General features: G+C 45.5%; 1 protein-coding gene across 2 annotated transcripts; it reads right to left on the reverse strand.

Moving 5' to 3' along the window:
• Positions 1–27,726: 27,726 nt before the first annotated feature.
• On the reverse strand, positions 27,727–40,489 carry MFSD2A (major facilitator superfamily domain containing 2A). Of its 2 annotated transcripts, none has more exons than XM_043878115.1 (14): positions 40,235–40,489; positions 38,623–38,754; positions 36,972–37,096; positions 32,935–33,058; positions 32,749–32,827; positions 32,237–32,379; positions 31,686–31,776; positions 31,446–31,567; positions 31,156–31,239; positions 30,364–30,447; positions 30,157–30,269; positions 29,548–29,691; positions 29,281–29,457; positions 27,727–28,187 (listed from the first exon to the last, which is right to left on the reverse strand). In XM_043878115.1, the coding sequence occupies exons 1-14, from the start codon at positions 40,319–40,321 to the stop codon at positions 28,124–28,126; spliced, it is 1,569 nt and encodes a 522-aa protein (XP_043734050.1). In that variant the 5' UTR covers positions 40,322–40,489; the 3' UTR covers positions 27,727–28,123. The 2 variants fall into 2 exon arrangements, with proteins under 2 accessions (XP_043734050.1, XP_043734049.1); XM_043878114.1 differs by having other exon boundaries at positions 40,229–40,489.
• Between the last annotated feature and the right edge of the window lie 31,447 nt (positions 40,490–71,936).

Raw genomic sequence — 71,936 nt, forward strand, 5'->3', positions numbered from 1 at the left:
TGTGATCACAAAGCAATATACATTTTGCAAGAACACAAAGACAAAGGTATGTATTAAACCCATTACAGAGCTGTCTATAGGGTGGGAAGGAAGTGGGTTATCAAATGAAGTGAAGTGAAAGTTGCTCAGTCATGTCCAACTCTTTGCGACCCCCAAGGACTATACAGTCAATGGAATTCTCCAGGTCAGAATACTGGAGTGGATAGCCTTTCCCTTCTCTAGGGGATCTTCCCAACCCACGGATCAAACCCAGGTCTCCTGCATTGCAAGTGGATTCTTTACCTGCTGAGCCACCAGGGAAGCCAGCTGAGCCACAGATGAATGAAAGGGAATATAAAACACACATGAGGAGCATTGCATGAACCAGTGATGATAATGTGCCATGAAATGAAGAAAATTATGAACTCCATCTGAAGCTAATATTAAAATATCAGACAATATAAGAGGACAGTGAGTGTCAAGAACAAGAGGAATGTCAGCAGGGCTGTGAAATTTCCATTCAATTCTTCTCACTTGGGATTAGCCATCCACACAGGCAAGCATGTCAGAGAGTATGCTGGATAGTGTCTGTGTCAGCATGAACACTGAATAACAGTGCTGGAGCTTACCAAGGTTTGAACCTGTGTGTTCTTAAATTCTGAATGTATATGGATGACAAATAAGTGTAGGTTATATCTGAATCAGCGACCATGCATAGTATCTGATGTGCATGGTGTGAAACCATTTTCATTACAAAATATTGTTATATATTAATGTATGCATACAAAGGAAGTTGGAGGACCTTGCTCTAAACTGTTGAGTTAACAGAGGGGTGGGTGTGGCAGAGACTGGTCAGCAATCTATTAAATATCTTTCCTCTTCCTCTGGGGCCCTCATTAGCTTACATTTCTTGGCTCGCTTACAGAGACAGATGGCCTTGTGCCTGGGATCTGGCCAATGGAATTGTGGACAGTTCTCCATGCTTTTTCTCCTTCTGTGAAACAGCAACTTTGGAAGCTCTGTGTTGAAGATGGAGACACCAGATGAAAGGAGTCAGGTCCCTGAGTCATTGCTTAAAGGGAGTACTGCTTATGGATTAGTGAGAAAATCCTGTTTTGGAATTCTATATTAAAAAATAAACTTTTATTTTATTAGGCACTTGACATGTGAGGATTTGTTTAACTACCACCATATTAGCTCATAAAACAGGGTTTCAGTTCAGTTCAGTAGCTCACTCATGTCCGACTCTTTGCGACCCCATGAATCATAGCACGCCAGACCTCCCTGTCCATCACCAACTGCCGGAGTTTACTCAAACTCATGTCCATCGAGTCGGTGATGCCATCCAGCCATCTCATCCTCTGTCGTCCCCTTCTCCTCCTGCCCCCAATCCCTCCCAGCATCCAAGGTCTTTTCCAATGAGTCAACTCTTCACATGAGGTAGCCAAAGTATTGGAGTTTCAGCTTCAGCATCAGGCCTTCCAATAAACACCTAGGACTGATCTCCTTCAGGATGGACTGGTTGGATCTCCTTGCAGTCCAAGGGACTCTCAAGAGTCTTCTCCAACACCACAGTTCAAAAGCATCAATTTTTCGGTGCTCAGCTTTCTTCAAAGTCCAACTCTCACATCCAAACATGACCAATGGAAAAACCACAGCCTTGACTAGACAGACCTTTGTTGGCAAAGTAATGACTCTGCTTTTTAATATGCTATCTAAGTTGGTCATAACTCTCCTTCCAAGGAGTAAGTGTCTTTTAATTTCATGGCTGCAATCACCATCTGCAGTGATTTTGGAGCCCAAAAAAACAAAGTCTGACACTGTTTCCACTGTTCCCATCTATTTGCCATGAAGTGATGGGACCAGATGCCATGATCTTAGTTTTCTGAATGTTGAGCTTTAAGCCAACTTTTTCACTCTCCTCTTTCACTTTCATCAAGAGGCTCTTTAGTTCTTCTTCACTTTCTGCCATAAGGGTGATGTCATCTGCATATCAGAGGTTAATTGATATTTCTCCTGGCAATCTTGATTCCAGCTTGTGCTTCATCCAGCCCAGCATTTCTCATGATGTACTCTGCATAGAAGTTAAATAAGCAGGGTGACAATATACAGCCTTGACGTTCTCCTTTTCCTATCTGGAACCAGTCTGTTCTTCCATGTCCAGTTCTAACTGTTACTTCCTGACCTACATATAGGTTTCTCAAAAGGCAGATCAAGTGGTCTGGTATTCCCATCTCTTTAAGAATTTTCCCCAGTTTATTGTGATCCACATAGTCAAAGGCTTTGGCACAGTCAATAAAGCAGAAATAGATGTTTTTCTGGAACTCTCTTGCTTTTTCGATGATCCAGCGGATGTTGGCAATTTGATCTCTGGTTCCTCTGCCTTTTCTAAAACCAGTTTGAACATCTGGAAGTTCACAGTTCACGTATTGCTGAAGCCTGGCTTGGAGAATTTTGAACATTACTTTACTAGCATGTGAGATGAGTGCAATTGTGCGGTAGTTTGAGCATTCTTTGGCATTGCCTTTCTGTGGGATTGGAATGAAAACTGACCTTTTCCAGTCCTGTGGCAGTTGCTGAGTTTTCCAAATTTGTGGGCATATTGAGTGCAGCACTTTCACAGCATCATCTTTCAGGATTTGAAATAGCTCAACTGGAATTCCATCACCTCCACTTGCTTTGTTCGTACTGATGCTTTCTAAGGCCCATTTGACTTCACGTTAGGGTTTTGGAGACTTTAACTGTCTATGCTCTGCACTTAGGATTGTTTATATTTAGCAGAATTTTATATGGCATTTATAATTAGTCTTGTATATAATATAGATGCTTTCAAAAATAATGCTCTGTAATTTATAATCAGTTCTTTCTCCTTATTCTCTAAGTCCATGCATTTGGGGAGAAAATGCAAAGTTGGACGGAGTTACCAAATGACTGATTGTCCAAGATCTATAAGTATAGAAGTCAGCTTGCTATCCTTCCTGGTTTTCTTCATTGAGGTATAATTCACATAGTAAAAAATTCATCCAAATGTAAAATTCAGTCATTTTCAGTATATGTATGACACCATCAGAACGATCTAATTCCTGAACATTTTCGTCACCCCAAAATGAAGCCCCATGCTGGAACTTCCCTGGTCAGGGAACTAGGATCCCATGTGCTGCTTGGTTTAAAAAAAAAAAAAAAAGGCCCCATACCCATTAGCAGTCATCCTCCTTCTCTCCCACGCAGCATCTGACAACCACTAAACTATTTTCTGTCTATGAATTTACTTATTTTAATTTTTTTTAATTAAAAGTGCCCAGTGTGGCATGCAGGATCTTGTAAGGTTCCCCAATGAGGGATGGAACCCAGGTCCCCTAGAAGCACAGAGTCTTAACTTCTTGACTACTGGGGAAAGTCCCTGAGCATTTCATACAAATGGAATCATACAACATGTGGCCTTTTGCATCTGGCTTCTTTCATTAAGCAGAATGCCTTTGAGGTTTATCTGTGTTCAGCATATGTTATTAGTAGTTCATTCTTTTTTATGGTTGAATATTATTTCATTTATACCACATTTTATTTATCCATTATCAGTTGAGGGACATTTGTGTTTTTTCCCACTTTTTGGCTATCATGAATAGTACTACTATGAACATTTGTGTACAAGTTCTGGTATGAACATGTTTTCAACTTTCTTGGGTATTAGAAGAAAAAAGTATTAGTTACTCAGTTGTGTCTGACTCTTTGTGACCCCATGGACTATAGTCCTCCAAGCTCCTCTGTCCATGGAATTCTCCAGGCAAGAATACTGGAGTGGGTTGCCATTCTGTTCTCCAGGGGATCTTCTTGACCCAAGGATCGAACCCAGGTCTCCTGCATTGCTAGCAGATTCTTTATTTTCTCAGCCACCAGGGAAGCCTTAGGAGTAAAGTTGCTGGGTCACATAGCAACTCTGTGTTTAACTTTTTGAAAAAATGCTGAACTATTTTCCACAGCAGCTGCACCATTTTACATTCCCACCAGCAATGGATCATGGTTCTAATTTCTCTGTGCTCTCTCTAAAACTTGTTGCTTGTCCCTTTTATTATAGCCATCCTAGTGGGTGTGAAGTGGTATTTCATTGTTGTTTCCATTTTCATTTCCCTGATGATTAATACAATTTAATTTAAGCACTGTTCTAGTGCTTATGTGTGTGTGATTACGGTGGTGGCGGTCATGGTGTGATTACTTTGACAGAGTATTTATGGATTATATGTTGAAGAAAACATGAAACAGAGTCGACTGCATTCTCTCTCATATTTTCCATTCACCTGTCCTCACCCACAACAAACAAAAAGACACCTAATCAACTCATTTTTTCTTCTTCATGTAGCAAGGTGGCTAGATGGGACACAGTTTGGGAGTCCGTGCTTCTAATAAATGAAATTCACTAATACCCTTCTCTCCACCTCCACATATCTATTTAAATCTGTCTTTGTTGGCTTGAGCTGCCATAACAGAATACCACAGACTGTGTGACTTAAAAATAAACCTTCTCACAATTCTAGAGACTGGAAAGTCTAAGATCAAGGTGCCAGCCAATTCAGTTTCTAGTGAGGGCCCTGGTCCTGGCTTGCAGACGACTATCATCTTGCTTTGTCTTCACATGACCTTTCTTCAGTGTATGTGTGTGGAGAGAAAGAGAATGAGAATTCTCTGGTATCTCCTCTTATAACGACACTAATATTATTGGACAGGAACCCACCCTCATGATCTCAATTAACTCTAATTACTTCTTTAGAGGCTCTGTCACCCAATACAGCAATACTGAGTTTAGGGATTCCACATATGAATTTGAGGGGGACACAAACATTCAGTTTATCCATTGACCTCCCAGGAACTTCTTGAGAAAGTTTTGAATTCTATCCACTGTTTGATTCATACACATACAAACTCATCTGATGGATTGGTTTAGCACTGACTGATTGGAGGGAAATTCAACTGTGCACTTGAGGGAAATTTCAAGAGAAGGAGAAGGCTGTATGAGGCTGACACAAAAAGCCAAATCCAGCAACAGCAGCTATAAGAGGGGAGTAACAAGTCACTGCACTACACATCACCAAGGGTACCATTCACATCATAATCTCTGTGAATGGCACTCCCTGGAGTATTGTGTAGTGCAAAATCTTTAAGGCCATATTCTAGGTGGTGATTCCGCATACAAGGTATCAACAAGTACTGGTACCCTTCCTGAAACCCTTTCCAGTCCAGACACCACAGCATAATGCCTGGGGAGAAACCTACTATATGCAGATGTTGAAAAAGCTGAATCACTCAATATCATCTTGTTTTGGGGACCTCTTTGATTCAAAAGCCTTCTAACTGATTTTAGTGTTCTTTTTGCTATGGAATTATTCTAATTGAACTTTAGTGCTGAGGAATTAACTGCCAAATACATTTCTTTGGCTACAAGCAACAGAAACAAACTCTGGCTGACTTAAGGAAGCAGAAAATGTAAAAATTCACAAAATCAAAAATTAATTTGGGGGCTTCCTTCGTGGTCCAGTGGTTAAGAATCTGCCTGCCAATGCAGGGGACGTGGGTTCAATCCACAAGTCCAGGAAGATGCCACGTGTTGCAGGGCCCATGCATTACATCCACTGAGCTCTAGCGCCTAGAGACTGTGCTCCACAAGAGAAAACACCACCGCAATGAGAGGCCCATGCACCACAACAAAGGGTAGCCTTGCCTCCACTCTGCAACTAAAGAAAGGCTGAGTACAGCAACCAAGACCCAGAGCAGCCAAAAATAAATTAGTGTTTTTAAAAAAAGATAATCTCAACAGTTAAGTATCAAGATAATCAGGAATCAGGGCAGTCCTGGATTTGTGACAGAAACAAATAGACAGTCTCTTCAGGACAGTGTGTCAGAATGAATCAACTTTAAGAGTTTTCTGTCCTCTTGTCTCTCAGTAAGATATTCTTCCAGAGAAGGCACTTCTAAGTGGCCTAGTCGGGATTGGACCCCATCCCCCCCTCTCCCCAACTAGGGAAGAGCAGAGAACAATGACTGACAGCCCCACCAAGCCAGCATACAGTGGGGGTGGAAGCATACTCCAAAAGAAGGAGATAGAATGCTGATAGAGGAAAACAACAGATGTCCTCTGCATTCCAACCATGGGTTGCCAAGCAACGCCCTCCCACTTTTTTTCATGCCGTATACAATTTTTAAAATGCCTCTGCCTAACATAATGCAATTGTCTCACATACAAACAAAAAATATATTCAACTCCTTCTGAAAGGAGAGAACCCATGTCCAGTTATGGCATCCATTTCTCCCCTGGTTCCATTATGATTTTGCAACTTGACAAAATGACAAATTTAACCATCACAATTCACATCATGCATGAGTCTAAGGGAAGGGAAAAAGAAAAAAAAGGATAATTACTTTTTAAATACATCTGACTGTCTTCATATTACTCTGTGTCAGCTTGAGAAGGAAAAACCCAGCCTTCTTGGTGTGTTTCTCCTTGAGTCTCACACCACTACCACACTCGAAACATTTCTGACACCAGATGTATGGGGTTTATCCCCACAACAAGCAATTCTCTGTGATGCTACCTGGATGTCCTACAATAGGTGACAATTCTGACACTATCTTCTTGAAGTTAATATTTAATCCCCCAGGTTAAGGGCTCCCCCTCCCCCCCATACTTCAGCCGCCAAATACAAGTCCAGGCTGTCACCTGTGTTTCTGACCAACTGGCTATCAATTGGAGGTATGCATGCCTTCCTCCAATCAAACTGTGGTGCTGGAGAAGACACTTGAGAGTCCTTTGGACAACAAGGAGATCAAGCCAGTCAATCCTAAGGAAATCAACCCCGAATATTCATTGGAAGAACTGATGCTGAAGCTGAAGCTCCAGTAGTTTGGCCAACTGATGTGAAGAGCCAACTCATTGGAAAAGTCCCTGATGCTGGGAAAAATTGAGGGCAGCAGGAAAAAGGGGTGACAGAGGATGAGATGGTTGGATGGCATCATTGACTCAATGAACATGAGTTTGAGCAAACTCTGGGAGAAAATGGACGGGGAAACTGGTGTGCTGCATTCCATGGTGTCAAAAAGAGTTGGACATGATTGAGCAACCAAACACCAACAACAAATGCCTTCCTCGTAAGATTCAACTAATTTGCTAGTATGGCTCACAGGACTCAGAAAAACCATTTGCTCACTGTTTACTGCTTTACTATAGTAGGTACAATGAAGGACACAGATGAACACCCGCAGAGCAGAGATGCACAGAGCAAGGCACCAGGGAATGTGCAGAGCTTCCATGATCCCTTTGGACATGCCAATCTCCCTATACCTCCACATGTTCACTGACCTGGAAGCACTCAGAACCTCATAATATTGGGGTTTTTAAGGAGGCTTCATCACACAGACATGATCAATTATTAACTCCAAGCCTCTCTTTCCTCTCTAGAGAATGGAAGGTAGGACTGAAAATTCCAAGCTTCTAATCATGACTTGGTCTTCCTTGTGACCAGCCCCCATCTAGGAGCCTACTCAGAGTCATCACATTAGAACAAAGGCCCTGCTATCACTCAGGAAATTCCAAGAAACTCTGTGCCAGGACCTGGAATCAAAGACCAAATGTTGGACAGAAGATGCTCCTAATGCTCTTATTAATTATAAATTAATGAAGTCCTTGAAAATAGGAAATTACAAAGGCTTTAGGAGCTCTGTGTCAGGAACCAGGGGGCAGAGAAAAGTATATATATTTTTCTGTTATCTCACAAAATTATACCTCAATAGAAGAGGAAAAAAAATCATGACACAGCAAGAAAGAAAATTCAAGTAGAGGCAATAATCCTCACTTAATGGAACTGGTTATAACATTTATATGATTCTCCTCTCCCACCAGTCCAGATTGTCTTGTCATTGGCTGGCATCTTTGTTGGACTAGTACTTTGCCAGATAGGTTGCAGTAGTCGACCTTCAAGGTAGCACCCAGTGACTCTCACCCCTGGGGATCATATCCTTGTCTAGTCCCCTCCAACACTGAATATACCCTAGAATATTTTATTTTGTTTTATTTATTTTATTTTTTGGCTTCACTGTGAGACATGCAGGATTCTAGTTCCTCAACCAGGGATTGGACCCATGCCCCTCCTCCCCACAATGAAAGTTTGAAGTCTTAACCACTGGAATGTCAGGGAAGTCCTAATCCTAGACTATTTTAGATTATTGGAATTAAGTCTTCCCCAGGGTAGCTACGTCATCTGCTTTCATGTTTACCACTCTGGTTTTCAGCTGTCTCTTTACTTTGGACCCTGGAGATTACTCTTTCTTCTTACCAGTTCATTTCCTTACATTTTTTTCCCCTTAAAATTTTACCAGCATTTCTAAGTGTTCATCATCTGAACATTTTCAGGTTATTTAGTGTCCCTGATTGCTGACATTGGAAGTTGTCATGTGTTTACATTTCTATCTCCCCAACTAGACTGCAAGCTCTACAAAGACAAGGAAAATGTTTTATCTGTAATTATGTTCTCATAATTTAGTACTGTGCCTGGTATAATGTCTATTCATTACATGTTTGTTACATGAGCAAATGTAACCAGAGAAGGAATGGATGCCGGAACTGGACATGAATTGGCACCTTTTGGAAGGAGTTGCACTTTTTGTTTACATGTGAAATTATTAATAATTAATCAATCAATTAATTAATGTGAAGGCACACAAAAGACTTTCCCCACTTAACAAAATTCTCTATCAGAATTGTTCGTTGTGATAATTAAACCTTGAGACTTGCTTTGTAGATATAATTGTTTGGTCTGCAAACTTGGTGGTCATTTGAGTTTTGCTTCTTGTTTAAAAAATGTTATTTTATTGAAGTATAGTTGATTTACAGTGTGTTCATTTAGCTGTAGTTTTACTTCTTTGTACTTTTTTAACCTTGAGAGTCTCCAGAGGAAGTGGAATTTGGTTATGTTGACCTAGTTATAACACAGACAAGACATGGACTTCTCTATGTCAGGTTAAAAGAAACAAAATTTATTTATCTAAATATAGTATTTGCATTGGTTTTTATAGAGCTTGTTCTTTAATGAATGGATATTTTAATGATTGACTTGAAAATTTGCACTGTTTAGAATAGCTTTTCCATAGTCTATGGAGTTTGACTTGGTCAATTTCATGGTCAAAAGAGAATTCTTGATTCTTTTTTTCTATACTTGCCCCCATCTTCCCCTTTTCTGAAATTTTATCTAGTGGTTCAGGCCAAAATCCTTGGAAGCAACTGTGAATCCTCTTTTCCATCCCATCCTACAGCCCTCATCCCACATTCAATTCATTAGCTATCCTGTTGACTCTTTTTTTTTTTGACTCTCCTTTTTAAAGACTCTAACCTCTTCTCTGAAGCATACCTACCAAGTCTAAAGCCCTACCATTTCTTGCCTAGCCTACTACAGAGCCTCCAGCTCACCTGCCTGCTTCCATTCACATCCCCACTAGCAGGGCTCCTCGCAAGAGTCAGAGGGAACCTTTCAAAATATAAATCAGATCAGATATCCAGTCATGGGCAAATTTGAAAGGCAACTAGAAAACATATCTTCCTATGTCATCCCTGGCTAAACTGCAGGAAGACAGGGACCATTGCAAAAAAAAAAAAAAAAGTGTGATGTTCTATCTCTAGCAAATAATGGAAAAAGAGGGAGGCGTTGCTGCATGAGAACTTTATGGGAAGTTATAAATTGCAGAGATTGGCCTGATCATCTTGGCTCTCCTCCATCCTTCATTGTGTATTCAGCTAGCGCAAACAACCTCTAAGCAATCATCATGAGAATGCTGGGAAAATGGTCATAATAACCTGATGTTTTCCAGATAGATCCCTGCTGTTCTATTCGCTTCTCTCATTACAAAGTTGACCTTTGATGAGCTAGTGAAAGGCTAGTTCCTATGATGGCCCAGGGTTGGTGCTCTGATGTTATGCCACCACTCCGCAGGAATGAATATGGTGGATTTTGATCTTTTTCTATGATGCCTTCCAGAAGGACCAATGGCCAGAAATACAGCGGGCAGAAAAAGGTTTTCTGACTCAGGCCAAAATAGAAACAAACTTACCATGAAGCTAGAAGCTTAGCTTCATCCTTCCCTTCCTGTGTGAGACCCTTCCAAAGCCCTGGACCTAATTTTTATTCATATTTAATGTATGCTTTTTCCTTAAAAGGATCATCCCCTCCCCCCTTTTTGCTACCAAATTCACAACCCCTCTTCCCAGGTTTTGTGAAGCTACCATGGAAAGGAGATTCAGGATGTCAGTGATATGGGTTCGGGGAAAAGAGCAGCCAATACTGTGTCCCTGGAACCTTCTATTTTGCTGACACCCTGAGAGACCTTCTGTCCCAACCATTCCAAGCTACTCAACATCCACACCCTTATGTCAGCAGTCCCTACTTTTTGTCCTTCCCAAGAATCCTGAAAGATTGCCAGCTATGTGGTTATCCTTGAGACCTGGTTGAAAAAGATGATCCTAAATATCTTTATTATGAAACTCTATGTCAGAACTTCCCTGGTGGTCCAGTATTAAGACTCTGTGCTCCCAATACAGGGGGCCTGGGTTCCAGCCCTGGTTAGGAAAGTAGATTCCGCACGCAACGACCAAGATCCCCAGGGCCACAACTAAGACCCGGCATAGTCACATTAAAAATAACAACAGCAACAAACTTCTATGTCAGCTTCATCATCACTTCTCCACAGAACAAAGAGAGTCCAGTTTGCAATAGTTCCTCTTGGCCTCACCTCTCTATAATCTAAGATACGAACTGTGATTCTCTGAAGTCCGGGAAGGATGTATTTGAACTTCTTGTGAACACAGCACACTTTCTGATTTATTAAACTTAACTCCAGGTAAGATCTTTTGCTTTGATCTCTATACCCAAATCATGGACAATCAAAACACTCCGGATATGCATTGACTCTGATAGTTCCATCTTTAGGCAAAATTGCACAAAACGGCTTAACTTGTGACAGCACTTCCCAGGTGCAGCACCCTTCCCCTTCATCATTTCCAAAGCAAGACATTGAAGTCTCACTGAGTTACATTATAATAATAATTTTTTATTGTTTAAGAACCAGCATTTTTATTTATTTTATTTTATTTTTTTAGGAACCAGCATTTTTAAAAGGCACCAGTAAAGGGGCTTTCCTGGTGGACCAGGGGTTAATACTCTGCTCTTCCACCTCAGGGGGCACAGGTTCAATCCCTGGTTGGGGAACTAAAATCCCACATGACTTGTGGTCATAAGATAAAATAAAAAGCACCCGGTAAAACTATATAATCCTCAGGCCCTACAAAACCCATCTTCGTCTCTTCCATACTTTAGAGAGTGACAAACTGAAGACTTCAAGAGACCTTATTCTGTTCGTGGGGTTTTCCAGAGAATACTGGAGTGGGTTGCCATTTCCTTCTCCAGGGGATCTTCCAGTCCCAGGGATCGAACCCATGTCTCCTGTATTGGCAGGCGAATTCTTTATCACTGAGCCCCAAGGAAAGCCCCTAATTTCTATTTAAAGGTCACGCTAATATATTTCTGACTAAAAGATCAATATATTGCTGACTAAAACTAACTTTACCTGATATTCTACACCTCCTGTTTATTAAGTACCACATTACCCAGGAGGTTTACCAGCATTTTGTGGTAAATGAAGCTATGTTTTTTCCTTTAGGTTCTGGCAACTAAATCATATGTATGGTGTTACAAGAAGGTTGGATTCCATTAAGACCCCTACTTGATGAGTTTAGATATCCATGTTGCACATTCAGAGCTGGGGAAAGCTGAATTGCTCTGCATAACAGAGAAGGACACATTGGAGTGCAGAAGGCAATTCTAGAAGGAGGAACACATAGGAAGGGAAGAGCGATAGGAGCTAGCAAAATGCTGGAGGATTGGATGTACACAGGGTTAAATGTGAGTGAGAAACCCATAAAATGGGAGAATAACTGAAAAGAACTTTAAAATTGGAGCTTTCCCTTCTTCATTGTAAATGCTTCCCTGACCGCCCCCCTCCCACCCCAGTTTTAAACCTACTACTCAAATGAATGCTTAGTTTGAGTAGTTTTTGTAAAAGTTGTAGAAAGAAGTAAGGTCATGCATGTGGAAGAGATCAGGAACCCAGTAGGATAACCGGGGAATGTAACCTGTAGGAATTCACAGGATTCTTACGGATGCTGTGGATTCCTCCACAGGGGTTAGAATTGGAGGTTAGAGGCAATTTTTTGTTTGTTTGCTTTTTTCTTTATTTATTTGGTAGAAGCGATTTTAAGTCATCTCAGAGGGTAGCAAGTTGGGCTGAATGCTTGGTCTCTCCTTTTCTCATCTCAACAGGTGTGTCTTGAGATGGGGCAGAGCTCTGGGCATCACCCTGGTTTTGGCTCCATTAGGGCCTGTCTTCTAAGCAGATCTTCCTGCAGCCCACTACTCTACACTGATGGCTGGCCCTCAGGGCTGCTGAGCATAGCCTTGGAGACCATAAAGTGTGTTGGCGCCTGTCCATGGAATTTTCCAGGCAAGAATACTGGAGTGGGTAACAACTCCCTTCTCCAGGGGATCTTCCTGACACAGGTCTCCTGCATTGCAGGCAGATTCTTTACCACCTGAGCCACCAGGGAAGCCTCCCAGCTCACACTCCACTTTCCAAACCCTGCACGCTGGCACAGAGCTGCACCCCCTCAGGGAAGGGGCGCCCTTTACTGAATTCTTCTAGGGAGCCCCGTTAGATTGGATTAAAGGTGGCCTGCTGCCACCAACTGGGTCAGAACAGGAAGGGGAAACCTACCCCTCCCATACTTGTCCCAATCGCCTACCTTCCCCTAGAGGTTTATATAATTCTCCCCTCTTGGGTTTCACTAATTGTTCCTGATTTAGCTCTCTCACCTCTTCTACCCTCGAAATTTGCAAGGCCGTCTCTCTCACAATGGAATAGGACTTCTATTTGCAATGCAGAACAGTTTTATTTCTTTCTTTGATCTTTGGCCTCCCCAACTGTGTTCACTTAGGCCCGCTGGGAATAATGAGTAGGCCTATTGAAGGGCCAGGTACTTCTTAATGGCTTTTCCTTTTCCTACAAAGACACAAAGACCCTGCCAAAGCTTTGAAACTAAACCCTTAGACTCCTTGCATTTGTGCCTGTGTGTGTTACATCAAAAGGATCCTAGTAAAAAGAAGGGGACAAAGAAAGTAGTTTTCTTTTTCTAGTTAGAATTGTTTGCATTTTCTGGTTTTTCTGAACTGAATACACAAAGGCTCAGGGAGGTTATATAACTTACCCGAGATCACACAGCCAGTAAGTGGTGACCTGGACATTGATCCCATCCCAGAACTTCAGACTGCAGTTTCTTTCCACTATAACCGGACTGTCCCTGGGAGATGAAGGCTGGTTGCCAAGCCTGGAGAAGAGATTTTTCCAATAAGGAGAGAGACATATTACTGTCCCTGAGCTGGTGATGAAGGAGGAAACAGACTTGAGCCGGACTGTGGACTTTGAGCTATATGCCCAGTATCTATGGAAACGACACACCAACTGGAAAACCAGACCCCTCCCCCAATGGAAGAGCCCCAGGGCTAGTAAGTACCTAGACTCTGCATCGGCTAAAAGAATACCCTAATTGTCTGTGTAACCGAATAGAATCATAAGTTCTATTATGCTTATTGGGGTACGACCACAGGCCTATTGATAATCATCTACTGCTAACTACCTTGGCGGAGAAGACAATGGCACCCCACTCCAGTACTCTTGCCTGGAAAATCCCATGGACAGAGGAGCCTAGTAGGCTGCAGTCCATGGGGTCGCTAAGAGTCAGACACGACAGAGCGACTTCACTTCTTCCACTTTTCACTTCCATGCATTGGAGAAGGAAATGGCAACCGACTCCAGTGTTCTTGCCTGGAGAATCCCAGGGACAAGGGAGCCTGGTGGGCTGCCGTCTATGGGGTCACACAGAGTCGGACACGACTGAAGCGATTTAGCAGCAGTAGCAACTACCTAGGCTTAAGGCACATGAATCCACGGGTTTAAGGCACAGGAATCACAGGTTAACTTTGATTGTCTCTTTCTTTGCCTTTGTTCAGACTAGTTTCAGAGGATTTGGGGAGGTGGGTTTGAGCACGTACACTTAAGGTATATAAGGTTTTCACAAAAACTGGTCAGGGTCCTTGGCTAAAAGGAGACTCTGCCTTGGGCCTGCCAGAGTAATAAACTGCATTCCACTATCTGCACTGTCCTTCTGAGCGAGTTTGTTTCCCAGAACGCATAGCTACAACAGTGAAAAAGGATCTAAATATCTTTATAGTTAAGAAAGCGAATGTGTCACCTCCAAGCGATTGGAGAGCAATCACTTCCAGGTTCTAGCTAGGCTGATAGGGTCTCTCTCAGGGAAATCAATAATCAAGAGAGGCCAACTCAAATGTGGGAGGTCACTTGAACAGAGAAGTATGTTTCGGAGCTATGAGTTGGCCGTCTTCTACCTGTTAGTGGGGAAACAAGCTGAGCAAAGATGTGCAGAGAGACATATAAGAAAAAGAAACAGAATAGTTCCTAATGTCTTTAGTTTCTGGATCCAGTGAATTCCTTCTTTGTCTGGGGAGGTCAAAGAACTTGGGACAAAGGTCACTACATCTCAAACCAGCCATTTCCAAACTGTAGATAGATTGCCATTTCAAAATTTTATTTATTTATTTATTTATTTATTTATTTTGGCTGTGCTGAGTCTTGTTGCTGTGTGGGCTTTTCTCTATTTGCGGGGAGCAGGGGCTACTCTCCAGTCACAGTGCGCAGGCTTCTCATTGTGGTGGCTTCTCCTGTTTCAGAGCACGGGGCTCTAGGCCCATGGACTTCAATAACTGCAGCATGTGGGCTCAATAGTTGCCGCTCCTCAGCTTTAGATCACAGCCTCGGGAGTTGTGGTGCAGGGTCTTAGTTACACCTCAGTGTGTGGGATCTTCCTGGATCAGGGATTGAACCCGTTTCTCCTGCATTGGCAGGCAGATTCTTTACCACCAAGCCACCCAAGAAGCCCTCAATTGCCTTCTTTCACACATTTTCATGTAACAAGAGGCCAAATAGCTTAATGGCTAAAACCCACCAGTGACACGGTGACTTCCTGGGTGACTTGGGTAAGTTTCTTTCTTTTCTCTCTTTTTTTAAAAAGAAGTGTATTTTAAAAAACAATTTAGATTTGTTTTGTTTTTCTTCAATATTTACTTATTTTATTGGTTTATTTGGCTGTGCTGGGTCTTAGCTGTGACACATAGGATCTTCAGTCTTAATTGTGGCATGTAGGATCTAGTTCCCTGACCAGGGATCGAAGACAGACCTCCTGCATTGGGAGCTTGGAATCTTAGCCACTGGACCAACAGGGAATTCCCTTGGGTAAGTTTCTTACTATCTGTCCCCAAATGTAAGATAGAAATGGTACCTTTCTCATATGATTTTTGTGATGATTCAATGAGTGGATGTACAAAAAGTCCTCAGAATAATGACTGGAACATAGAAAGTAGTAGGTAAATATTAGCTATCATTCAAACGTGTTTTCTTCTTCTTTCTCCCATTTTATATATGGGGAAAGTAAGATCCCAAAAGACAAGGATTTTGCTCAAAGCCATGTAGCAATCACCTACATGGGCCTAGAACTAAGTACTTCTGATCCTATGCACAATATTTAATTCATCACCCTAAATGTCCTGCAACCAACCACCAGGTGCAGAGTTCCCTTGGGAAAAATGTCAGACTCCAAGTCCTGAGGGTGTTATGAAAGCTCCCTGCCTCTGCTCCTGGTTGGAGAACCAGGCTACTGCACATTGGCCTGCCCAGTTTGGTCTCCGTGGCTGTACAACTGAGGAAGAAGAGGGCTTGGTAATGAATAATATGAGATTTTGAGAAGTACCTTGCAAAGAATCCTGCAGCCAAAAATATGTCTGCTAATGTTTAGGAAATCAGGAAGTGCAGAAATCATAAGGAACCAACACCCAGGATCTCAGCTGCCAGAGACATGAAAGTGGGTGATTCACAGGAGGGTATCTGAAGTTACACCCCAAATCACCTGCTGCCTGCAGAAGCTATAGCTTGGTCACCACTGATAGAGTAACAATAGCTTCTCCTTTCCTCTGCCTTGCAAATCTCACATGCACACCTCTCATTTACAAGACCCAGTCTAGAACCATGCTGTCAAAGGAATCTGGGAAATGTAATCCTAAATCTTCCAGCCTCCAAAATATAAGGAAAGTGAAGATGAATCTTAGAAGGAAGTTAAAATGGTACTGAGATGCCAACAACCTGGTACAGTCTATCCCTTTGGCTAGTCAGTGAAATTCATATACATTATCTGTCTATATTTAACTTTCAAACAATAGTAATGTTCTCCTTAATATAATGCAACTGTTATGGGCTGAACTGTGTTCCCGCAAAAGTCATATGATGGGGGCTTCTGCAAAGGCTCAGTAAGTAAAGAATCCACCTGCAATGCAGGAAACACAGAAGATGTAGGTTCAACCCCTGGGTTGGGAAGATTCCCCCAGAGAAGGAAATGGCAGCCCACTCCAGTATTCTTGCCTGGAAAACCCCACGGACAGAGAAACCTGGCGGGCTACAGTCCAAAGAGTCAGACACAACTGAGCAACTAACACTTGAAGGTAGAGCCAACAGAATTGACTGATGGATCCCAAGTGGAGCGTGAGAAAAGGGGAAGTGTCGGGAATGATTCAGATGGTTTTGGCCTGAACAACTAGGAGAATTAAATTGTCACTAAACTAAACTAAATCTGGGAGAGGAAAAGGGTCGGGGTGTCTGAGGTGAGGAGTAGATTCAAGGTCTTAGTTTTAAACAGAAATTTTGAGATGACGGTTAGTGATGTAAAGAGAAACATGAAGTAGAAATTGAATCTACAAGTGTGAACTCAGGAGAGATGAGGCTGAATGAATAAATTGGTTGCTGTCAGTGCACTTAAACCCATGAGACCGGAGGAGATCATGTAAGCCAGTGATTCTCCAACAGGATAAAACATCCACTAAAGAAAATTTTGTAAAGTTGCCAGAATTTTTTTGGGGGGGGATTGGGGGTTAGGTAATGTCATCGTGATGAGGGTGGGGAGCACTACGAGGCTTTAGTGGATGGGGCCAGAGCTCCTCAGCAGCCTGCAATGGACGGGACAGTCCTGCACAACAGAAACTGTCCCATGTTCCACATGACTTTCAAATGTCCTATCAGACATTCATTTGATGAAAAATATGCTTATTATTTATCTCAACATACAGCCTAAATTGATTCTCCACATAAACACAGAGTATTCAACGTATGCTTTTAATATACACCAAGTTTCCCAGGAACACCATTTCCATGTAATTGATGGAAGAGGGTGTTTTGTCTTGTTCAGAAAATCAACCACACAGCTTTTCTCTGTGTTTGAGATGCCACTCCAGTTCTGCTGGATCCGTGTGCATGTGCAGCTTCGGCAGACACAGTGATTCTCGGAGGCAAGCATCTGATGGTTCCACTAGGACTTCTGGTGAAATTGTGCAAAATCTTTGAATATTCAAACATATAATACTTTATTCATTAGTTTTCCTCTTGTTTCTCCTTGTAATAGGAAACTCAATTCATTATTCTGAACTTGTGTGTATAGATTGCTATGAGGAGTTTTCTCTATTTGTCCCTTCAGACCAGATCTCTGTTCTTCTTCACCCTGCTCTCTGCCCCAGAAGGCGGGCTTTCATACATGACATCAACCAGCTCCCTTGCCCAGTGGCTTCCGGTTGTGTTCAACCAAAGGGAGCTACCACTCCCTCATCTTGGTACTTCAGGCCCGGGGATGAGACACGCCCTCCAGTGCTTCCTCATTTCTTGTTGGTTCCCTTAACTTTGCCCACATCTTTGTCAATAATCCCTTCATAAAACTGAACTCAAATGGACTCAGCTTGAGTGTGCCATCTGTTTCCTGCCAGACCCTAACTGATACAGTAGCTACATTATTTCTGAATCTTATTTCAGGATGGTAAAGGGCAAATTACAAAAGATTTGTTATAAAAAGGAAGTAGATCCAGAATGTGGAACATTCTGCAGGGCATTTGAGCTGGTTTCTGCAATAAGTCAATCGTGTGAAAAATGAAGGGAAGAGGAGGACTGCTGGTGATGAATAATGTTGAAAGGATACAGCAACAAAATGTAATGTGGAGACCTATTTGTATCCAAGTTTGAACAAATTCATGGTAACAAGATATATCTGAGATGTTAGGGAAAGTGTAAATTATGGACCTGATATTAAATGATTCCAAAGAACTATTTTACATGTTGTTAGATTTGGTTATGGCATTGTGATTTTGCAAGACAATGGCCCATGTCTTTAAGAAATGCATACTAATTTTGCTTGAATTACAAAAAAAAAAAAGAAAGAGAGAAAAAGAAAAAAGAGATTCACAATGAAGTAAGTAGGAGTAAAATGACATGGTGCCTGGGATTTGCAAAGAAAATAGAAAAAGAAAAAAAAGGGGATAGATAAAGCAAATGGGGAGAAGTATTATTAAGTATTGAACCCAAATAATAGACACATGATGGAGAAGAAATGGCTACCCACTCCAGTATTCTGCCCAGGAAATCCTATGGACAGAGGAGCCTGGCAGGCTACAGTCCAGGGGGTCACAAGAATTGAGCATGACTTAGCACCTAAACCACCACCACCAATAGATATATAGGAATACATTGTACTATTCTCTCCATTTTTGTTTGTATGTTTGACATTCTTTATGATAAAACAGTTAAAAAGTAAATTAAATTAAAAGGGGCATTTGATCATTAGGGTTGAGAACCATCGACCAAAGCAGGTAGTGTAAAGAGGTCTGAGACTGGGTCCTGAGCACTTCAGGGAGAGGTTGGGAAGATGGAAGGAAAGTCAGGGAGGAAAGAAGAGAAGAGAGAGGGGTGTCCCTGTGAAGCCAAAGGAGTTTCAAGGAGGAAATGAACATCTGGGCTGTAGATGAGCAAATACGAGGGCAACTGAGCACTGGACTTAACAACACGGAGGTCATTTGGTGACCTGATAAGTGCAGTTTTGGTGGAATGGTGGGGCAAAGCCTGCATGGATTAGAGTCCAGGCATCCCTGTCTCTCAATACCGCTCTTTTCTCTGCTCCCTGAACAGCACTCCCTGCAGCTTGGGGTAAGTAGACTGGAGTGGGTTCAAGAGAGAATAAGAGGAGACAAAGTAGAGGGGGTAAAGTCAGTCTTTTGAGATGTTTTGCTATAAAGGGGATTAGAGAAGTGAGCTCGTACCTAGAAAAACAAGTGTGCTGTCAGAGGAGGGATTTGGTTGGATCTGGTTTTTAAGATAGGAGATAACATGATGTGTTTGTAAGCTGCCGAGAAGGAATCATTAGATAGGGAGAAGAGGAAGATGTGAGAGAGAAAGATAAAGCTATTGTAGAAGGAATGTGCTTGAATAGGAGAGTGCATGCTCTGGTGGGTAGGTTGATGTGGTTGTAGAATACAGAGGTCCTCTTTTGATTGCTCTTCCAGTGAAATAAGAAGCAAGATCATGAGTTGAGAGTGAAGATGGAAAGAAGGCTTTGGAGGTTTGAGAAGATAGAAGGTGTGAGGTAGTCACTTGAGAGTAGAAAGCAAAGGGACTGGGGAAATGAGTAGCATTACAAGCCCATTTATTGTGAAATTAGTCAACATTATTGTGTCTTTTTCTCAACCACCTTGAGCCAGGGGTTTGGACTGAAACAGAAGTGTATCAAGGCAAGACCTATAGGCCTCCTCTATGGAGGGGAAAGGGGCAAGAAAATAACGATAATGATGAGACCATGCGCCCCAAGAGGTAAGTAGGCAAGGTGAAGGGCAATAAAAAGGTGGTAGGGTCAATAGGCTGGAGGTCCTGAAGAGCTTAGAAAGTTAATGGATTCAGGATATTTAAGAGAGTCAGTCAGAAATATAAGCATGATGGTCAAAACATGGGATGCTTTAAAATAATTAAAATACCAGCTGGAACATTAAGATGGAGGAAAAAAATTTTTAATTAAATATGTGAAGGTTTCTTAGAATTAATAAGTGAATTTAAAAGACTACTGGAAAAAAATAAAAATAAAAAAAAAGACTACTGGATACAAGATCAGTATACTTAACAAATGAATTTCTACAAACTAGCAAGAAACAATTGGAAAAATGAAACATAAAAAACAATACCATTTTTAACTGCATGAAAAATATTAAATATCTAGGAATAAATCAATCAAGACCTCATCCCTGAAAACTATAAAACTTATCTCAAGAGGAAATTCCCTGGTGGTCCAGGGGTTAGGAGTTTGTGGTCTTCCTGTCTAGGACCCAAGTTCAATCCCTGGTCAGGGAACTAAGCTCTCACAAGCTGCATGGCCAAAAACAAAAAAGAAGACTTATCTGGAGAAAAATTAAATGCAACATCAGTAAATTGACAGATATTCCATGTTCATGAATTGGAAGACTCAATATTGTTATCAGTTTTTTCCAAATTGGCCTATAGGTTCAATGCAATTCAATTAAAATTCAATGTGTATAATATGTGTGTGTATGCAATTGTGTATAAATTGATAAACTGAGAGCAAAATTTGTATGCTAATTAAAGGACCTAGAATATCCAAGAATTCTTGAAAAAAAGTTGAAAGACTTTCATCAACTTCCAAAAAGTTGGAAGATTTCAAGACTTATAAAGCTATAGTAATTAATACAGGGAGCCTTTGGAGCAACAATAGACAGATATTATCACTGGAACAGAATAGAGTCTAGAAATGGACTCTTTTAAATAGGAGATGGATGGAGGGAGGTAGTGTTTGTGAAGACTCCAGAGGGCAGATCAAGGATCTGTGGGGACAGACCACAAGGACCTAGTTCCAATTAGGATGAGGAATCTTTTTCTTAACACCTTTCTTTACAAATAAAACGGGACTCCCTGATAGGTCAGTTGGTAAAGAATCCACCTGCAATGGCAGAGACCTGGGTTTGATCCTGGAGTTGGGAAGATCCCTTGGAGAAGGGAAAGGCTAACCACTCCAGTATTCTGGCCCAGAGAATTCCATGGACGGTATAATCCATGGGGTCACAACGTGTCGGACATGACTGAGCTTTCACTTTCACTTTCACTTTCTTTCTTTACAAATAAAACAGACCAACTTGAACCATCATGAATTGTCTGCCAATGGCATGTGTGAGCAAAATGCGGCCAGCCACAAGGCAGGCATGTTGTAGAAGTGTCCAAGCAACAGGTGGAAGTTGGGTTAGACAACCTCGATCTCTTCCCTCGTGGTTCCTATTTAAGGAATAGCTGGGAGTGGAACTTCGTTGCACCTGGGTGTTAACAGAAAAGACCAAACCCCTCTGCTGGAAAACTAGCTCAGGAATCTGGGCCCTGGTAGAAATAAAGGGGAAGGGACTGATACAGGACAAGAGTCTGGGTCCTTAAGAAAATGACCGTTTGGTGGGAAAACAAAAGTGATACCAAGTGGAGAAATGAGAACTAGATTCCACTCTGCTTCTGTCTTGGTTGGCTGTGTGACCTTGTGTGACTCCATCGCCCTCTCTGAGCCTGGGGGCTACCCTGGGTGGTTCCCCTGCCTTCTTCAGTATAGATATCCTTTGAGGCTGCATGGGAGTTCTAAGGTGAAGGTACTGGGATGAGTGACTGCCATGACTCCGTGGGAGACAGAGAAACTTCAGGCCTCATCCCTGGTCTCTGATGAACCATTCTAAGGGCAAGCAGTCCTGTGCCCTCCTTGCTTCTCTGACCTACATCACCCCAGCATATCCCATACTCCCTCCAAGCTACCCAGGCCATATTGGATCACCTTGGAGCGGGGACCTAGTATACCCATCCCAGGTCATTTTCAACACTATCTCTGTCAGACAGAAGGTAATTTCCTGGATGGATGAGCAATCAGAGCTCACTCAAGGCTGGGCCACTTTAGGGCTTGGGCCTCACCCAGGAAAATGAACAATACTTTAGGCCATAGCAATTGTTCACTTCCTTGATTGCCCTGGAGCTGTGAGCCCCACCCTGCCATGCACAGCTTCCCTGGAGAAAAAGGGGGAGGCTCTGGATCTCATCCAAAACACCCAGTCCTAACCCTTCTCGGGCTCTCCACCACCTCCGTCATTGCTGCTTCTTTCTTCTTCCCTCTCCGGCCTCCCTTCTTAGGATTGCTAATAAATTTTAGCAAGTAGGGAAATTCACAGACATGGAGTTGGCAAGTAATGAGGATCAACCGTATGTTTAACTAGGGAATCCTGGAGGAACCTCTGACTCAGCCTGTTAGACAGAGTCAGGGAAAATTCTCAAAGAGATGGGACTTTGGCTATGACCTGGAATACAGAGAAGTCTAGACAGAGGGGCTGTGACCACATCATGTGGTTTGATATAGAGCTATTTCTTTCCTATTCATAGGTATTTTGTCGCTTTCATGAGTGTGATCTTCTCTTTCATTATATCTTCCAACTCAGCACTGGTCAACAGAACTTTCTGCCGTGACGGGTGTGTTCTGTAATTATGTGAATACAGTAGCCACTAACACATGTGGCTACTGAGAACTTAAAATGTGACCAGTTGGACTGGGAAACTGAATTTTGTTTTATTCAATTTAATTATTTTACTTTTAAATTCGAATAGCCACACATGGTAGTGGTTATCATGTCGAAGAATGCAGTTTTAACTCTTTCAGTTTGTGTATGTAAAGGGTATTGATTTTTGTATATTAATTTTATAACACATTTCCTTGCTGACTTTTTTTTGGCTAGGTTTTCAGTTGATTCACTTGGGTTCTCCTGGAATACAAAACTACCATTGACAAATAAAGATAACTTTACCTACTTCTTTCCAATTTTTATTTCTTTTTTTATTGAATTGCATTGGCTCATATCTCCAATGAAAGGTTAGATAGTAATAGTGGTGATAGTGTGTATCCTTTTCCTGATTTAGTGGAATTTCTAAGTAATATTATTAATATGAATATAAAGTAACATTATTTCTTTTTATATGAAAATGATACAAACAGGTGACAAATTATTTGTTTTGTCCCCCAAGTTTGCTCCTTCTCCAGTGTTCCCTCTATTACTTAGTAGAAGTGCCAATCTGTTTCCTAAGTTAGAAATCTAGGCATTGCCTTCATTTCTCTCTTCTTCTCCCTCTCTCACCATTTCTCTGTCAATTTTCCAGGCCAATCAGCTGTCAAATCTGTTCTATCTCCACTGCCACTAGTACCACTATTTCTTCTATTTCCAGGTCCACTCTGGTACTTTTCATCGCCCAGAAACATTACAAGAGCAGCCTCTCCGTTAGTTATCTTGTTTTCACTTTCACTTCCTTCAGTTTTTTCTCCACAAAGCAGATGATGCATCTTTCTAAACTCCTGATCTATCACATGGTTCACCCACTTAAAAGACTCATCAATGGCTTCTGTCTGCTCTTAGGATAAAGACCAAAACACAACACGGCTCACAAAGCCTGGTGCCATCTGCGTCTGCCTTTGCTTTTTTAAAAATGTAAGTCAATTTTCTGTTTAAACCTCTTCAATGACTTTTGGCTGCTCTTAAAAATAAAATTGAAACTCTCACTGTAGGCTGCAGGGCCCAGTATGCCTCTTCAAACCCAGCTCACACCACCTACCCTCCTCTCCTTCGTGAACTTTTGGCTGCACTGTTTTCTTCCAGTCTTTCCTACCTCAGGGGTTTTATGTTAGCTGTCTCCTCTACCTGCAAAGCTTTCCACCCAAGCTCTTCAAATGTCTGGTTAATTCTCCTCCTTTGTGATTCGATTCAAACATCATTCTCTCAGAACATTCTTTCCTGAACACCTGTTTAAAATAAAATAAAATAAAATAAAAAAATAGGGACCTCCCTATCAGTCCAGTGGTTAAGACTTCACCTTCTAATCCAGGGGGTGCAGGTTTGATCTCTGGTCTGGGAGCTAAGATCCCACATGCCTTATGGCCAAAAAACCAAAACATAAATCAGTAGCAATATTGTAATAAATTCAATAAAGTCTTTAAAAATGGTCCACATCAAAAAATCTTAAAATAAATAAGCTTAAAATATAATGACCTCTGTATCAGTTCCCTTTATTAGAGCAACCTGCTTATTTCTTTCATGGCACTTACTGCCAAAGTTATTTTATTTGCATGTCCATTTATTTGTCATTGGCCCCACCAAGAATGTAAGCTCTGTTTTGTTCACCACTCTATCCTTAGAGCCTAGTCGATGCATGACACATAGTAGGTTCATTATAAATATTTATTGCATAAATGGATAGCCAGTGTCCTAGAATCACTGTGGACAGTGACTGCAGGCATGAAATTAAAAGACGCTTGCTCCTTGGAAGCAAAACCATGACAAACATAGACAGTGTATTAAAAAGCAGAGACATCACTTTGCCAACAAAGGTCAATATAGTCAAAGCTATGGTTTTTCCAGTAGTCATGTATGGATGTGAGAGTTGGACCATAATGAAGGCTGAGCACCGAAGAAAGGATGCTTTCAAACTGTGGTGATGGAGAAGACTCTTGAGAGCCCCTTGGACAGCAAGGATATCAAACCAGTCTATCCTAAAGGAAATCAGCCCTGAATATTCACTGGAAGGGCTGATGCTGACACTGAAGCTCCAATACTTTGGTCACCTGATGCAAAGAGCCGACTCATTGGAATAGACCCTGATGCTGGGAAATATTGAGAGCAAGAGAAGAGGACGATAGAGGATGAGATGGTTTGATGACATCACTGACTCAATGGACATGAGTTTTAGCAAACTCTGGGAGATAGTGAAGGACAGGGAGGCCTGATGTGCTACAGTCCATGGGGTCACAAAGAGTCGGACACGACTTGGTGACTAAAAAGAACAACAGGGTCCTACAGCCAGTCAATGATAGCTCTGGAAATCCTTCTTTGCTATATTAAAAGGTGTTTTCCCTTTCTTCCAGCAGGTGGAGCCAAAGCCACACCTGGTCCTTAGCAGGGGTCTGCGGAGGGGTGTGTGGTTGGCCAGGCTGAGGACGGTGAAGAGGGAGGGAGAGGCAAGGTTAACAGTGCTGCTGGATCCAAGTGTGAGGGAAGTCAAGGCGGCAACGTCTCCCAAAGGACAGGAAAGTAGGAGCTGTCCAGAAGAGATGTGGAGCAGCCAGTGATCCAAGTGATCTCTGAGATCCCAGATTGCTTTCCCACTTCCCCTACCTATTCCATAGCCTCCTAAATCTTGTCCTCAAAAGTCAGAAGGGGTTTTTGAGGAGAGCAATTTTCTGTGAACATGAAACTAGAGAGGCAAGGGTTTTCAATTCCAAATCCCCTTTGTATAGTTGGGGGAAACTGAGACCAGGGAAGTGGGTGAGTGGGAGTTGAGTGTAGCTGACAAAGCCCTCGCTCATTAGTTCATTAAAGTCTTAGCTTATTAATTTGGCTCCACACAACCCACCCCTTCCCTCCTTGCCTGGTGCCCTGATGAGGGCATTGATTCCCAGAGTTGCCCTAAAGATGCAGGAGGCAGGAATAGCTTATGGGAGGCACGCTGGAGCTAAGACATGCTGGAGCACCAGAGGTCAGGGGTATGTTCCAGAGCCAGGCAGGTGGCCTGCATATAAACCTAGAGCTGGGAAGTTGGCAGGGGTCTTGGATTTCCTCCTGAAGATGTCTTAGTGACTCGGTCGTGTCCAGCTGTTTGCAATCCCATGGACTATAGTTAGCCAGCCTCCTCTGTCCATGGAATTCTTCAGGCAAGAATTCTGGAGTGGGTTGCCAGTCCCCTTTCCAGGGGATCTTCCCAACCTAGGGATAGAACCTGGGTCTCCTGCACTACAGGTAGATTCTTTTACCATCTGAACCACCAAGGAAGTGTCAAGTTCTAAATGACTTAACCCTCTTTTTTAAAATTTGCATTTTAAAAAGATGGTAGAGATAAGGGTTCCTGAGATCAGGTAGAACATTTGCATCTGATAATGGGGACTCAAAAGAAGTTTCTAACCTGGAGAGCTACTTGGTTATCTTAAATAGCTTGCAGAAGGAATCAGATATAGTTTGAGATCAAATCGAGGCCAGTGAAGACACAGGTACAATCATCCAGGTGAGAGAAGATAAAACCTGGGAAGCAATTGCAGTGACAGGGAAAGAAGCAAACTTGGGTGGTTTACGGAATTTCTGTTAAAGATGGGATTTGGTGCTTATTGATTAGAGTGGAGGGAGAAGGGAGGTGTGAGTGGACCTCTGTAAATGTCACAGTCCTTGAATGCTCCAGCTGTGGAGATCAGACCAGAGCAGCTTCTGACCTGAGGGCAGCTTCAGAGGCAGCAGTGGGACCTGGCTGGGTGGCGGCAAAACTATTGGTTCACATAACAACCTAAAGCAGTGTTTCAAGAACACACGCCCCATAGTGAGATAGCCAGGGTTCAAGTATCAGATTCTCCACTTACTAATTTTTCTGCACCTCAGTTTCCTGATCTGTAAAATGGGGAAGTTATGAGGACTAATGAAATTGATATTTATTAAGCATGTGTAACAGTGCCTATAAAAGGGGTTGTGTAGAACTTCATTCAGTAAATGGAGCTCCAATTCCAAAAAAAAAAAAATGGAGCCCCAAACCCAAAGTAAAAACCAAGCCTAAACAGTTTAACCATGTCTCTTCTCTGGGCCTCATTTATCCATCTACATAAAATAAGGGGCTAAAAAATAATAATAAAAAATAAGGGGCTAAATGAAAAAAGAAAACAAAACCAAAAAAATTTAATAAAAACAATAAAATAAAGGGCTAGACAGATAGTCTCTAATCCTGCAAGTGCTGTTTTCTTGATTTTCTGGGGGTGGGGGGTGGAGCTTGGCCTGAGTGTGTTACACACACGCAATGACTTGCTAAGACAAACTCCTACCAGCTTTCGAGGGCCAATTATTAAATTTTCAGGAAATTTTCAGGATTGAACAACTGCTGGTAACTTGAAATTGGCTACAGTGGGAATATTTACACTCCGGAAATAGGCAAACGCTACAAACTAGGCCTTTCCCACTGCCCTCCTCCCCGACACCAGTGGTGAGATCCTTCCCCTCAACCAACACATAGACTTGCCTTCCAACACTGTCATCAGTGATAGAGAAGCACAGGTCTCTTGGGCCCCCAGGGTCCTAATCACAGAATCTGCCCCAGCACAGCCAGCCCCGCTTGCTCAGGCATGCACAGGGCGGGCAGCAGAAGACACAGGCCTGAGCAGAGCAAACTGGTTGTTCTCAGACTCAGGGTACACTGGGTAGTGGCTAAGATACTGGAGTCTCACACACCTGGGATGTTATTCCAGTTAGATCTCTCTTGGCTGTGTGGGTTTAGCCAAGTTTCTCGCATACTGGGGCTCAGTTTCCTCATCTGTAAAATGGGGACAGGGGGCTTCCCTGGTGGTCCAGTAGTTAAGACTGTGCTCCCACTGCAGAGCGCATGGATTCTAACCCTGGTTGGGGAACTAAGATCCCACATGCCACATAGCCCCCAAATTTAAAAATACTAATTAAATAAAATGGGGACAGTCCTGACCCAGCAAGATGGTTTCCAGGATTAAGTGAGAATGCCATCAAGGTGAGAGGAAAACTTCCACACCTGGGCCTGGTACAGACAGGTATTTAGTAAATGTTAGCCAATGCTGTTGTTACACCTCCACACACATTCTGGCTGAATGCTCCCTCTCACTCTCTGCATCCTGGAACGGAAGGGCTCAGTGAGTTGCTCAGAACAAAGGCAGAAACAGGCAGCTCAGTTTTCCAGCTTTTATGAAAATTAATAACATTAATAGATCACAGACATATACATACATACAGACTGCTATGTACATGGTCATTAAGTTATTAATTAGTCTCTGTATACAACGTTTCTACATTAGTGTTCCAGGCTAGGCCCGATCAGTCCTTGGCATATTCACAGTAGCAGTCCCGGGGCTTGGCCCCCAGGGTGGTCACAGGGAGGCCGGTGACTGATGCCCGCCCCATGATAGGCACAGGAGGTGTCCTGGGTTGCTTACTATGAAGTCTTTAGCTCCCTTCCTGGCATCTGGAGACCAGCTATGCAGGGAGCAGGCAAGCGGGCCTCGAGTCTTTGTTCGGCCTGGTGACCCAGGCCCTGTATATAGTAGCTTTGGGACATCCAGTAGGCACTAGAGGATGCTGGCCAGTTCTGTAGAGTCTGTGTCAGAGCAGCCCGAGCTGCTGGCCTCTTCCCTGCAAGAACCAGAGGAGACAGGTTAGAGGAAGCATCCTTACTCACCTGCTTGTTCCCCGAGGGATCTTGGCTCTGCAGGCTTAGCTGACTGCCAGGTTAGTCTAAGTCACAGGACAGTGTTTGTTCACTCCCATTCAGCCCAGAAACTGCTGGTAGGTTTGTTCACTGTTCCTGCTGCCCTCAAGGCACCCCAAGCTCCAGTACTACACCCTGGCCTGGGCGGGTTGATGAGCAGGCGTAACTCACTCCACCCTGCCCTACGGTCTTCACACTGAGGTCCTGCATGCCAGGAGAGCTGTGAAGAGTGTGGGCTCTGGAGTTAGAATACAGGGGCTCAACCCCCAGGTCTGCCCTTTATCACTTGTCACCCTTCCTGGTTAAGCCTCAGTTTCTTCATCTGCAGAGCGTGAATCACAGGAATCTCTGACGCCCAAGGCTATTAAGATGACTACAGGAGATCATGAGTACACTCTCTAAAATGTAGACCTCTTAGGTGACAGGGATTTTTGTTTGTATCATTCACTAGACCAAGGCCTGGCAAGTAGGCTTCCCATATACATACTTGTTGAATGAATAAATGTAAAACCACTCAGCATAAGCAGACAGCAAAGGGCTCGAGAAACATTACCTAGACTTCCCCAGGGGTCCAGTGGTTAAGAATCCACCCTCCAATGCAAGGGAATATAGTCTTTAGCTCCCTTCCTGGCATCTGGAGACCCATCAATTCGATCCCTGGTTGAGGAACTAAGATCCGATATACAGAGGGGCAACTAAGCCCGCATACTGCAACTAGAGAGGCCCCATGCCACAACTAGAGAAGCCTGCATGCCACAACAAAGATTCTATGTGCTGCAACTAAGACTCAATGCAGCCAAATAAATAAATATTTTTAAAAAATAAAATAGTCACACACACAAAAAGATACGTCAACTGCCATTGTGATGAACTGGCAGAGGGGAAGGGCAGAGGAGGAGCGGTGGAGGGGAAGATGTGTGGGAGGCAGATCTGAGCTTGGCCGCTCCAGGAGGCGCTTTTCAAGGGCTTAGACTGGATGATGCCCTTTTGTCCACCAACCATCCCTTGCCGCCTCACCTCAGAGCCTGCAGGGCCTTCTTGTTCTGCCGCCTCTTCTCCTCGTCAATGGGGTAGAGCTTGAAGAGCAGCAGGCCTATGAGGATGAGGACTATGGGAGCCATGGTCACCAGCATCTTCAGCGTGAACTTGACACGTGCCGGCTGGGAGCAGCCACGGGTCTGGTACCCGGTGAAGCTGTGGGGCCCAGTGGTTAGGGGAGTGGTGAGGAGGTGGCACCTGGGGCCTGCCCCTGCCCAGCACTACCCAGACCCCCACCCCACTCACTCCAGACTGAGCGTGGAGATGCCCAGAGAGACGCCAGAGGCAAACTTGGTGAAGAAGACGTAGAAGGAGAAGAAGATGGGCTCGGTCCCGTGGATGTGGGGCTGCTTCAAGTGGAAGTCATCAATGACGTCGGGCAGCATGGACCTGCACACAGTGGTGGCAGCCGTGAGCACACTCCCCCCCAGCTACCCCAGGCCTCCGCTAGCCCGTGTGGTCCAGGTCAATAAGAGCACTCCTCTGGGAGCTGGCGGTTCTATAGTACACACACACCATTCAATGAGGAGATGGCAACTTCACGTGACACAAAAAAGAAGGCCTCTTCCTCTCAGGTGAAGTAGCCCCACATGTAGTTGCTCAACTGGGTAAGTAAAGTGCAGGGTTTGAAACCCCATTTCCCACCCTGACTAGGTGTGCTCAAGCAGTTCACAATCCGTGCAATTGTACTGGGAGGACCTGCCCCGCTCCCAACCTGGACCTGCAGAATGGCCCGCAGAAAAGGAAACTTCTTTCCTCCACGGTTTCTCCCTAAGGAGTTTCAGAACCGGGGAGCTGGGAAGCTGGGGAACATACAAGGTGGACCTATATATATACATACACACACATACTTACCACGGTAGTAAGAAGGCAGCTGCTACACTGATGCCGGCTGCCACAGCCACCACGTATGTGACAATCAGGTTACTCTCCATGAGGGCCACCAAAATGAGAAATGGCACTGCTGACTAGGAGAGCGGGTGTAGGAGGGTGAGTCAGCTGGGACGCTCCCGGCAGTAACCCCCAGGTCAGCCGAGGCCCTACCCCTTCAGCCCCGCTCACCGAGATTCCAACGTACACAGCTGTCTTTTTGCCAAACCGGGTTAGGAACCATTGCCAGATGGGGATGGTGACTGTGGCTGAGAACTGTGGAGGGGCAAAGGGGGTGAAGGAAGTGGGTTAGAGCCCTGGAATCCCTCTTGCCCTCCCCAGGATTCCAAAGGTGCTGCTAGCCCTGACCAGGAGCAGTCAGATGCCATCTCCTGGATTGCTCCGTGGCAGCTGATGGCTCTTCAAGGGGCTGGGACAAAGTCCTGATCTTATCTGCTGCCCTCTAAGCACAGAACTCTGAGTTCTGGCCTCCACGTCTTTGCTTTCGCTATGCTTCCTACTTGAACATCTAACCCCAATCCTTTCTTTTTTCCCCAGTGTTACTGAGATATAATTGATAAGAACATTGTACTAGTTACTAGTTCAAGGTGTACGATATAAAGATAATTTAAAAATATTTGTCTGTGCCAGGTCTTAGTTGCAGCATGTGGGATCTTTTTTTTTTCCCCCCATAGTTGCAGCATGCAAACTCTTAGTTACAGGATCTTCAGTGGCAGCATGTGCATTGGGAACATGGAGTCTTAGCCACTGGACCACCAGGGAAGTCCCAATAAAGATTTGATATATGTACCCAAACTTTTTTTCATAGTCCTACCTAAGCAACTGTAGGTCAGATCCAAATGTTCTGAGAAGCCTCCCTCATCCCTCATGACCTTGGGCCAGTCTGGGAAACATCCTCTGGCTATCCAAAGAATCATCTCACAGCCTAAGCCACTTCAGCCACCCTTGGGGCCCCACACGCACCATGATTGCCAGGAGCAGATTCTGGAATTCGTTCCGAAAGCCCAAGGTGTAGGTACAAAACAAGGCGAAGTTCCCCTCCACCAGCTGGTGGCCAGGATGGCGTAGCAGGAAGGAGGACAAAGAAACAGATGATGCTGGAGCTGAGCCTCGAAGACTCTTCGCATGTTTGGGGGACCTCTGCTCACCCCACTCCCATTCCACCTGTCCCTCAGGCCCTGTCACATTCTAAGGCCTATCCCATCCTCTATTGCACTCCCCCATCAGGCTGAGCATATCAGAGCCACACTCACCATGAAAGCCAAGGAGGTGAAGAGGAAGCCGGCAATAAGCTTGATGTACGGCCCATGGCTCATGACCAGCCGGAGGCCCCGAAAGAAGGGCATCTGCTTGGTCTGCTGAGTCTCGTAGGATTCTGGGAGCCAGAGGGGACAGTGAGCAGGAGCAGAGGCCCCTCCCAGAGTCTGAGGCCCAGGCAGAGGGACAAAAACTGCCCCATGATGGGGCCTGCACCCCTCCCTGGGACCCCTCACCTCTCTGTTCCCGCACGCCCAGGGTCAGGATGACAGCACAGATGACATAGATAGAGGCAATGACTCCTGCCGCCAGCAGGTATGCATTTTGCTATAAAGCAGGTAAAGATCACATAGAGACACAGTCAGTCTGATTTCATCCCAGCTCCCAGCAGCCCTACTCAATGACCTTGGATTAGTCCCTTCTCTGGGGGCCTCTCTGTCTCCATCTGTAAAATGGGAAAGTTAGCCTGGGCCTACTGCTGCTTCCCAAGGCTGGAACAAGTCCAGATGAACAAAAGGCTAAGAAGGCCAGGATGTGGAGTCTGAAAGCCCGTAGTTCAAATCTCCCCAAACCTAGTTTCTGCAACTCACTAGCTATATTACACTGGACAAATTATTTAGCCTCTCAGTGCATCAGTTTCCTTATCTGCAAAGTGGCCATATTAAAACTGTATGTAACAAATGCCCAACAAATTACCAACCCTAGCCATTATTACTATTCTGAGGATAACTGCAAACCACCCCATCATTCCTCATCTTCCCGCATCCCTGCCCTGCCAAGGACTCACCGTTTCTTTGATCGAGGTGGAGCTCTGTGTGCGATTGACTGTAGAAGCATTGGCATCTGGGATACAAGGTGAATCTGCTTGGCCCACGATCTGCCCCTGGATTGCTGTGCCCAGCACTGTACCTAATACCTCCACGGTCATCCCTGAGCAGAAAAAAAGAAGTCCTTTGGAAGGGCCGCATGGCTTGTGGGCCCCCAGGGAGGAAGGTCAGATGGATAGAAGCCCCAGAAGCTCTAGCCCCAGGTGATGGAAACAGCTCCAGATGGAATGGTTATAGGGTGGTAGGGTAGATGGCATCTTGGCTTAAACTTGTGGCGTTGCTGTGTGACCACTGCCTGGTCCTTGTACCTCTCTGATCTCAAGAGAGCAATCAGTTAATTTTTAGTATGGTTTCACACCTACTCCCAAGAGCAGAGAGCTGAGCCCATAAGGGAAGAAACATGGTAGGGGGGTCAAGGAGTGGGGGACCCTGGGTCCCTGGTGGGTGGGATCAGTGGGCTGGGGAAACTTACGATAGGCAGTGGCAGAATCACGCTCACTCTGCTCCGTGCTGATGAACATGGTGAGAGCTGAGTAGGGAACGTGGAAACACTGGCATGGAAGAGAGGCCCTCGGCCAGTCAGACGATGGACAGACAGATGTGGCTTTGAGCACCAACCCCGGAGGCCCCAGGGACTTCCTTCCCTGCCCACACTCACCGTGACCAGCGTTTCAAAGAGGCAGTAGAAAAGCAAGTACCACAGGGTCTGGCCCTGGTGGAAGTCGGGCACGAACCAGATGAGGAAGTAGGCGATGATGGCCACGGGTGTGGAGAAGATGATCCTGAGGAAGGGGAGAGTCTGAGTGGGGGCTGGATGTCGGGCCTGGCCTGGACTCTTCGGCAGCCCCACAGAGTGCCCGACAGGAAGGAAATTCCTCCCTCTGGATCCACCCACCCTGGGGTCTCTGGGAAGGTACTGATGGCCAACCCTGGAAGGCCAGACTGAGACAGGGTTCTGGCCTACAATCCCGAGCATGGAGCATGAGGTCAGACCCTCCCAAGGCTTGCCTGCCTCTCCCCAGGGGTGAAGGCTCCAGAGACGGGGGCTTTCTATGGGCTCGGGGATAAGAATGGAGGCTGAGACTTCGGGGAGAAGAAGCAGCCCCAATGCTGGGGTTCTCACCACTGTGTGTACACACAGGACGAGGGAGGCCAACTCCAGGGGAAGGTTTCCTTCTGGAGCGGCCACAAGGGAGGACTGGGCCCCACAGAATAACTATAAGCAGGGGTGGGGGTGGCAAAGGTCTGCCTCCCCACATGTGAATCCCATGGTCCAGAAAGATCCCACATGCCACAGAGCAACTAAACCCATGCCCCACTACTGAGCCTGTGCTCTGCAACAAGAGAAGCCCACCACCATGAGAAGCCCATGAACTGCAGCTAGAGAGAGGTCCCTGTTCACTGCAACTGGAGAAAGCCCGTGTGCAGCACCCAGGGCTCCGTGCTGTCAAACATAAAATAAATAAAATCTTTAAAAAAAAAAAAAAAAGAAAAGGCAGCTGAGAACCAAGGCCGTGGAGAACCGTGGTCAGAAGAAAGGCCCACAATTCAGGGATCCAGTTCTGGCTCTACTACTAACTATTAATAACTTAGTCTTGGGCAAGTTATTTAACTGCTCTGAGACTCATTTTCTCATCTGTAAAATGAGAGTAGTAAGAACACCTACCTCACCTTCAACATTTACTCAAGAAATATTCAAGTGCTAACTCTGAGCTGAGTGCTATTCTAATGACTTGGGATGTATCAGGAAACAAAACATACAAGTCACTGCCCTCATGACATTTACATGCTAGTTGGCAAACAAAAAACAAACATAAGATATATACTATCCAGCCTTAAAAAGGGATGAAATTCTGAAACATGCTACACTATAAACCTAGAAGTGACACAAAAAGACAAATCTGGTATGATCTCACTTAGATGAGTCAGATTCATAAACAGAAGACAATTGGTTGCCAGGGGCTGGAGGGGAAGAAGGAATGGAGGGTTAGTGTTTAACGGGTACAGAGTTTCAGTTTGGAAAAAGTTCCGGAGATGGTTGTGCAACAATGTGGCCATACTTAATGCCACTGAATTGTACACTTGAAAATGGCTAAAACGGTAAATTAAAAATTTTTTAAATAGTCTTTTATCACACACACACACACACAAAGGCTACATAATGTATTAGATGGCAATTAAGTGCTGTGGAAAATAGGAAGCAGGCTGAAAGGGATTAAGAGTATGGGGGTACAATCCATAGCCAAGTGGACAAAGTTGCCCTCACTGAGAAGGTGACCTCTGTGCCAAGATGAGAGGGAGTTGGCCTTGCAGAGCTTGCGGGGCAAGGGTGCTCAGGCCGGAAATGTGCTCCAGCAGGTCTGGGAAGTAGCAAGGAGGTCAGGGGGCTGGAGTATGGGAGATGGAATTAGATGAGCTTGGAGAGGAAATGGGATACCAGGGCTCTACAGGCCAATGTAAGGACTTTGGCTCTGCGTCATTGGGTTGAAGTAGTTAATATTAAGACGTAGAACAGCACTTGGGACACAGTGAGTGCTGTGATTATCACGCCAGGAGAGCCCAGCAGGAGACTTCAGGGAGCTGTAAAAGCCCTGGGCTGGGACTCCCACCTCAGTCCAGCCCTGCTGCTTCTCCCATGTGACCATGCTGACAGCCTGCCTCTCACTGGACGGCCTTGGGAACTCCAGAAAAGTGTTTGTCAAAGTCTTCCTGGTTTGAAAAGGAAGACTTAAATGCTGACTGAGGGCAGGGGCTGATCTGAGGCCTAGGAGGAGGCGGGGGCGGTCCCAGGGCTCATGAATCCCTGCCTGGAAGGCCCAGCCTCTTCTTACACTGATAGGAGAAGGGATCCCAGGTCCTAACAGGTATGAATGGAGAGGAGGGTCATGTGTATTACATGGCAGCCTTCAGCACGCACTCAGACGGGGGTGGGGGTACCACTCAGAGAGATATTGCCAGGAGGTCCCACCCAGACAGCTGAGGACATGTCCAGAGACATGCGTCAAATCAGAAACCAGCCCGAAGGGCCCTCAGCTACTTCACCAAGCTGGCTGCCACACCTGCCCAGGCAGGCAAGATGGCCTCAGATCCTACCTCCCACAAGGAGGGCTTCCTCCCCTCCCCCTCCATCGCCCCACCCCACCCCTCCCCTCCCCTCCCCTCCCAAATCCTCCCAGAACAAGGGCTCCTCTGGCAGCCCTCGCCAAAATACTCCCGTCCAAGCGGCCGGGCTGAGGAAGCTGAGGAACCCAAAGTGACTGAAAGTAACCCGGGTTACTGCTGCCTCAGGCTGGCTGCCTGCCATTGGCTGTGCCTCATGAGGAGATGTGGCAGCAGGGCTCCGCCCCCACCGGCTGTCAGGGAGGCGGGTACAAGGGCCCAGTCTCAGGGGCCAGGCTCCCTAGGAGCCCCAGCATCTTGCGCAGGTAAGGCAGGCTCTCCTGTCCCCTGGCCCCAAAGCCTGGATCAAAGGCCTCAACCTGGGCCTTCGCCAGGGGCTGGCGGGATTTTGGAGGGAGGGGGGCCTCGTGGGAAAGGAAGCTGTGTTGGGGGGGCAGGGACTGTGGGAAGAGCTTTGAAGGCCTTGAAGGCCGGAGACCAGGTATGGGCGCCCCTGGGGCAGGAAGGCGCCCACTTGAGCCTGGATGGGCCAGAGATGAAAGGGGTATGTCCTCCTCCCCCCCAACCACCAAGCAGGATGTCCTGGAGGGAACCAGAGCTCCGGCCTGTTCGCCTGTCCCTTGTGCCTGCCTTTGCCGTCTGATCTGTGGCACCACCTCCCCCAACCCTGCCTCACAGTCTGAAGCTGAGGAGTGTAGGCTTTGTATCAAAGGAAAAGGTTGTTCTCAGGGTCCAAGAAGCCAGAGGTTATGCACTCCCATTCTCGGTTTTATCTTCCACCCTTACCCCACCTCCAGGAGCTACTCTGCAGTGGTGCCCAGTTATATATTGCTTAAAATGTGTCAGGCACTGTTCTAAGTACGTTATATGCTGTGTGTATGTATTAGTCACTCGGTCATGTTCAACTCTTTGCAACCCCATGAACTGTAACTCACCAGGTTCCTCTGTCCATGGAATTCCCCAGGCAAGAATACTGGAGTGGGTTGCCATTCCCTTCTTCAGAGGCTCCTCCCAACCCAGGGATCAAACCCACATCTCCCACACTGCAGGCAGATTCTTTACCGTCTGAACCACCAGGGAAGCCAGGTACATTATATATTACAAAATTTAATTCTCACCACAACCCAGTGAGGAAGGCATAATTATTATCTCCACTGTGCAGATGAAGGAACTTGAGGCCGAGGTGTTAAATGTCTTGCCCAAGGTGGTACAGCTGTAAGTGGTCAAGGTGGTATTAAAACTGAGGCAGGCTGGCTCCACAGTGTAACCTTTCAACCACTATAGGAAGTGATGGAGTGGGAAAGGTTAGAATTCTAGTTTCATGGAAGGGACAGGACCTTGGGGAGGAATGGGGCCTGAGACAGGGGAATCTGCTCAGTCTAACAGCTGGACCAGCCTGAACTGGCAAGAGTTCCAGTGCCCATGACTGGGCCAGCTGAGGCCTTGCCGAGGCTTTTGCCACCATTCCTTCTTCTCACCTCCCAGTCTGTGACAAACGAGAGGGAAGGACCATGGGGTAGCAGACACACCAGAGGCCCCGCCTTCTACCGACCTGAAAGACCATCTTCTACTCACCAGGGCATGAGGCGGCCCAGGCGGGTCCAGGGAGATTTGCTAATGCAGAAGCCCACCAGGGGGTCTGTGATGGCATCCCAAGCTCGGCCCACGAATAGGATGATGGAAGCAGAGAAAGGATCCACCTGGGATGAGGAACAGGAAAAAGATGACGCCCTCTTCCTTTATCTGACGGGCAACCTCAACCCTCACTGATGGGCAAAAGCAGGGCTCCCTCCCCACTTCGGCCAGGCCATTAGAACCCTGTACCGCTCCTACCCAGGCCTCAAGCATCACTACTTGCCTTGTGAATAATGACAACAACAGTTCCCCAGCAGCAGTGGTACTATGTGTCTCCTGAGAAACTTTCCCAGATTCGCCCCCTTCTGTCCTCCCCTCCACTGCCCTTGAAAACTCTTCAATTAGAATGAATCCAGACTGCATTTCCTTGTCTCCCTCTCACAAGCCCCTAACCACTTGATGCCAGAACAAGCATTTGAGGGACTTCCCTATGGCCTAGTGGCTAAGACTCTACGCTCACAATTCAGGGGGCCCAGGTTTGACTCCTGAAGGGGGAATAAGATCCCACATGCTGCAACTAAATGTAACTAAGATGCAGCGCAGGCAAATAAAAGCAGAGATAGCATTTGCTGGGTCACCACAGTGGCCCTCAGTTTTCCCATCTGTATAATGGTGTTATGATCCCCGTCTTACAGGGTCGAGCTGTATCTTGGATGTGGAAAAAGGATTAAATAGAAAAAATGTTGAGAAGGTAGGCTGTCACTATCACTACCCATTAAAGTTATACTTCTGCCTCCAGAACTTCTCGGCTTATAGACAATATTTCTGGACTCTTCTTCATTCATCAAGGCTCTGCTATTACTATCACTCCAGGAAGATGGAGAGGACTTTCCTCATCTGACTTTTCTAACTTTTTACATTTTGACAGGGGGTTGGTCATATTTGTATCCCACTTAGGACCCAGGGCATGGGAGTCGCTTGAAAACTAGCTGCTTAAAGGGAGTCATTTGTCCTTTCTGGGGCTCAGGGATCCCCATCTGTAAGTGAATACCACTAAGATGCCTTGTTTGGAAAGTCCACTTTCCAAACTGGTGTGTTCACCCTGAGAGTCTTGGCAGTTTGGCCTCCCATTCTTGCAGCAGACAAGGTGAATTCTCAGGATGCCAGGCTGCTGGCTGAGGAGCCCTGTGACACCCTAAGTACCCTATGAGGGCCCCTCTGTCCACTTGCATGCCTCTGCTCCTTAGCTGAAGGTGGGATGCACCTCGTCCACAGGCCTGACAACATCCACCAACCCCTGAGCCAAGCCAGCTGACTGCAGTCCAGCTGGGGACATGGTGTGCCAGTCTCTTCTAAGAACATCACAGCAGGCTTTATTCTCTCACACCATTGCCTACCCCTCCAGGCTCTGTTGCTCTTGCCAGGCAAGGAGGAGTTGCCTGACCTTGCCAGCTAAGACTCCTGGGGCTGAGAGACTCCCCTTCTGGATACTCTCCAAAGCCTTACTTCTAATCCACTGTGACTCTGAGAGGCAGAAGTGTAGGGGTGCCTAGTCCCATTTCCCAGTTGAGGGAAAAAACCCTAGCCTAGAGTCCATAGTCTCTCCCACTTTGGGATGATGGAGGAGCCATAGGGAGTTCAGTTCACTCACCTGAGCTACATCCAACAGGTAGATCTGTAGGAAGAACCCCAGGGCACATCCTGTCACCTGGTAAGGGGCTCCTCCAACTGCATAGCAAAGTTTGTTGCAAATGGACAACTGCTTTTTCTTCTTTGTTTCCTTCTGGGAAGAGGAGAGAATGAAGAGACCCATGAGACTGGCCTCCATCCTAGAACTTTCCAGAGCCAGGACCATCCCTCTAACCAACTCAGCCAGGAAGGATAAGTCTGCCTTGCCCTGTTCCCACCCAGGGAGAGCTCACTTCTCACAAGAAAAGAGAGGTCTTCTCTGTGTCTAAAAATCTGGAAAAGGCAAATTCATACTGAGGAAGTAGCCCCTAAGCCACCTCACCTCAACCCCAGATCCTTACCAGTGTACCATCCCTTAATGACTCCTCCCAAGGCCTCAGTCATGTTTCTTTCCAAGTTGAAGGGGGAGTATGCTCCAGCAGTGAACCTGTCCCCACCTAGCACCAACTGCCACAACCTGAAAATCCTCTTGCTGCCAAAAGCTGCCTTAAGCCCAGGCCTGGCTCCCACCATGGTTCAGAGGGTAGAACCCACCTGCCTACTGGGTGAGAGCTCTAGAGATCTGTAAGGGCCCAGCCCAGTTGGCTGTAGGCACAGCTGTTCCTTCCATCTGTCCCAGAGCCTCCCTGGCCCCTGGAGGCAGCCAGACCTTCAGGCAAACCCAGGAGATGTCCTACCCTTCCTCTCCCTGCCCCCCTCTCCCAGAGCGCAGGGGATCTTGTTGTGGCGACTGGGGGATAGGGGGGCTGGGAAGGCCTCTAGGTGCTGGGTTGGGCACTCTCTGGGTGGGGCACTAGGGAGGTTAAGGTTGCCCAGGGAAAGTAGATTACTCATACATTGCAGCAGCATTAATTGCTTACCCAGGCTCCTTCCAAAGATCGGTTAATAAAATTAAAACGAAAAGGCAGTCACCTCCCAGGCAGATATATTGCCTGGGATCCCTCTCTGGGGAAGCCTGATGTCACTGGGTCCTTCATTACGTCCAGAGAGCTGGGAACGGGACCGAAAGTCAAGACAGGCAAAGCGCAGTGTACAGCGCGACCCGATACCTCCACTCACAGAGAGCCTACCGGATGCGGTTCCTTTAAGAGCAGAGCTCTTGTTTTATGAATGAACTTGATCGGCCCTCTCCGCAGAGTTGAGAAGCTAGCGTAGGATGTGGGGGTGGGGAGTAGGCGGATGAGAGATGGGGGACCAAGGTAGTTTCCCAGATTTCTGGGGTCTCCCTGCCGGCTAGGGCAGCAAACTTTAGCGGCTGATCACAGAGGAACGGAAAGCTGCTAGGCAGAGCCGGGCACCACGTGGAGCTCCCAGTAAGGCTGCTCTCCAGAAATGCCCAGAGCTGGGGTGGGCAAAGGGCGGGGGCAAAGGGAGGAAAACTCAAGGGTGCCTACAAACCTTTTCCATCACTCCCCGACTCCAGGGCACCCCCAGGACTCTCTCCTGCCTCGGTTCTTCTGTTTCTGGCTTAGCCCAATGTGTCCCAGAACCAGGCTTATCCCGCGACGCCCCCATCTCATCCTGGCCCCCCATCCCAGACCCTCCACCTGGGGTTGCGGGGACCTCACCTTCACCTGGACCGGGCGTTCACCGGCTTGGAGGATGCCGGTGGGCAGAAGTCCCGCGGCGGAGCCGCTCTCGGCGCCCTCTCCTTTGGCCATGACCCGCGGGCCACGCCGCCCGGGGACCGGGAGGCCGGGATGCTCCTCTGCTCCGCGGGCCTCCGCTCCGCCCGGGCTCGCGTTGTAGTTGTAGCCGCCGCCGCCACTTCGGTCGCCGCACACTAGTTAACCCCGCAGGCGGCTGGGCGAAGCACTCACTCCCCTGCACGCCCCCCGCGCCTCTTAAAGGTTCGCCCAGCCCTCTCTGATCTGGCCAATCCTGGAGCTTTGCTATCCCGCCTCCAGCCAATCCTGGAGCCCGCCGGTCCTCCCGCCTGCCCAAACCACCCGGCAGCTAGCTGGTGCCATCCAGCCACGTTCTCTAGTCCGGAACCCGTATCCGGCTGCGCGTGCTCCGCGCAACCTCGGGGGAAGGCTTGGAGACCCACCTGACGCGCGCGAGGAAACTGAAGACCAAGGCTAAAAGTGACCTGCCCAGGGACCCCCGGAGTGAGTTCTCCCGGAGCCAGATCTACACCTCATGACTTCGGGCCCGCAGGTCCAGGAAAAGTAGGGGCTCCAAAGCCCACTGCCCCCCTTTAACGTCTGGAGTCAAATCGAGTCTCCTGCTCTAAACCTGGAGTATGTAGAGCTGGCACTTTCCTAACCGACGCCCCTCTCTTTCCCCAAGATGGACTATTTCTTCTTACGGACAGTGGCATCTTTGGGGCCCTCATGATGGAGAGAAAGGCAAAGCGAGGTAACGAGGCAGGCAGAGGCAACGCGTCGCCTCGGGCAGAAAGCCCCCAGTTTGTGGAAGGGAGTCGAGACCACAGCCATTAGCACACAATGATAGTAACAGCAGCATTTTATGGTGAATTTCCTCCAGGCTTCACACGATCTCCTTCAGCCCTTAAACCACCCTGTGAGGGTGGTACTATTATTATCTCCATTTTACAACTCAAGGGAGGAAAACTCAGAGAAATGAAACAGCTGTTAAGTGGTAGAGCCAGGGCTAGAAGGTTTTGCCCCATTTTGAAGCCTTCCCTCTTCATAGCACCGCGCTATCCCTCTCAGCAAAAATGAGAAGGCTGAACCTGTCTCCCCAAGAAGCCCTGGGAGATAGGAAGCCCTGAGTTGAAACAGTCAAGGAAAAATTTGAAAGAGTGCTGAATAGTCTGCTCCTTGAAAGAAGGTGGGAGGGGAATTCCCTGGCGGTTCAGTGGTTAGAACTCTGAGGGCACTTGGTCAATGATGGAGAATTAAGATCCTGCAAAGCCTTGGGGTCTGGCCAAAAGAAAAAGAAAGAGAGAAGATGGGAGGCCAGACAGATGTCAGAAAACAGTCTTTTACCACTCGTGTGTCCCTTGTGTCACCGTCACTCCTGGCTTCCCAGACACTCAAGAGGCCGGGAGGGGGCCAGATGGCACCGACCCGTGAAGTGATTGCTCAAAGGCCACTCAGTCCTGTGCCTATGGTTGCTGTGTCAGGCTCCTTTTTTCTTTCATAAAATCTTATTGCCAGGAGGAGAGATAAGGTCTCGTGGCCCCATGATGGCCACACCAAGCTTCCTCATCAGCCCTAGAAAATCCTCATCTTGGCACACAGATCTTGGCCACTGCTGAGAGCCAAGGTGAGGCAGCTGAATTGGTGCAAAGGGCCTGGACTGGCCCCCATGGCTGTGCCATGAGCTGTGTGACACTCTTCTGTCTCTGCCCTTCTCTGGGCTTGAGTCCACAGCCCTAACACCCTCAGCCCTAGGGGATTACACTGCATCAGAAGTGATTTAGACTCCAGTCAAACCATGAGCTCTCGCAAGGTGAGAATCACATCTTTTTCACTCCTGTATCCCCACTGACTAGCTGGGGGCCTGATTCGTAGTAGGAACCTAAATATGTGTTCAGTGATGCCTGCTCAGTCTCCCTGATGTATAAGCACAGGGGAGCCCATTCAGAAAAGCCCCAGGTTCATCCATTTACTAGCTGTGTGGTTGATCCTGGGCAATCCAGTTAACTGTCCTACATATATAAGGTAGAGATATTAAGTGACTACCTGTTTTGAGTATGAAACCAGAAAATGCAGGGGGGAAGTGCTTAGCACAAATGCCTGGGAGCCGAGGCCGGGCTGGTCCCCCCTCTTGGCCCGATTCCAGTCTGAAAGTGTAGCAGTGTAAGATTCCAGATATGGCCTGACCAAGCCAGAACAATAGGCCTATTATTTCCCACAGTCTGGACACGACACATTGTTAATGCAGCCTAAGACTGCTGGGCTTCGGAGTCTTTCTCTCCCATGACTAGTTCCCATCAGGTTGTGGTCAATTAAATTATTCAGATCCTTTTCACTGGAGCTGGGGTCAAGTCAGGTCTCTCCCGGACCCTCTGCTTTGTATAGTGTCTCCCCCTTCATGAAGCTCACAGAATGACAGTGTCTTCTTGCTTATTTCAGCCTTTTGAAATTTGTTTTCAGTGCTGGTTCTATTGCCTCCTGTTTCCTCTCCATCTCGGTTTATTTTTCTGGTTTTATTTTGTTTTGTTTTTAATTTTGGCTGCACCATGTGGCATGCAGGACCCTAGTTCCCCTGTCAGGAATCGAACTTGTGCCCCCTACATTGGAAGGTGGAATCCCAGCCACTGGACCAATGGAGGAAGTCCTACTCCCTCTCTAATTTTAGATCCAGGCTGCTCCTTTCCACTTCAACTACACCATCCAGTCTGTTGATCAGGACAGAGTCCCACAATGCTCCACTAGAGACACCCTTCACCACTGACTATATTAGGGCCCTGCTATTATACAACAGCTCCCAATTATTGCTAGGCAAGCATTGGGCTAAATGCTTTACGTATATACCATCTCATTTCCTCACAACATCAGTGGGTAGGTGATGAATCTGAGGCTGAGACAGGGAAAGCAGGGACCAGTTTTACATGCCCAGAGTCAAACGCCTTTTTCTGACCATGTGCTTGGCTGTAAATTTGTCACTTAGAAATGTTGTCCTCCGGCTGCACATAGTCCTGACCACGTGCCTCCATGGCCATCTTGGCCACTCTCACTCCTGCCCTCTTTCCCCCTCACCACCAGGCCTGGAGCCCAAGGGGCTTTGCTGAGGCTCCAGTCCAACGTGGGCAAAAGGCAAGCTTATCAGCTCCATTAGCCTCAGGAACCTGGAGCAGAGACCTGGACCCTTCCTTCACAGCAACATTCTTTTCATCTAGGATAGCAATGAGAACAAGGGCTTCTCCCTGAGGAGCAGAAAGGCAGCTCCCCACTCAGTGATGAAACTACCCTTGTGGCCATCCTTGACCTTTTCTAGATGTAGCCTAGTCTCACAGCCAAGGGCAAATACATTTCAGAGCTCCCCTTGTTGCTTCCACTTGTCTGTGCCCTCACAGTGCGCCATGCCCAGCCTGAAGGGCTTTTTCATACCCTAGTGTACTCCCCTGAGGGCCTGTGGGGAAGGAGACTGGGTCCCCTGAGCTTCTTTGGAGACAGAGGAGCAAAGATTCGAAGGACAGATCACTGGCTTCATAGCCTATCCTACCATACAGTTTGTGCATATGTACGAGCTCAGTCACTCAGTTCTCTCGGACTCTTTGGCAGCCCCATAGACTAACCTGCTGGGTTCCTCTGTGAGATTTTCCAGGCAAGTATACTGGAGTGAGTTGCCATTTCCTTCTCCAGGGGATCTTTCTGACCATACAGTTTACTCCTGGGCAAATTACAAAATCTCTTTGAGCCTCACTTTCCTCACCTGTCAAATGAGGATAATAATTCTGTATATCTCACAGTGTAGTCATGAGCATTAAGTAGGGTCCATAGAACAGTGCTTGGCCTTTAGTAAGAACTTAAGCAGAATTCCCTGGTGGTTCAGTGGTTAAGAACCCACCTGCTAAAGTAGGGGACATAGGTTCAATTCCTGATCCGGGAAGATTCCACATGCTGTGGAACAACTGAACCTGTGTGCCACAACTGCTGAGGTACACGCTGCAACTACTGAAATCCACATGCCCTCCAAGCACATGCTCCATGACAAGAGGAGCCACTGCAATGAGAAGCCCTCTCCCCACAACTAGAGAAAGGCCCTGTGCAACAACAAAGGCCCAGCATGGCCAAAAACTACATAAATAAATTTTTAAAAAACATTTAAATGCCCCAGAGAGCTTCTTAACTCTGTTCAATAAATAAATAAATAAAAACACAGAGTGTGGGTTGCCTTTTAAAAATATTTGTCATCATTATCAGTATCACCACAGTCACTATCATCGGTAGTATCGATTAGTGTGGTGAAACCACACCAAATAACACCATTTAAGTCAGAGGGGAGAAAATTTGATTTAAATGGCTAGGGGCTAGATTTATATCTGGTGATTCAAGATGGTTTTTCTAACCCAGTGGGGCGCTGCCAGGACAGGCTAAGAGATTGTTGCTAAGTTAAGGTGTTTTCAGGTACCAGTGTTGTCAAGTGGAATAGCAATCTGTTATCCTGTGGTAAGATCTCTTTAGTCCTTAAATGGTGGATCTACCACCCTGACTTCTGGAAAAAAGGAGCCCAGCCCATGATTTAAAACATACTTATCTCAACTTGTGCGTTCCTGCTTAGTCACTCAGTCATGCCTTTATTCTTGCAACCCCATGGACTGTAGCTGACCAGGCTCCTCTGTTCATGGAATCTCCAGGCAAGAATATTGGAATGGGTAGCCATTCCTTCCTCCAGGGGATCTTTCTGACCCAGGGATTGAACCTGGGTCTTCTGCATTGCAGGCAGATTCTTTAATGTCTGAGCTACTAGGGAAGCCCACACTTATCTCAAGAGCCACTGGTAAGTTTATACCTTGGTTGGTGCTTATGGCAGAAAGCAAAGAGGAACTAAAGAGCCTCTTGATGAAAGTGAAAGAGGAGAGTGGAAAAGTTGGCTTAAAACTCAACATTCAAAAAACAAAGATCATGACATCCAGTCCCATCACTTCATGGCAAATAGATTGGGAAATGATGGAAACAGTGAGAGACTTTATTTTCTTGGGCTCCAAAATCACTGCAGATGGTGACTGCAGCCACTTTTAATTTCACACTGGTGAAATTAAAAGATGCTTCCTCCTTGGAAGAACAGCTATGACAAATCTAAACAACATATTAAAAAGCAGACAATACTTTGCCAACAAAGTTCCATCTAGTCAAAAGAAAGAAAAGTGAAAGAAAGAAAAGTGAAGTCGCTTAGTTGTGTCCGACTCTTTGTGACCCCATGGACTGTAGCCCACCAGGCTCCTCCATCCATGGACTTTTCCAGGCAAGAGTACTGGAGTGGGTTGCCATTTCCTTTTCCAGGGGATCTTCCCGACCCAGGGATCAAACCTGGGTCTCCTGCATTGCAAGCAAACACTTTACCATCTGAGCCATGGTTTTTCCATGTAGTCATGTATGGATGCAAGAGTTGGACCATAAAGAAGGCTGAGCACTGAAGAATTGATGCTTTTGAACTGTGGTGTTGGAGAAGACTCTTGAGAGTCCCTTGGACAGCAAGGAGATCAAACCAGTCAATCCTAAAGGAAATCAGTCCTGAAAATAATTGGAAGGACTGATGCTGAAGCGGAAACTCCAATACTTTGGCCAGCTATTGCGAAGGGCTGACTCATTTGAAAAGACCCTGATGTTAGGAAAGATTGAAGGCAGGAGGAGAAGGGGACGACAGAGGACAAGATGTTTGGATGGCATCACTGACTCAATGGACATGAGTTTGAGCAAGCTCCAGGAGTTGGTGATGGACAGGAAGCCTGGTGTGCTGCAGTTCATGGGGTTGCAAAGAGTCGGACACAGCTGAGCTGAACTGGATAGTGGTGGTTTGAGGCCTGAGGCCAGGAAATGGCTGGGCAAGCATTGGAGTAGCCTGAGGCTATTCTGCACCCAGTCCTTTTGTTTTCCCTGTGGGGAGATGAAAGGGCAGAAAGTAGAAAGGAGAGGCTCTTGAGAGTCACAAGAGAAACTCTTCCTTTAGAAAGTAGCTAAGAGCTCTTCAAGTCATCTGAGGCTACCAGTTGTGAAGTAGAATATCTCTTGCCATATCAATAAACAAGGATGTAATAGCCATCAGCGATTTCAGGCCTCCAGATGTGAATAAGGGCTCCCAAAGGGAAAACAAAGCCTGAGATTCAGCAGATGCTGCCACCGCACTCCCCCCGGCCCCCGCCCCCGCCCCATGATTGCTGAGGAGCTAGGGGATGGGGGGAGTAAGAAATCAAAAAAAACAGGATGTGGGCCCCAGATACTTGAGATGTGTATGAATGAAATGACTTTAATAATCCCAGACTCTCGCATCTTCCCATACATAGAAGAGTGCTAATTTCCTTAACTTGAGATATCTAGTTTTCCTTAATTAACAGTAACCTTTGATGTTCAGACTGCCTGCCCTGCTTCATTACGAAGTTCTATATATCCTGACTCCTTCCCCCCAGCTCCTTGGAGAAGTTTCTCAGGACTACCAGAGACGCTGCCTTCCAGGCTTGAAGTCATAACGTTCTCACCAAATAAAACACGTTCTGCTTTCAGGTTGTGACTATATTTTTTAGTAGACAGTTTTGGCAACCAACATGAAGGGACCCAGAGCAGATTCCTTCTCCTCCACCTGAGCTCTATGGGAATCTGGAGGCTTGGTAACAGCAGAAGCCCCTTGTGCCCATCCATCTCCTTGGGAGTTCAGACGGATTTGATTGAGTCTCTTCTGGTTCTAGGATCTCTCATATTGGTTGAAGATCCTGAGTTTTATTTGGTGGGGTATAGCAGGTCCTTGCCCCCCCTCACTTGAAAGTTCCTGGTGGGGGAGGCACCCAGTTGAAAAACACTGGGGCCCACCCACAGTTTAGATACTGAGTGGGGCTTGGTTGAAAAATACCGAGGAACACCCCCTTCCCAGTTGTAAGACAATGAAAGGGGTTGGTTAACAGACACCAGGGAAATACCCATCCAGTTAGAAGATACCTTGAAATACCCACCGAGGAATCCTTGGGTCTTTGTTGAAAGACACTGAGGTTGCTACGTTGTAGGAGGCTGAGCAGTCTGTGCTGAGTAGTTAGGTAAGCGCCTAATCTGACTCTTTTCCTCAGTTTGGCTGCCTTAATAGAATTTGTCGGGATAAAAGTGAAGATATTCCATGAAAGCTTTACTCTGAGGAAAAGGAACAAAGCTCCCAGCCAGTTACAGTTTTCTCAGGTGACTGAGAAATTTATGGGGGTGGTAAAGGCTGAGTCCTCATACTGAGCAGTGGTCCCATAGAGAAATCTTCTCATTAATTAAAAAAATTGCTCACCTGGAAGAAGCAAATAAGAACTGAACATTCAGCAACTCAAGCACCTATGGTGGTCTTAGACTGCCAGAGATAGACTCTGAGACACATAAGATGAGCTAAAACGACTCTGGGGTACTCTGGGAGGAGTTACGCTCACAAGTAGCACACAGGCGCACCACATGACTTCGCTAGGAAATTTTTATCCCTGACAAATTCAAGTTAAAATGGGAAATAGAATTTCTCAAAAGCAAAACAAAGGGCATCAGAAAGTCAACCTCTGACTAACACCCCAGCCAGATTCATAAGGAGCTCATACTTGCAAATACCTAGTTAATTGGAGAAATTATACTTTAATTGGAGAAATTATACTGAAGGAAATCTTACCTAAAAATTGAGGGGGTCTTTATTTTGTATGCAAAGTTAAAAACTGGCTTAGTAAAACTTTAAACAAAGGGAAACTGACATTTCTCTGTGTCTTCGAGTTGTAAATGTTTCTACCTGATATTCCTAGGTTCTTCTGTGTTCCTGGGTTAATTTGTGTTTGCCCTATTTCTTGTTGTTCAGTCACTTAGTTGTGTCCGACTCTTTGCGATCCCATGGTCGACAGCACACCAGGTTTTCCTGTCCTTCACTATCTCCAGGAGTTTGTTCAAACTCATGTCCATTAAATGGTTGATGCCATCCAACCATTTTATCCCCTGTCATTCCCTTCTCCTGCCTGCAATCCTTGCCAGCATCAGGGTCTTTTCAAACGAGTTGGCTCTTCACATCAGGTGGCCAAAGTATTGGAGCTTCAGCCTCAACATCAGTCCTTCCAATGAATATTTAGGGTTAATTTCCTTTAGGATTGACTGGTTTGATCTCCTTGAAGTCCAAGGAACTCTCAAGAATCTTCTCCAGCACCACAGTTCAAAAGCATTAAATCTTTGGTGCTCAGCTTTCTTTATTATCCAACTCTCACATCCATACATGACTACTGGAAAAACCATAGCTTTGACTAGATGGACATTTGTCTCTGCTTTTTAATATGCTGTAGAGGTTTGTCAAAGCTTAAGAAGCAAATGTCTTTTAATTTCACAGCTGCAGTCACCATCAGCAGTGATTTTTGGAGCCCAAGGAAATAAAGTCTGTTTGCATTGTTTCCTCTTCTATTTGCCATGAAGTGATGAGACCAGATGTTTTTGAATGTTTTTTGAATGTTTGAATGTTTGAATGTTTTTGAATGTTGGGTTTTAAGCCAACTTTTTCACTTCCCTCTTTTACTTTCATCAAGAGGCTCTTTAGTTCCTCTTCACTTTTTGCCAGTAGGGTGGTGTCATTTGCATGTCCGAGATTATTGATATTTCTCTTGGCAACCTTCAATCCAGCTTGAACTTCATCCATCCTGGCATTTTGCACAATGTACTCTGCATAGAAGTTAAATAAGCAGAGTGACAATATACAGCCTTGATGTAATGATAACTAAAGTTAAAGGTATAGAAATTGGTGGCAGAATTTAGATAAAAGTATTATAAAATTGTTATATTTAGATGGCATTTATATATGAAGGCTTCCCTTGTGGCTCAGCTGGTAAAGAATCCACCTGCAATGCAGCAGACCTGGGTTCGACTCCTGGGTTGAGAAGATCCCCTGCAGAAGGAAAAGGCTACCCACTCCAGTAATCTGGCCTGGAAAATTCTATGGATTGTATAGTCCATGGGATCGCGAAGAGTTGGACACAACTGAGCGACTTTCACTTTCACTTACTTTATATATGATGGTCATACCTCTTATTTATTTTAATTGTGGGATAGACAAGGCATATAGATTGCCACTAAAGAAGTATTAACTAAATGTACTGAGGAAACCAATAGAGTTACAAAATAAGTAAAAATGGGAATTAACATGCAAGGGCTAATAAAAATAAAAATAGTGATTTTGCTGTGGTTTAATTCATAAACACAGAAAGGTATTTTGCTGAATGCCTTATACAAACCTTTGAAGACATGATACATTAAACTTTAAAGTTAGAAAACTAAGCAACTGTCTTTGTCTTGCAAATGTCTAAAAACCAGAATATGAGTACACGCCACAAGGACCTGACACTGAGCCCGGTTAAGCAAGCAAGAGCTAAAACCAAAGGAAAGAAATGGCAATTTTAGATTTGAACTGTTGAAACTATTCCCTCAGCCAAACCTTACAGACAGTAAGCCTTTATCATCTGAGAAAACAACTTTTGTGTATTCCAACTGTTTGTTAACTAGTATGTTTATATTGTAATCTTGATTCTTAGCTAAGCTTTTTTTTTTTCTTAGCTAAGCTTTTAAATGAAGCCATGAGATCCCTAGTTTGTCTATTCATGTCTGTGTACACATTATACATATAAGATATCTCTACTTTTAAAAAGTATTATTAGAATTGGATTTATTTTTTTTTTTTTAGAATTGGATTTATAAAGAGCTCTATTTAATTTTAATAAAAAGAACTTGCATTTAAAAGAAACTGACCAAGATGACTTTCAGGTTCATGTTAACTAGGAAATATTCAATAGTAAGTTGACTCCTGATATTAATGTTTAAGTTTGTTGATCTAGTTAATATAGACATGTCATTAACAGTCATCGAAATTGAGTATAATACTGTATCATACCTATGCTTAATAAATAAGACCTTACTAGATCTCTTGAAAGAAAAATAACTTGAAATGATGTAACTTTAAGATAAATCTAAATGAGATAAGGACTCTAGGGTAAATTCTTTTTATATTTTAGAACTATTTAAAAATGATCTTTCCAACAAAAATAAAAGAAAAAAACAAACAAAAAAATGATCTTTCCAGATACTTGGTAACTTAAAATTCTAGAGCTATTGCCAATTTAAGCTAAGTGATGAAAATTTATTGAATATCTAAAAGATCCTGAGATAGCAGTTGTTCTCTATAAGAACATAAATGTTTTTAGAAATTATCACCGGTGTTTATGCTCACCAGTCTATAGAATGCCAAGGTAAGACAGTTCATACTTACTTACTTCTTAGTTTTACTAAAATTAAGGTTTTAAAAGTCAAGGATTCTCAGTTCTAATGAGGTGGATGAAACTGGAGCCTATTATACAGAGTGAAGTAAGTCAGAAAGAAAAACACCCAAAAAAAAGAAAGAAAGAAAGAAAGAAAAACACCAATACAGTATATTAACGCATATATATGGAATTTAGAAAGATGGTAACGATGCCCCTATATGCGAGACAGCAAAAGAGACACATATGTAAAGAACAGACTTTTGGACTCTGTGGGAGAAGGCGAAGGTGGGATGATTTAGGAGAATAGTATTGAAACATGTATATTACCATATGTGAAATAGATCGCCAGTCCAGGTTCGATGCATGAGACAGGGTGCTCAGGGCTGGTGCACTGGGATGACCCTGAGGGATGGGATGGGGAGGGAGGTGGGAGGGGGGTTCAGGATGGGGAACACATGTATACCTATGGCTGATTCATGTCAATGTATGGCAAAAACATACATACACTACAATATTGTAAAGTAATTAGTCTCAAATTAAAATAAATTAATTAATAAAAAAAAAAGTCAAGCATTCTAATTTACCACTAGCACCACCGGGGCCTTCCCAGGCGGTGCTAGTGGTAAAGAACCTCCCTACCAATGCAAGAGATATAACAGACTCAGTTTGATCCCTGGGTCAGGAAGATCCCTTGGAGGAGGAAATGGCAACCGACTTCAGTATTCTTGCCTGGAGAATCCCGTGGACAGAAGAGCCTTGCAGGCTACAAGCCATAGAGTCACAAAGAGTCGGACACGAAGGAAGCGACTTAGCCCAGCCCAGCACAAAAGCTGAGGGTTCTGATTTAAACATGTGATTTAAGCTATTAGGTAGGAACAATACAGTACTACAATAATACAAACTTCTCAACATACAGTAAGAAATAGAATATATGTTTTCAATAAAAAAGGCATGAGAAATGGAATTACACTTTGGGGAGGGAAAAGAAAGAATGAGCTGGTTGATTTTATTTAAATGGAAAATGAGAGACTGAATACAGAAGTGATGAGAGACTGTGGAAAGAAATCCTGAGGAAAAAGGTTTGTACATAGTCAGGATTGACTGAGTTTGAATTGAAGTTAACTAAATGAATGAATGTACTTTGTTAAGTGAGTTAGTGCAGGACTGGAATTTGACTTCTCTCTGTTAAAAGTGGTTCTTTTTTACTACAAATTGTGTGAGTTTCTGTGCCCTTAAGTGATCTACATTTGTTTTCCTTTAATTATTTTATTATTTTGGTTGAATAAGTATTCTTTCAGTGACCTATGATCCTGTATTTTAAAGCCTTTTTGATATATCTAACAAACTTCCCAAATATAAAAATCTAACTAAGCTTGTCAGCCTCCAGCTGACTCTGGGATGGATGCTTTGGGAAAAAAAAAATCTGTAAGACAAGTCAGAGACACCTCAGAGACAAATGTTAAACTAAATTTATTTAGTATTTCTAATTGAAAAATATTATCAAGTGACAAAAAGTGAACTTTAGGTTATAATATATGGATAAATATCACTAATACAGATATTCCAAAATTTATATGAAATCCCTAACATCTGATATGTCCTGATATAATTTTATCAGTCATAATTCTAGAGATTATACAAGTGTTTTATGTTACAGAAATATCCAAATTTCCTAATTGCATTGTATTCAAATCTTATACCACGCTATTTTAAGTTTTGTCCTTTATAGATTATAATTTTACACTGCTTTTACAAAATGAAGATTTTCAAGAAGACTCATAAAAAGAACTTTTAAACAATGGTGTTTCCCATAGCCTTAATGCCACTGAACTGGATAACAAAATGACAGATTCTAATGGAAACCTGATTACTTAAGGCAGGTCAACAGGAATCAGTTACATGAGACTGAATGAACTGATAAATATGATTTATAACCTTGACTTTACAAAATATGCTAACTTAAACCTGTTTCCCAGGTAACCTTTTTTCTCTTATACTGTGATCTACAACAGGTTGCTAAAAAATGCCTTGTAAATGGGGATGAGCTATTTGTCTTTTTCTCTCTGCCTGATCCTGCCAAGATTTGGCTTTCCACCTGGCTTTCTTATAAACCTGATGGTAATTGCAACTAGATTACAACTAGTTACGTTAATCATTGCTTCAATTTGTTCCTTGTTTCCAAATTGTTTGTGCTTTTGTCTGTTACACTATGACTTTGTCAAGGTTACTAGCTACATTACTTATGTCTATTTTAAAAGATTGTTGTCTCACAGCCTGCAGCCAGGCCTCCAACAAATGTAATGGTGACTAGGTGACAAGGCAATTGATCAAAAAAATATCATTGTGTATGCCATCAATAATTGTAATAGTGTAATTCTAGGTGTGGGAAGAAGCAACAAAGGAAATCCTAATAGGTTAAATCCTTGATCCGAATAGATTAGAAGATAAGAGGGCCCAGAGAATATTTTATTATTTATCAATGAGCCTAATCTGGAAATGCCAAAGAATGTTCAAACTACCGCACAATTGCATTCATCTCACACGCTAGTAAAGTAATGCTCAAAATTCTCCAAGCCAGCCTTCAGCAATACGTATAACTGTGAACTTCCAGATGTTCAAGCTGGTTTTAGAAAAGGCAGAGCAACCAGAGATCAAATTGCCAACATCCGATGGATCATCGAAAAAGCAACAGAGTTCCAGAAAAACATCTATTTCTGCTTTATTGACTATGCCAAAGCTTTTGACTGTGTGGATCACCATAAACTGGATAATTATTAAAGAGTTGGGAATACTAGACCACCCGACCTGCCTCTTGAGAAATCTATATGCAGGTCAGGAAGAAACAGTTAGAACTGGACGTGGAAAAACACATTGGTTCCAAATAGGAAAAGGAGTACATCAAGGCTGTATACTGTCACCCTGCTTATTTAACGTCTATGCAGAGTACATCATGAGAAACTCTGGGCTGGATGAAGCACAAGCTGGAATCAAGATTGCCGGGAGAAGTATCAATAACCTCAGATATGCAGACGACACCACCCTTATGGTAGAAAGCAAAGAGGAACTAAAGAGCCTCTTGATGAAAGTAAAAGAGGAAAGTGAAAAGGTTGGCTTAAAGCTCAACATTCAGAAAACTAAGATCATGGCATCTGACCCCATCACTTCATGGCAAACAGATGGGGAAACAGTGGAAACAGTGGCTGACTTTATTTTTCTGGGCTCCAAAATCACTGCAGATGGTGATTGCAGCCATGAAATTAAAAGACGCTTACTCCTTGAAAGGAAAGTTATGACCAACCTGGACAGCATATTAAAAAGCAGAGACATTACTTTGCCAACAAAGTTCTGTCTAGTCAAAGCTATGGTTTTTCCAGTAGTCATGTATGGATGTGAGAGTTGGACTGTGAAGAAAGCTGAGCACTGAAGAATTGATGCTTTTGAACTGTGGTGTTGGAGAAGACTCTTGAGAGTCCCTTGGACTGTAAGGAGATCCAACCAATCCATCCTAAAGGAAATCAGTCCTGAATATTCATTGAAAGGACTGATGTTGAGGCTGAAGCTCCAATACTTTGGCCACCTGATGTGAAGAGCTGACTCATTTGAAAAGCCCCTGATGTTGGGAAAGATTGAAGGCAGGAGGAGAAAGGGACGACAGAGGATGAGATGGTTGGATGGCATCACCGACTCAATGGACATGAGTTTGAGTAAACTCCAGGAGTTGGTGATGGACAGGAAGGCCTGGCATGCTGCAGTCCACGGGTTTGCAAAGAGTTGGACATGACTGAGCAACTGAACTGAACTGAATCTGGAAATTAACACCTGGAGTGATATATCAACAAGAACTATTGCCTGATCTGGGATGAGCTTCCTAGTGCCATGGGACAAAAAAAAAATGGTCATGAAACATCTCCCAAATATGGTCGAATTTATGACCATGGTGAGAGACTGAAATAGAATATCTCCTTCCATATCAATAAACAAGGATGTAACAGTTGTCAGTGATTTGGGGCCTCCAAATGTGAATAAGGGCTCCTGAAAGGGAAAACAAGGCTTGAGATACAGCAGATGCCGCCCCAACCCCCACCCATGGTGATTGCTGAGGAGATGGGTAGAGGGGGGAGGGTAGTGAGAAATAAAAAAAAAAAAAAACAGGATGGTAGCCCCAGATGGCTCAGACGTATATGAAAGGAATGACTTCAATAATCCTAGGCTCTTGCATCTTCCCAAACATTGGAGAAAGCTAAATTCCTTGAGATATCAGATTTTCCTTAATTAACAGCAATCTTTGCTGTTCAGACTGCCTGCCCTCCTTTGTTACAAACTTCTATATATCCTGACTCCTCCTCCAGCATCTCAGAGCAGTTTCTCGGGGCTACTGGAAATGCGGTCTCCCAGGCTTGAGGTCCTAACATTCCCACTGAATAAAACACCCTACTTTCAGGTTGTGACTGTATTTTTTAGTCAACAATATTCCTGTTGACTGGGCAACTGGATGTTGGTTGGGCAACTGAAGGACAGGAGAGGCTTCAAGGCTGATCCTCCAACTCAGGGCTGATTTCAAAGGCTATAGACCATTCCACAGGGAGGCTTCCTATCCTGGGCTTCAGTATTTGGCTGGGTGATGGGCCTAAGTTCTGAGCCTCAGTTGGGGCTGAGGGGCATGAAGAGTACCCAGAGGTTTCTTGAGACACCTGGTATACCCTTCCTTACCTAGTACCTCTGCATCTTCTCATCCTCAACTCCCCCTTGTTCAAGGTCGTCTCCAGAAAAGAAAGACAGCCCTACTCCCCAGGAAGATTGACTGCTGAGGTGATGATATAAGAATGATGGAGTGGAAGAAGCTGGGTAGGTCATCCTTGGCTCAGAAAGCCACACCATCTGAGGTCATGCCACAGCTCTGAGGGAGCCCCATTGGTTGGACCAGCCTACCAGGTAGCCATCAAGCATACAAGATCAGGTGAGGTGTCCTCTGGGCAAGAGCTCAGAGACTAATCTCAGAAGAAGGGGTGGAGACTGAAGCTTTTACTGGCTAAAAGACTCTTTTACTGGCTAGCCAGGCCTCTGCCCTCCTTCTCCTCATGCTCATACCATATTCCTGCATACCTTGTTCTGCTGGCCTTCATCCTCTCAGAGCTGGAAGTTTTCGAATTAAGTAACTTGCTGGACTCAGACCAACGTGGCAGAAGCAGAACATGCCTTGGGCAACTCTGAAGTTCCACCTCCCATCTGGGCCTCCTTTTACCTATGTGCACAAAAAGTGTTCTGGACAGCCCAACACCATGTAATGGCTGCTTCCATTTCCACTGTGGCATGCAGAGACCTCCAGTTTAGGTTGGCTACCTTCAGACACAATGGTAACCCTGTGATCTCATGTGATCAAATAGTGATGAGGAGCAAGAGATAAGCTTAGCTGAGGCCCTTAGAGAGTGGCCTAGAGGCAGGATCATCACGGTTTGAGTCTATTGAATAGTTCTGTCTCTAGCCAACTCTGTGACTTTGAGGTCAGTTAAGTTTTCCAAGCCTCACTCATCTGATCTGTAATTTATCTGATCATAGTGTTACAGGATCAGGTGAGACAATGTACAAAACAAACCTTAGAGTTGGCTCTCAACAAATGTTCATTTCTTTCTTTTGATCCCTCTGATTGGCAGGATGTCTTTGATTAATAGACAGTGGAAAAACACTTTCTGATCTGGGTTTAAAACTTAAAAGTTAAAGGCCTTAAATTAAAAAAAAAAAAAAAGATACTTGGGGGAAGCTGTAAAGGTGGACTTGTCAGTACATTCACTGAGACTCTTTGGTGACTCAGCAACACAGGGGTGAATAAAGCATGGATAATCTCATCCTTTGAGGAAGTAACGTCTAACCATGGAGACAAATATAAGCAGATTAATTTATGAAATGATATGGCAAAGGCCTAAAAGAGATCTGAATACACATTTGAGAACACTAGATTTTGGGGGGGACAGGCGGGGATGGAAGTCTGAGAAGGCTTCACAGAAGAGGTGGCAATGGAACCAAACCCTACAGGATGAGTAAGAGTTCCTGAGACGGGGAAGGACATGCCAGGCAAAGGGAACACCTCAAACTTGGAAGTGTGGTGAAGGATGGTGGGAGCAGAAGCTCTGAGCAGCTTGGGCTGGCTGAGCATTCACAGGCTGGGGAACTGGTAAGCCCTGAGGCTGAGAAGATGGAAGGAAGACTTGTATCCTCATCCCAAAGACAGTGAGGAACCATTCAAAAGAGCCTTAGGGGCTTCCCTGGTGGTCCAGTGGTTGACAGTCCCCTTGCAATGCAGGGGATGCAGGTTCGAACCCTGGTTGGGGAACTAAGATCCCACCTGTAGTGTAACTAAGCTTGTGTGCCACAACTACTGAGGCCACGTGCTCCAGAGCCCATGCACCACAACTAGAGAGCCCGTGTGCCCCAAGGAAAGATCTTGCACCTGCAACTAAGACCCAATGCGGCAAATTAATTAACTGATTAAAATATTTTAAAAAATATTCCAAGCAGAGGAGCAAAATGATCACATCTGTACTTTATAAAGGTGACACTGTCACTGGCCATCCTCAGACCCTCATCTCATCTCCCCTAGACTGTTGCAGCAAAGCCCTAACTCATCCCCTCTGACCCAATCCATACTGAGGAAGAAAAACACTTTTCTAAAAGTCTTATAATCTGGTCCCAGCCCATTGTGGGGATAACTTGAACTATCTTTTAAAACAATGGCAGATCCTCTGAGCACATCCTCTTGTTTCAGGCTATGCCCCAGCCTGCTGCTGCTACTGCTAAGTTGCTTCAGTCATGTCCGACTCTGTGCGACCCCATAGATGGCAGCCCACCAGGCTCCCCTGTCCCTGGGATTCTCCAGTGCCCCAGCCTACCAAGCATAAAAACAGGCCTATAAAGAGGCATCAACCTATGATAGTCCCTCTAGGATATATAATGTCCTTGTAAGAGCTTTCAAAATGATTACTTCCTTCACTTTGGGCCAGAGGAAAATCATGGGAAATGATGGGCTTGAATTCTTCCCGCCCCAAAACAGAGCAATTCAGAAGTGTGGGATGTTGGGTTTCCCAGGTATATACTCATTATTTACATCTCAACTCCAGTCCCCTATTGTGACCACAGCATCCTCCTTTACGGCTCTGTTTGTCCCGGAAATACCTTGATCTGAAAAACATAAGGCAGTGAACTTCCTGGACATGCTCAGTTCTTAACATGTTTCATGTTTGTTCATTCTGTCTTCTCAGCCTCCTAGCAGCCCTGAGATGCAGGGATGAGACCAAGATCCCTTCATTTAGATGAGCATTCACTGAGCCTGGACTCTGTGTCAGACAGAGGCCTCAAGGAGTTCAGAGTCTAGAGGGAGAGACCGACAGGTAAATAAATCATTACCATAAGGATCTGATAAAAAAAAAATTATGACAGAGGGACACAGAAGAGAGATATGGGCAGGGTTGGCATGTTGTACAACTCTGAGGTCTATATGACCAGTCCCCACTGGAGTTGTGCAATAAGACTGCCCTGGTCACGTGTGAGCCCAGAGAACATATCTGATCCAGTCAGGAAAGTCCAGCATATACTAGCTGAGGCGGGAAGGGCAAGTTTGCCGGGCAGGTGAGGAGTGAAGGACAATCCAGACAGAGAAATCAGCATGTATAAAGTGATAGAGTGGTGAAACAAGATGGGAAATGCTGGGAGGCATCAGGAAATCCATTTTGGCTGAAGCACTGAGTAACTAGGGGAAAATGTGCAGAGCTTCTTGTTAAATGAGTTAATGAATGCAAGAAGGACTATAACAACAAGAATCACCATCATCAACCTTCGGTAACCACTCATCTATGCCAGGCACTGTACTAACTGGTTTCAGTGAATTTCCTCATTTTAACATCATCACATTCCCATGACATCGGTTCTCCAATATCCTCTCCTCAGAGAAGTTAGTCAACTTGCTCAAGGTCACAGAGCTAGTGCCAGAGCCAGGATGGAAACTCAGATGTCCTAGACTCTACATCCCTGAGCCCTTGACCATTGCTTCTCTCAGCAGCAGGGCCCTTAACTTTGGGCAGGGGGACCTCAGCGCAGAGCCAGGTGGGCACCAGCAGTCATATCAGCCCCGCTTTGGGCTTCACCAGCAGTGGTGTTTTCTTTGGCCATCAGCACTGACAAGAACCAATGGTTCCACTGAGATCCTGAGCAGAAGGGGGAAACGAGGAGGAAGCCTCATGAATGAATTCTCTGGGCATGTATGAAAAGACCCTGGAAAAAAAAAAGAAAAAAAAAAAAAAAAAAAGAAAAGACCCTGGGATTCCCAGAGCCTCCAGAAAGACTTTGAGTCGGGATTGGGGTGTTGCAGAACCAGTAAAAAACAAAAACAAAACCCCACAATTTGATGACCTTGTGTTTATCCTAGGCATCGTGTGGCTTGGTTACATCGTGAAAAAATGTCAAAGTCTTTCCAGCTATCTCACATCACCTATTTTTCAACCCCATCAGGACCTCCCATCCCTCAATATACCCCCCATGCTCTCTCAACCTTGCAGCCCTTCCTAGTTTTACATTGCCTTTCCTCCCACAGGGCTGGCATTTCTTTTGCAGATACCTTCCCCTGTCCTCATCCTGGGTCAAACCAACTGATTTCTTTCTCTGCTACTACATCTGGCAACTGCAAGCTGCTGAGGAAACCTGGGAATCACACGAGGTCTTGGAGCTCACCTGCTCCCCAGCCCTTTGCTTGATCCTTGCCAGCTCACAAGCTCTTTTCCTCAGCCTTATTCTAGGGTGTTTCCCCCTCAACATGACCTTAAAGGATTTCTTCCTTTAACCCTCTTTTCTCTTTACCCCATCCCCTTCCACCATTTCAGTGACCATTTTTATACTAGTAGACTATACTGCATTCTATATTAATATACTAATAACTCCTCAATCACAGTTCCACCCAAATCTGGATGCCTGAATGTATATTTCACATGGTTGTTAATGAAAACTAATTTTTTTTTTGATTTGTTAGATACTGTGCTTGGTTACTAAACGTGGACCCTGCCCTCAAGAGCTCACAATCTGCTGAACAAAGAGAACTAGGCAATTAGAACAGAGGGTGTTTGCCAGCAGAGCTGAGGGGACAAGAGGAAAGTCAGCCGATCCAAGGAAAGTGTACCAGTTAAGCTTGAATTTGGCTGTAGGTCACAGAAAACCCCAAATCACAGTCATTACAACCAGTTAGAAGTCTGGAGGTAACTAGTCCAGAGCTAGTGTGGTGGACTTCTGACCATCAGAGACCATGCGCTTTCTTTTTTATTGTTGTGCCATCTTCTGCCATTCTTAACACAATGCTTCTATCTCATTGTCCAGGATGGCTGTGCAAGCTCTGGCCTTGACGGTTGCATTCCAGTCAATCCCAAGGAGGAAGGTGTGAAAGCAGCACACTTTGCCTTTAAAAACAGTTCTTGGGGCTTTCCCTGGCTGCCCAGTGGTTAAGACTCTGAGTTTCCAATGGAGGGGGCACAGGTTTGATCTCTGGTCAGGGAACTAAGTAAGTCCTTTTATTCAGTTCATGAGGTTCTCACGGCAAGTATATACTGGGGTGGTTTGTCATTCTGTTCTCCAGTGGATCACGTTTTGTCAGAACTCTCTGCTATAACCTGTCTGTCTTGGGTGGCTCTACATGGCATGGCTCATAGCTTCATTGAGTTACACAAGCTCCTTCACCACGACAAGGCAGTGATCTGCAAAGGGACATGAAAGCCTGGCATGTTGCAGTCCATGGGGTCGCAAAGAGTTGGACACGACTGAACAACAACAACAACAGGGAACTAAGATCCTACATGCTGCATGGTGTGGCCAAAAATAAAAATAATAAAATAATAGAAACAGTTCCTGGAGGTTGCACAAAATCCCTCTGCTCACAAGCTGCTGACTAGCACTGAGTCACAGAGCCACACCTAGCTGCAAGGAGTTCTGGGAAACAGAGCTTTCACTCCAGGCCAATCTCTTGCCCACACACAGCTAAAAAGCAGTGTTCTATGACTGAGGACAAGCAGGGTAATAGATATTAAGGGATATTAGGGGACAACTAGTATTTTCAGCTTCAGAAAGCATCCTGATGAGCTGATGCTAAACCTGACTTCTGAGGGATGAAATCCGTTAGCCAGGCAGAGTAAGGTGTTTTAGGTAGTGGGCTGCAGAGTGCATTGTTGGAAATGCAAGTGATTCAGGATGTCTTCAGCATGGAGTGAGGGAAGACAGACAGGATCACATTATCTAAGGGGTTATTCTGAAGGTGGGAGTGAAGAGTGAAGAGGCACACCGAGAGGTGGGGCAGGGAGGAACCAGCCCGAGTCAAAGTTATGTTCCTCTAGAGATCAGCTGCCTGAATGTGGCATGGCCTTAGAAGTTCTGAAACTTTCCTTCTCCAGCCTGGAGTTCCGCAAGATGCCAATTTGCACTTGGGCTAACCCTGCTTAGCAGGGAGGGTCTGGAGCGGGGCTGCAGCTTTGAAGTAAACATCTAGGACCAGTGAGAGGCAGCAAAGCCATTGGCCTCAGCTACTTCAACTCCTAGTCAAAGATAGGGCAGTGCTCACATGAGCTACCAGCTGTAGTATCTTCCCCAGACACATCACCAGGCCTTCCAAAGGTTGTATTTATTTTCCCAGGCTGTGCGTAGAGTCAGGGCAGGGCAGTCAGCTGGACATGGAGCGTCAGGCATCTCTGAAGACTAGACCCAACTCTTTTGACTCGTCCCCTACTGCCCTTCTCTGCTCTTTCAGTAAGTGAACAATGACCTTGGCCTGTGTCACCTCGGAGAATTCAGCAGGAATCCCAGATATGCTAATACCTCCCCACTGCCTACCGCCTAACCAAACTCTCCAGCTCACATTCTCCCGTTGCCCCACACCATGTACAGACACACCACATACACATATTGCTTAGACCACATACCCAGCTCCACTTCTGTCTCCACGTTACAGTTACCCATACATGAAAGTCACATGCACACGCCATACAAAGCACACGCCATACACATACCTATAGGCGCAGCCCTCCAATTACCCTTCGTCATTTATAGACCACACATTGCCTACAAATACACACTACACATGATATTTTAGCATGCCTATACCCACCACACACCATGCCACACATACATCCATAGTTATACATGCATACACCTGCACATCACACCCAGACCCCCACTGATGGTGGTCCCTGGGTTTGAGGGATAGGATCCTCAAGTTCCCTTATTCATAGCAACCCTTGCTTTCTGAGCTTTGATGAGACAGAAAGTCAGTGAGGCAATCAGAGGGGAGAAGAAGGTACCCTGTCTCCCCCACCAAAACATATACACTCAGCCCACAACAAAGAAGGAAGAATGGCCTTTCCCCCAGTGAATGGTGGGTTCGTGTTTGCACCTGACATCAGGAACATGGAGTTCTAGGCAGGGATTCCCCTGTTCCAGTAGGGCAACTTGACTCTGTCCCCACTGCCCAACAGGCTCTAAGGACAACAGTCCCAGCCAGAAGCCCAGAAACAAGGCTGTTCCAGGCCCACCAGTGTCACAGTGACAGGAGAGCCCTTACGCAATGGGCATTGGAATGTGAAGGTCATCTGCAGGAAAAGCCCTCACAGTTATTGACATCTACTCTGTGCCAGGCACCATGCCTGTGGGAACTCCACGGCCTGTCTCTAGCTATTCTTACGTTGACTGTTGTCCCATTTTGCAGACAAAAGGACTGGGCCGCGAGGATCACATCCAGTAAATGACAGGCTCTTGCTTTGAACCTGGACCTGTTTGTCCCCATAGCGCTGGTCAGGGCCCTGATGTTGGGCTGGGATGCCGCAGTGATGTGACTTGATGGCAGGGGTGACCCCAGGAGAGAGCAGGCTGTGTGGGGCTCTGTTTAGTCTCTTCCCATGCTCTCTCCCTCCTTCTAACTGGGGAGTGCTGAGGCAGGAAACCTCAGTCCAGGAAAGTGGATCTGGAGATTGGGAGGGTAGGAAACAGTTGGATGGATTTTGGACCAATGCTATAGGCTAAGCCTGCCCTGGACATGCCTACTGGAGCCAAAGCTGGTGCTAGGCCAGGAGCTGGAGCTACAACTTGAAGCAGGTCAGAGCTAGAATCAGAGTTGGGGATGAGCCAGGAGCTGGAGTTGGAGCTGGAGCTGTTGCTCGAGGGAATCCGGGCCTGAACCTGCAGTCAGAGCCAGGATAGAGGAATTGGTGGATGGAGGCTAAGGGACTCGCTTACAGAACATCTCCAGTATGTCAGGCACTGTGCTGGGCACAGGGGGAGAGACACAAAGGAGCTCATGCTACCCAGTAGGGGAGAGAGAGTCAGGAAGACCAAGAACTTTCATCCAAGATACACTTGGCTCTGGCAAAACAGCCTTCCATGAAGCTGGGCCTTTGAGGGTGGCCAGAACTTTAGTCAGTAGAGATGGATAAGGGAGATTGTGGCCAGCCAAGTCAGCGGTGGGTGCAAAGGTCCAGAGTCAAGAAAACCCAGCCCAGGGCCTGTTCAGAGGAGGGTAAAGCAGATTCTGTTTGGCTGGAGCAGGTCAGGGGAGCGGTGAGGTCACCACTGGAACAGAGGACCTGCTAGGGCATTTGCACTTTATCTCAGGGCAACAGCATATTGTTGGCAGGTGTTAAGGGCAATGACGTGGTCATACTTGGGTGTTAAGAGAGACCTTTGGAAGCTCATGTGGAAGAGGGATGGGGGTAGAGGTGGGAGAACTGGAAGGCAGGGAGACCAAGGAGGAAGCTGATGGAAACACGAACGCAAGAGACCACGAGGTCCAAGCTCAGGTGGTGACTCCAGGAGTGGAGGAAAGGGGACAGATGCAAGATCTGTAAAGGGGGTAGGATTGACAGGATTTGGTAACTGCTTTTTGATTGACTGTAAAGGCAAGGATGAAGCCCAAGGTAGAGCCCCAGTGTCGAGGAGACTGAGAAGCCATCACAGAAGTGGGGCCATCTCCGGAGAAATCACAGTGATGGAGCTTGAGTTCCACCCTTGACCTCCCAACTCTGCTTCTCATCAGTAGTACATCCTTGGCATATTACTTATGTTCTCTGTACCTCAGTTTCCTCTTCTGTAGAATGCAGAATATTGCAGGACTTCCCTGGTGGTCCAGTGGTTAAGAATTCGCCTTCCAATGTAGGGAACTCGGGTTCTATCCCTGTGGAACGAAAATCCCACATGCTGCAGGGCAGCTAAACCCAAGCATGCCAAAACTACTGAAGCCTGAGTGTCACAGTATATAATCCATGTGCTACAACAGAAGATCTTCTATGATGCAAATAAGACCCAAGACAGCCAAATAAATAAACATGTTTTTTAAAAGAAGAATGCAGAAAACTGTATTTCCTCCATAGGAAATTTCATGACAATTAGATAAAACACGCATGAGGGTATCTGGTACATAATAAGAGTCAATGCACATTTCAAAGCTCAGCCCAGATCTCTGGCTCCCCAGAAAGATCGCTGGCCTCTGTGGATGACAATTGCAATACCTCCTGGTCACAAGGGTTGGGGTTTGCCTGACCTGTAGTTATCCTACCACATGGCAGCTCTTGGTACCTCTGGACTTGTAAGTTTCCCACAGCTGAGAATGTCCTGGTTTTCCTTTTGCTCACTCTACCATCAGAAGGGTCCAGCTGGGCTCCTCCTCTGAGCTCCCCCTCCCAACAGTGTCCCAGAAGCCCACCAAGTGACCCAGGGTAGGGGAGGGGCGGCAAGAGAGAGCTTCTGAAGGGCACTTAGGTAGGTGTTTGGAACTTGACTGGGGTCTTGCCGCCACCTTCCCCTTCAGGCAACATCAGGCTCTGGTCAGAACCCCTCCTCCCTACCTATTCCTCAGTCCAGGGAGTCTAATGCTGCAGAAGGAGGATAGGGCCCCCTGGGGAGGCAGGCAGTGTAAAAGGAAGAGATTCTGGACCCAACGTGCAGGCTCCTTTCCTCCTTTTACTTCTTCCAATTCCTTCTATGCCTTAATCCCTTAATGGAAGCAGGTCCTGGGGTCCATTCTGGATCTTCTGTTCTTCCCACACACCCCTGGGGGTAATTTTGCCAGACCTCCTGTCACACCTCTCTCTTCTGAGCACCAGATCCATTTATCTCACTGATCTCATGACTGATACAGAGTCTCAGACCCCACGTGGCTAAAAACAAACTCATTGTCTTCCTCTGGACCCTCAGGTCAGTGAATGGGTCTACCTCCCATCCATTCCCTCAGGCCAGAAACACAAAAGTCAACCTGTCTCCTCTCTTTCCCCCATTCCTCACCTACTCTCAATTCTATGTGTGTACGCAACTCTAAGTGTGTACATGCCTACTCAACCCCATGGCCAGCAGCCCGCCAGGCTCCTCTGTCTGTAGAATTCTCCAGGCAAGAATACTGGAGCGGGTTGTCATTTCCTCCTCCAGGGGATCTTCCCCACCCAGGGATCAAACTGGCATCTCCTGCATTAGCAGGCGGTTTCTCTACCCCTGAGCCACCTCAGAAGTCCCTCAATTCTATTGGGTTGCCCAAAAAGTTCATTAGGGTTTTTTCCATACAATGTTTTGAAATACCTGTCACCTGTCTGCTCCTTCCCTCTAACTCCATTCCACTTCCTGGTAAGGTCTCCAACACCTTCCACCTAATCACTAACTTCTGGCCTCTAGCCCAGCTGTGAAATACCGAAAGACTTCAGCTCCTTTTTTTGGCTCAGGGCATAAACTGTCCTATTATACAAATGGCATAAACTGCCCCATTCTGACATGCTTAAGAAATCTTTTTTTAGATGTCCCAGAAGGCAACATTTTAAAACCAAGACAATCAATAACCTCAACTTAAATATAATATCTGCCTTTCAAAATAAATTCTTTGCAGACCCTTGCAACAAGAGAATTGCCCAAGAGTTTTTTTTTCCTAGTACAACAATTAACACCACTTTGCAACAGACTTAGGAAAATACACTATAAATAAAGAGATTGCAGCTATAAATAAAGAGTGCCGCTAGCACAATACTCAACAGTATGTTATGAAACACAAGCTTCCCAGACCATAAATCTTTTGAAAAAGAAGTCAAAATCTGAGTTTCAGATGAAATTTCACAGTTTTCAAAGGTTGGCAATCAGTTTTCAATATCTTTAAAACCACTGTTCAGACCCCCCAGTGTGCAACTGTTTGGGGAGCCTCTAGTGCATCCTCCAAGCCTCCACTCTTGAAACAGTCTTTTGCAATAATAAAAATTAATTTTTGAAAAGGTCCTACACTTAATACTGACTGGTTGTTGCCATGATTCCAAGTGCTTCACATGTAATTCATTTAATCCAACACTCAACAGAGTAGTGGAGTTACTATTCACTCATTTAATCCAACATTCCGTCCGAGCACAGTCCAGAGAGGTTAAGTCATTTACCCAAGTTACAGAGCTACAGAGTGAAGGAGCCGATTTCAGAGCCAGCCATCTGACCACTAAGCCAACAGCTGGGAAAGTCCTCGGGATCATGGACCAGCGCCTCCGCAGCTCCATAACTGATCAATGCCTGAATAACTGAACACGTGAAGGTGGATGGAGTCTTCTCCGCCCGGTAACCACCTGCCTGAAAGCGGCGGGCCCCGCCCCAGCAGCAAACGCCAAGAACGCGCGCCAGGGGGTCTGCGGCCACTCAGCGGGAGCGGTCCTTGCACAATGCAGGTGCCGGTGTTCCCTCCCTTCCGCCACTTTGAGGCTCCTGGACAGGCCCGGCCACCGCTTCCTGCACACACACCCCCGGTCTGCGACGTCCGGCTGCCCGCCCTCCAACCCGCAAGTCCCAACCTTGGAGTCGGGGGAGGGTTCACTTCCTGACTGTGGACTGGGGAGGTCTGCCAACGGTGCCACCGCGGATTTGTTGCCCCCGGTCCTTCCTGTCCCGCGCCCCTTCGTTGACACAGCGTGTCAGGGCCATCTGGGGCTCAGAGGCAGTTTAAATTCAGCACCCACCGGGCCATTCCGCAAGTTTAACAAAAATAGTTTCTATGCCATGGAACACCTTATGGGTGACGGGAAGGCCCAAGGGAGAGCTCCCCATGGATAATCTCCTTTAATCTTCAGGACAGCCATGCATGAGGAGTATTCCTATCCTTATCTGACAAGTTGGATACTGAAGACCAGACTGTGAAGTGCCCTTCTCAGATCAGCATGAGAGGGTGGAGGAGCCCAGATTTGTCTGATAGCAGTGTCTTGCTTGTTTCTGCACAGTGTTCCGTGTAGCCCATCCAACCTTTCGGCCCAGGGACTGCAGCCAGGCCTGGGAAGACAGATCCGGAAGGGTGCTTCCCTGGCTCTCAGGAAGCATCCCTTCTGGTGGGGGAAAACTTCCTAGTGCTGGGTGATCTCAGAACTCACAGAAAGGCACGCCTGAGCACTTAAGTTCAAAGAGATTTCAGATGGAGGGAGTACTCTGCACAAAGCCTGAGCTGGAGAGGCGGCCTCCAGGCCAAGCTCCTGCAACAGCTCAGCACTAGCCGCTGCCTTTCCCCGCAACTCACCCTCCTGCAGCCTCTGCCTGCTGAGATTGGGTGCTCCACCCGTGGGGATATCTGAGTGTGTGTTTGGCAAAAGCCCATCTCTTTCCCACAAGACATGATGTGGGAAAGGCCTAGGTAGTGACGTCCTGGTAAATACTTAACAACTGGAATGGGGACAGCCTCATTTGTAGCATTTGCTGGCTTCCACAGAGTAAACACTCCACCGTGGCCAATGTGAAGCTATCAAAGTTGGAGTTGTACAGTAGCACACAATTCTATAATACTTCCACCATAGCAGGTACAATAGATAATAGTAAAATACAGTAAAAAACAAGTGGCGAATGATGAGTTTGGAGTCTCTACGATCTTTGTTTTTAATATTTATTTATATGTAAATTTATATAAAGTGAAAGTCACTCAGTCATGTCCAACTCTTTGTGACCCCACGGACTGTAGCCTGCCAGGCTTCTCTGTCCATGGGATTCTCCAGGCCAGAATACTGGAGTGGATGCCATCCCCTCCTCCAGGGGATCTTCCCAACCCAGGGATCGAACCCAGGTCTCCCGCATTGCTGGTGATCCTTTTACCGTTTGAGCCACCAGGGAATCCCTGGTAAATATATAAATGTATATAATTTTATTTTTTATGGCTGCGGTGGGTCTTTGTTGCTGCGAGCGGGGGCTACTCACTAGTTGTGGTGTGTAGGCTTCTCACTGCGGTGACCTCTTGTTGCAGAGCACGCGCTCTAGGGCGTTCAGTCTCAGTAGTCGTGGTACACCAGCTTACTTGTCTTGCAGCATGTGGAATCCTCCTGGACCAGGGATTGAACCCATATCCCTGCGTTGGCGGCTGGATTCTTAACCACTGGACCACCAGGGCAGTCTTAATTTAATTTTTAATGACCACATGTAACAACCAGCTTCCATGATTCCTGAAAAGGCAATAAGCAGCTCTCACTGAGTTGGTGCAAGCTTTTCCAGCACAGCACTGGGCCTAGGTAACTCAGGCCCCTGGTGGCAACTCCATTGGCTGCCTCGGGGCTCCTACGCACAGGAGTCATTGTCTCTCTAGTCTGTGTTTCCCTCTAGTGGACAGAAGAGTCATTCCAGGTGATTCTCTGGCTCCACCTGGGCTCAGAGCTCAGCACCCAAGTGTGGATGTCACTTTCCATGGAAAAAGTTTCTTAAGGGGAGTTCATGTGGTTTCCCAATTATCTTCACGCACCAGGCATGTAGCACTCCATCTCTATGAGGGGCAGTGCCCTGGGCCACAGCCATGACCACAATCTCCAGAGCATCTCAAAGTCCCATCTCACCCTCCATGTGACCGCTCAGGCTGGCTACATCAGCTCCCCCCCACCCCACTCCCATCAGGTCTTTCTCTCAAAAAGGCAAACTTGTTAGCACCTGATTGTATTAGGGTTTATGTATTCATATAACTCATAGTCTGCTAGCGAAACACCAATGCGGACCATTCATATGCGTAGGGCACATATGAGAAAGGCTTCCCTGATAGCTCAGTTGGTAAAGAATCCGCCTGCAATGCAGGAGACCCTGGTTCGATTCCTGGGTCAGAAGATCTGCTGGAGAAGGGATAGGCTACCCACTCCAGTATTCTTGGGCTTTGCTAGTGGCTCAGCTGGTAAAGAATCCGCCTGCAACGAGGGAGACCTGGGTTGGATCCCTGGGTTGGGAAGATCCCCTGGAGAAGGGAAAGGCTACCCACTTCAGTATTCTGGCCTAGAGAATTCCATGGACTGTATAGTCCATGCGGTCACAAAGAGTTGGACACGACTCTTTTCTCACTTTCATGTGAGAAAATGGAGTCAGTTAGGTGCAGAGCTAGGGCTCCCTCTCCTGCATTATGCTCAGACTCTTCTTCCAGAACTCATCTTCCCAAAACAGATATACCTGTGTCACTCTCCCACTCACAAACCTCCTATGATTCTCCACTGCTTTCAGCTTCAGTTCAAGCTCCTTCACCACACATTCAAGGCCTTGATTGAGACTCCATGCATATTGTTTACCTTGAATCTCCAAAGAAAAAAAGAAAAATAGCATTTAAAAAATTTTCTTCTGGGTCAGGCACTGTGCTAAACACTTGGCTAACAGTATTATTTAATTCTCCAATAATGCTCCTAGATAACTATAACCACGTTACAGGTGAGAAAACTGAAAGGCAGTACAGGCCGGCTCCGTGTGACACAGCTTGCAAACAGAGAAGTTCTATATGTGGCCCACCCGTCTTTGTTCTTGAAAGCTGCCCTTGCCTCTCTAGAGCTGGCCCCTTCCCCAGGTTGGCAGCAGAGTCAGGGGCAAAGATTCCAGAACTCCTTTCTCACTGCACTCAAAGTGAAGTCACATCTCTTAGGGTTCTAAGGAAAGGATTGCTTTTCAGTGAAACTCAAGCAGAGCCACAGACTTGGGAGAAGAAATCAGATTTTAATCTGATTAAATTTTCTGGTGTTGATGCCCTTCCTCTCCCCTCCTTCCCCCTTTCTCTTCCCTAATGCTCCCTTCTCATCTTCTCCTACCTCAGCTCTTTAACTTCCACTGGAATCCTAAACATCTTTAAGGCTCATATCAAATTTCCCTCCTCCAGAAAGCCCTCTCAGACCACCTGGCTCAGGAATCTGCCTAGTGAAAGTGAGAATTGTTGCAGTTTGAAAGGAGAAGATTTCTGGCTAACCATGAGGATTGATCACATGGGTTTATCTCCACTGATTCCTGAAATTCCATTAAAATGACAGTATATGGATTAGGGAGAAAAGTATAAACTCACAGGAGAAGGGAATGACTATTTAATGGGTGTGGTGTTTCTTTAGGGAGTGCTGAAAGTGTTCTGAAAATGTCGGTGATGATTGCATGAAAGAAAGAAAGGAAGCGTTAGACCCATACCTCACACCATGTACAAAATTTAACTGAAATGGATCAAAGATCTAAATATAAATGCTAAAACTGTAAAACTCTTGGAAGAAAACATAGAGATGAGTCTACATGATTTGGCAATGAATTCTTAGATATGATACCCCAAAGAGCAAGCAACAACAGAGAAAGTAGATTAATTGGATTTCATCGGAATTAAAAACTTTTGTGAATTAAAGGACACTACGAAAAAAGTGAAAAAACAATCCATAGAATGGGGATAAACACTTTCAAATCATGTATCTGAAAAGAGCTTTTCTGGTGGCCCAGTGGTAAAGAATCTGCCTGCAATGCAGGAGCCTCAGGAGACATGGGTTTGATCCTTGGGTCGGGAAGATACCCTGGAGAAGGAAATGGCAACCCACCTCAGTATTCTTGCCTGGGAAATCCCACGGACAGAGGAGCTTGGCAAGCTACAGTCCATGGGGTTGAAAAGAGTCGGACACGAATGAAGTGACTGAGCATGAGCATGTATCTGATAAGGATCTAGTATAAAGACCTCTTACAATTCAATGGCAAGAAGACAAACAATTCAGTTAAAATATGAACAAAGGATCTGAATAGACATTCTCCAAAGAAAATATACTAATAGTCAATAAACATGAAAAGATGCTCAATATTATTAGAGGAAAGCGAATCAAAACCATAATGAGGGGAATTCCCTGGTTGTTCAATGGTGAGGACCAGTGGTTATTCAATCCTGAATATTCATTGGAAGGACTGATGCTGAAGTTGAAGCTCCAATACTTTGGCCACCTGATGTGACGAGCCGACTCATTGGAAAAGACCCTGATGCTTGGAAAGACTGAAGGCAGGAGGAGAAGGGGATAACAGAGGACAAGATGGTTGGATGGCATCACCGACTCAATGCACATGAGTTTGAGCAAATTCCAAGAGATGATGAAGGACAGGGAAGCCCGGCATGCTGCAGTCCACGGGGTTGCAAAGAGTCGTACATGATTGAGCGATTAAACAACAACAACCAGTAGTTAAGACTTGGCACTTTTACTGCAGTGGCCCAAGTTTGATCCTTGGTCGTGGAACTAAGATCCCAAAAGCCTCAGGGTGTACCCCACCCCTCAAAAACCACAATGAGAGACCAGTTTACACCCATTAAGATGGCAATGATAATAATAATAATTGAAAATAAGTGTTGGCAAGGATGTGGAAAAATCAGAACCTTTATACATCACCAGTGGGAATGTAAAATAGTGCAGCCACTGTGGAAAACAGTTTGGCAGTTCTTCAGAAAGTTAAAACATAGGGCACTTCACTGGGAGTCCAGTTATTTAGACTCCAAGCTTCCTCTGCCGGGGCCATAAGAAAGAATGAAGTCTTGATATATGCTGTAACATGGGTGAACCTTGAAAACACAATACTTAGTGAAAGACACCAGATGCAAAGAACCCTAGCTATTGCATAATTCCATTTATATGAAATGTCCAGAATAGTCAAATCCACACAGATGGAAAGCAGATAAAAGGTTGCCAGGACGTAGGAGGGTAGGGAATGACTATGTAATGGTTATAGGTTTGGCAACGAGAAGTGATTCTGAAGGTGTTCTGAAATTAGATAGAGGTGATGGTTGCACCACCTTGTGTAACCCCTGAATTGTACACTTTAAATGGTTACAATGGTGAATCTGATGTTATGTGAATTTTACTTTCATTTTTATTTATTTATTTATTGGCAAAGCTGTGCAGCATGTGGGATCTTAGTTCCCCAGCCAGAGACTGAACCTGTGCCCCCTGCAGTGGACGTGAGAGGTCCTAACCACTGGACCGCCAAGGAATTCTCTACTTTAATTTTTAAAAAGAAAGAAAGAGGAGGGGAGACAACAGCAATTGAGAGATGTGGGAGCTGGATGGATAAGGCTGGCTGCCTTAGCGAAAGGCCAGAGGAAGCTGAAATATAATTCTTTATCCAGGGAGTGGGGAGAAGGAGAGAGAAGTATCAACAAGAAACAAGTCTATACC

This window comes from Cervus elaphus, chromosome 20, assembly GCF_910594005.1.
Source record: "Cervus elaphus chromosome 20, mCerEla1.1, whole genome shotgun sequence".
Lineage (NCBI taxonomy): Eukaryota > Metazoa > Chordata > Mammalia > Artiodactyla > Cervidae > Cervus > Cervus elaphus.

What these genes read in the sequence shown, in the direction of transcription:
- MFSD2A (XM_043878114.1), bottom strand. Translation starts at nt 40,321, where the DNA reads ATGGCCAAAGGAGAGGGCGCCGAGAGCGGCTCCGCCGCGGGACTTCTG. An exon ending in ATCTCCACGCTCAGTCTGGA is followed by an intron (nt 29,458 to 29,547) that starts GTGAGTGGGGTG and finishes TGGGCCCCACAG; the next exon opens with CTTCACCGGGTACCAGACCC. An exon ending in AAGGCCCTGCAGGCTCTGAG is followed by an intron (nt 28,188 to 29,280) that starts GTGAGGCGGCAA and finishes TGGTTCTTGCAG; the next exon opens with GGAAGAGGCCAGCAGCTCGG.